Below are 72,089 nucleotides of genomic sequence, written 5' to 3'. Positions count from 1 at the left end.
GGTTTGGGGATAAAACTAAATTAAATGAGCATGGTTTGTGGATTAGCACTTGGTTTAGTTCTTGTGACATGCTTCATGGAAATGTTACTTTGGAGTCTTAACCAGATTTATGCTATTTGCTAAGAAACTGAGAGGGAGCATATTGTAGAGGTTTCACACCAATGGGAAGCTAAGCTCCATGATGCCGCTCCCTCACTACCTCTCCTCAAAAGAAGAGGGGGAGAAAGAAAGCTCAGGGATTGAGGTAAAGACAGGGAGATCACTTAACGATTACCATCACGGGCAAAACAAATTCAGTGTAGTGGGATTAATGTAATTTATTGCCTATAACTGACTAAAGCAGTGAGAAACTAAAAGCAAACTAAAAACACTTGCCCCTCATCCACCCTTTTCTATGTCCTCCCCCTGGAGAGCACAGGGGAATGGGGAAGAGGGGCTTCGGTCAGTCCCTGACGCTTCGTCTACGTTACTCCTTCTCGGTCACTCTCTGCCCCTGCTCCCCGTGGGGTCCCTCCCATGGGATGCTGTCCGTCCCAAACTGAGCCTGCGGGCAGCAGCTCTTCAAGAACTGCTCCCATATGGCTCCGTACCATGGGGTCCATCCCCCAGGAGCAAACTGCTTCACCAGGGCTCCTCCACGGGCTGCAGCGTGGAGATCTGCTCCATGTGGGACCCATGGGCTGCAGGGGGACAGCCTGCTCCACCAGGGGCCTCTCCACAGGCTGCAGGGGAACTGCTGCTGTGTGCCTGGAGCACCTCCTGCCCTCCTGCTGCACTGGCTTGGGGTCTGCAGGGCTGCTTCTCACTCCTCTCTCCCAGATGCTGTTGCCCGGCAGTTGTTTCCCCTTTTCTTCAATCTGCTCTCCCAGAGGCCCACCCAGCATCACTCGCTAACTCAGCTCTGGCCAGTGGCAGGTCCCTTTTGGAGATGGCTGGATCTGGCTCTCACCTACTCACCAAGGCCACCGCTGCAGCCCCACCCCAGCTGCTACAAAAATCCTTGTCATGTAAACCCAATACAGTCATGCAGTTTTATTGTTGCACAGCAAAGAAGAATCATAGCTCTAAAGTCAATGAAGTTACAAGGCTGGCATGTATGCCATAGTTTTCCATACACTTTAAGTCTTTCATATAGACTTCATTAAGCTTATACATGTGTAGAGTTACGCTGAAAATGCTGGTTTCCCAGGACATAGAAAAATATTTTATTTAACATGGGAATATTTGGAACAGAGTATTTATAGTAGAAGGCTCCAGAGTGCCATCCGCAATGGCTAAATTTGTTTTAACAAAGACTGGTGTTTTCTATCTTACATTTAGCCTGGTTAGTCTAAAGTTTTTATTAAATTGTTTTGTTGCAGTTCTTTAGAGTAATGGGCTAGTCTTTCCTGGCTGAATGATGAAGGAAAACAAAACAAAACAAAACAAAAACACTCAGCAGAAGTACTGGCATTGATATAGGGACCTAGGATGAGTAGGTCCAGGCGTGCTGTAGCTGAGTTTAATGACTTACCTCTGATGAGGCAGTCAAACAGCATATGCAGATGTGTTCTGCCTGGCTTGACTCTGAGCTCAATCATACTTTCTTTTGAAAACCTCATCCTCAAAGAGAATAGTGGTAGTCTGGGGAGGACCAGAAGAAACCTCTCACTCTTACAAATTGTGTGTGACCAAGAAAGGACCAAAACATCTACAGATACTTGGAACACTTCTAGATCAACTTTTTTTCAGCAAAACCAAAATATGTTTATCTCCTGAGTCAATACATCCCACTATTCACATACAGTTCAAATCAAAGAAATATTTGTTACTGGAACTGGGATCTTCCAAAAGGACTTACTTATTATTTTAAATGGAGCTTCAAAAGACAGGAACAGGCACCAAGTAACCAAGAAAGACCCGTAAAGCTGGATAACCATAATTCCTGGCATAAATGTCCCATTGTACTGTACTGTGAATTGAACTGTACTAATGCATTTTTATTTTTTTTTCTTTTTATCTAGGGATCAAGCTACTTGAAATAAAGGATCAGTGTTACTGAAAGGTAAGAATAATTAATTTGTTAGTTCTTGTTAGTGTGGTGGTTTTACTGAGCTGGGTAGCTGAGCTCTACCACAACCGCTCTCTCACACCCCCTCCTCAAAGGGAAAGGGGGAGAAAATACAATGGAAAGGTCTAAAGCGTTGAGATAAGGACAGGGAGATCACTCAACATTTTTTTTCACGGTCAAAATAGATTCAGCATAGGGAGATTAATGAAATTTATTACTAACAAGATAGAGTGGTGAGAAACTAGGAGCAAACTAAAAACACCTTCCCCTCTTCTGCCTCCTCCCCCCAAGTGGGGACTGGGGACTCTCATTCCTTGGGGATTCATCTCTGCTGCTTCCTCACAGTCCCTCTCTGCCCCTGCTCCCTGTGAGGTCCCTCCCACGGGATTCTGGCACCCCCAGCCCCCTGCTCCTGTGTGGGCTCCTCTCCATGGGCTGCAGCTCTGGCCCAGGACCTGGTCCTGCGGGGGCTCTCCATGGGCCACAGCCTCCTCCAGGCCACATCCACCTGCTCCACCGGGGGCTCCTCCACCCATGGGGGGGCTGCAGCGTGGAGATCTGCTCCATGTGGCACCCATGGGCTGCAGGGGGACAGCCTGCTCCACCACGGGCCTCTCCACAGGCTGCAGGGGAATTTGTGCTGCATGCCTGGAGCACCTCCTGCCCTCCTGCTGCACTGACCTTGGGGTCTGCAGGGCTGGGTCTCACTCCTTGCTATCCCAGCTGCTGTTGTGCAGCAGTTTTCTGTTTCCCTTTCTTCAATCTGCAGAGGCCACAGCTGAGACCCCCTGCTACCAAAAACCTTGCTATGTAAACCCAATACACTTAGTACCAAAGCTGGTATTCATTTCATTTCATCTTTGACATTTCAGTATGACAGCTTGTGTAGTTTAATTCTACAGTATTATGAGGGCACGTCTTAAACACTTTCCAACTCTGTGCATGGGGCATTGCAATGCACTTACCAAATCTTAAACTCCTTCTCCTTTAAAGAACTGCAGAATGTTTATTTCAAGTCAGAGGAAACTGATGCCATTGAAATTGTTCACTGAGGATGTGGTGATATTTGCTGCTAATACCTTAATAAATTCATATTCTCTACGTTGTGGACTGTGAGTGGATACCTCTGGGCAGCTGAGAAATGTGGCTGTAAATGCAGAAAGTAATTCTGCAAACTTTCAGTGGTTGTAAGTGAAAGACTACAACTTTGTTATTGGCTGCAGTCTTCCTGCTGTTTCCCATGTTCAAAAAGGGAGACCATTTGAATCAGTAGAAACTGTCAAAAAAAAAAAAAAAAAAATCAACAGTATTGCATCAGAAAAATGAGGTCCTCTGTTTTCACGTGACCTTTTCATAAGCCTCACTGAACCTATGTTCTTTTCTGAAAGAGGTTCCCTGCCCTAATTCCCAGTTCTGATTTAAAGATTTGTCCAGAACCTTTACTTTTAGGCTTGGGGACTTTTGATGCAGGTTCAGGTAGTGACATGCATTACTCTTGCCTTAGGAGATGACTGATAACTCCTTTTTGGGAACCTAGGATTTTTAAAGAGGAATTAAAAAATAATAATTTAAAAGCCCTTCTCTTTCAGACGTGAATTGACATATTCTTAATCTCTTATACAACTTTATTCCTCATTTTCTGCTCCAAGAGTAGTTTTAGTTAATATTTTCATAGCAGGGTTGTATCCTAAAGGTAGTATCTAAATAATACAGTTGGCCTCCCATGAGTCATCTTTTCAGTTTTATGAGGAGTAGAATTGTTATTAAAAATTAACTCAAATTCACCAAAGAAATTGCAATAAGTGGATAAAGGCAATTCCCCACAGGGGTAGAAATGACCATCTTTTGCAGCTCAGAATACTATTAAGCTTTGTAAACTTTGGGCTGCTGAAGGAGTTCAACATATTGGGTTCTTTGTTGTTTTTACTCAGTATCTACAGTACCACTGATATATTTACATATGAACTTTATAAGAATTATGGACGGATATACTTTTTAAATCCTTGTATTACTGTTGTTTTTAAAACTCATTTCAGCTTGCTACATTAATATATTGCTCAAAGACTTATTAATATGTCTGCAGATAATTAGAATGTTTTGTGAATTAAATTTACAAAAAGATAGAAATCCCTTCATGAGTGCTTTACATAATTAAAAGCTAAAACCTGTCACAAAAAGGGAGACTTTATTTTCCAGTGGACTTAATTCTAGGGTAGTATGACTTTGATTTTTATTTTTGCTGCAAAAGATAATTTTTAATTCTGTTTTCTCCCTCTTGTTACAGGGTACTGGAGAAATATTCACTTTTATCTGGTATTGGCCAAATGACCTTGTAAAAGCTCCAAGAAAGAGCTCTTTTATCATTGTGATTTTTCTTCCTATCCTGACTTCAACTTCACACCCACTTCATGAGCGATCTGCAGAGACTGGTTTCTAGCTGTCATTATTCACGCATATTTGAAGCAGCTGATTGTGAAACTCCGATTTAATTTTTAATAAGTGAATACATTTTTTTTTTTTCCCTTAAATTGTTTTCCTTTTGCTGAATGCAATTGTTCCAGTCTTTGGGATCTCAGAAGAAGACATTAGTGGTTGCAAAACCTGCAGGAATATCTATGTTTACTTTCTGCTGTATCCAGCAAAAAAAAACTTCTAGATATTTAAACTAGAAAAATAGGTAGTACTTTATTTTGAGGACAGGGGATAGGAGAGCTAGTTTGTTTTTTTTTGGAGGGGGGAGGAAGAGGGGACTGGAGGTACTTTTTGCATTGTATTAAGTAGAGACTCAAAGAGAAACAAGTGTGTGTACTGTTGTGTATTCTCCTAAAAACATTTTTAGGAAAATATGACACGTGAAAGAAATAAAACTGTAACACTGAAAATTTCAACACAGTATTTGATCTCTCACATCTTTTGTGATATATCAGCTTTTCACTTTACCTGTTTTACATTGATAACTTTCTGTTACTTGAATGGGAAAAAGTACTACAAGGTTAATTTTTACTTTTTCTCTCTAGTCTAAAGAAATTGAATTTATATATCCCTCTTTCTACAAACAACATTTTAATACTTTCCAAAAGGCAGTTGCATGACCTAGATATTTCTAAGGAAAAAAGAAGGGTCCACAGTATGTTAGATAAACCATGCAGACAAGAAGTATCCACTGAATTTGCAAGTACATCTTATGCAAAGTTAAAATTTTCTTGAACAAACACTTTTTTGGAGAGTACAGGCATGCTGTGATATTTTCCCACCACCCTTAAAATATGGTAATTTCATAATGCATCACCTGATGTTTTCTTCTGAACCAGGAATGTTGCTGTCTTTTCTTTCTCCTCTGGGATTCTCTGTGGTTGCTCTTGCTTATCTCTGCCTCAGAGAATTACTCTAGCCTCTCATACTACTAGGTAGCTGATGTTAATTCAGAGTGCCAGAGGTCTTGATAATGCTCTATGGTTTAACTTTTTTTCAAGCACCTGACATTGGAAAACTTCCTTAGGAAAACTTCTGCATTCCTACGGAATGACACTTGATTTCAAATGGTACTTCACTCTGCTATTGGACTGCTGCTTTGAAAATTAAATTCACATCTCCTTCCAAGAATGCCCTCTCCCAACCTCCTTTGGTAGATATCTTTGGTCTGGGGCTAGATGTCTTCAGAGTGGCATATATGTACATGCATGCATGTATATTTTAAAGGAAATATCTTGATCCTTGTGTTGTATTCTGATCAGACTAAGGCTTACAGGTAGTCTTTTCGAAGTTGTGAACCCGCAGCTTTCTATGCTTGGACTACCATGCCTCTATACCTCACTGAGAAAGACTGAGTGGAAGTTGCTGTGGTCACTGAGAAGTTAAAATTCAGTGTGGTTGTGTTGCTGTGTTTCTATTTCCAAAGAAAAAAAAAAAAAAAAAAGAACTTTTTATTAACCTGCTACTTTCACATTCGGGAACAGTGATGGCAAGTCACCTTGAGTAACCTCTTCCATTAAGCTTGTCTACTTCCTTTTGGCTGTCTTCAAAGATGAAACTGGATCACAATCTGCAAAGTGCTTCCCCTTATCCAGCATTTCAATCTCTTATTTGAAATGCTCTCTACAAAGTTTAACTATTATTTCAGACATTAACTATTCCAGCCCTTTTTATTGTCAAAGTATCTGAATTTTCCCTCTTCTATCTTTCTGAACAGAACAAACAAATCTATATGAACAGTGAAATGTCTTTGAGAACCATGGCCTGCAATGGAGATGATAAGAAGTTACATTTATCCACAAATTGATGTTAACAGGATGTCTGGAAACTGCTGTTCTTATCCTGTTGGAAGGCTTCCAATATCTCAGAATTACCACTTCCCCACACATACATCCTGGCAAAACTTAAGCTTGAAAGTAAAGGGATGGTATGACATCTTTTTAAAGGGGTTATAATGAAATGAAAGGCTGTGGACTGGGAAAATGGCTTCATGTCAGTCAAGAGTTAGGAAGTAATTGTTGGGTGTGTTTGCTATCAATCTGTTAGAGTAAACCTTTACTAGAGATTTTCAAGTAAAAACAGTAGGTTCCTCTAGTTACAAAATGCACCAAGTTAAATATCTATTATGCAGTGACATAAAAATAAATTTTATTATTATATAGGATAGTATACTATTGTATTACAGTATATAATGGAAGTTAGGTTTTTAAAATTATTGTTGTTAATTTATTTGTTTATTTTGAAATTGTTGTTGACTGAATATAGTCTGGAGTGATGATCTCAGTGTTATTTCAGAAGCCACCCTTCGAACAGGGAATTGTATGGGGTTGGAAGCTACAACAGGACATGCTGAGACAAATTCAACTGAACAGAATGACTAAACCATTACGATCAGCTGTTCTGAAATCCAATATAAGCTGACAGTAAGATTCCTATGTTTAGATTTTACAGTCTGTCTAAATCAGAAGCTACCTTCCTGTGAAGAAATGCAATGTTCATTTAAGGACTTACAAGACTGATTCTCCTAAAAGTTGTTCCAATGGTTTAACTGTCCTTACTGTTAAAAATAGCTACCTGATTCCTAATTGAAACTTGCCAAATTTCAAGTTTTCATTACTGAATTTTCTTACACAATTGCCTAGCACGTTAAAAAGTTTTGTTATTAGGACTCATTTCTTCAATGTGCACGCTTTAGGAAAACTTCATTCAAACTGGAGTCCTTGTTCAACTTTTATTCTAGGGTTTGCTGTATCTTCTTTTCTGCTCTGGAACTGAGGACAATAGTATTATCTATTAGAAAGAGAAATAATCTGAAGCTTACATCTGATGGTACTCATCCATTTTCAATTCACACCTTTGCTTGAAAACTCTCCCCTCTTGGGGAATATCTCAACCATCAGGCTCTTTAGGGTAGTTCTTAACACCTGTGCTGTGGTGGCTATTCTACTTTGCACAAAATAATAGAAACTCATGGAAAGTGAGAAGACACGTGGCCTAGCCCAAGAGTTGAATGCTTCTTGCCCTGTCCCATGCAATGACCCCGCTCTCCATTAAGGAGTCTTCCCTGAGGGCTCTTTCCCATAGCTCACTCAGTATTTTACACTTCCAAATATTTGTTTTCTCTAGTCCAGCTCCCAGAGAACAGGCTGTCTGGCAGAAATTTCTTTCACTCTCTCTTACTTATTCCTCCTCCTTCCCCTTCATTTGTGTCATCTTTCTTGTTAAGTCTCTCTACTTCACCAGCTGATTAAATCAGGTGCCTGTAATTCATAGATTCTTCTTTGGCACTCTTGACTCTGGTCTTCAACAAACTCTCTCTCCACTACATCTTGTTCAAGAACAAATGGACAAAATACAATTGCAATTTTCTGTTTTGATTTAACTCTGCTCTACTCAACACTTGGTGAGACCCAGCTGGAGTGCAGGGCTCCTCAATACAAGAGATATGGATCTTAAGAGCCTCACATTACCTGGAATGATTTTTCTTATCCTGGTCTTAAATGAGTCACCTCAGCAACCATGGAAAGGTGCTCAACAGATTCTGGCAATGGTGGTGCAGGTGAAATTTCTGTGTGGCTGGGGCTGTGCACTAGTGTAAGAACGAAGATGAGAGAAAATGCACCATTCCTCAGTTACTTTTTAAAGGCTTTCCAAATTTTGCATCATTCTAAAGATCTCATCTGAACTCTCTCCAGTCTGCTCTCATTAAAAAGGGACATTTTTTTTCTTGTAAATGTTAATACATTTTTTATTTCACTTACAACCCACATTCCCCAATCCTAGCCATGTGATTTTTGTACCTAGCTCTTTAATTAAAAGAAGGTAAGCCCAGATTTTCCTGCAGTCTGGACCTTTCTCTAGAAGCTATCTTTATCTCTCATTCCTTTAGTGCCAACCACAGCCTTTACCACAGATTTCTCTTGCCTTCACTCTCTATCCATGAGCTGCCTGAACTACATTTGGATAGAAAACAATACAAGAAACGTTGCTTTATCATTTTCATTTAGCATTTTCTTTTCAAATCTCTCTGGTAAATTTTTAATTTGCTTACCTAGACTTTGAAGTTGAAATAGTCCTTTTTTTTTTTTTTTTTTTTTTTTTTAATGAGAAAATGATATGTCCTCACATAACTCCGTTATTTTAATAATTTCACATTTCATCAGACTGGTAATCCCACCAAAAATGAATCTTATTTGTGTTTAATATTTGTGTTTTATCTTTCACTAAACCATGTTTTCTGGTATTAATTATGTCTCCCAGCCTTAACTCTCCACTGAGCACACCCTGTTTTGCCTTCCTGAGATTTTGTCTTGAATAAGCATTAAACTGACAGACCTATACTTACATTTTCAGCACATTATCCTTTTGAAATACTGAGAAAATTGTTTCTTGTCTTTTCTGTTCAATCTTTTGGACAGTTACAATATCTCAAAGGACTTACCCGGTATTCTGCTTTGAAAATAGCATTTTAACAGTCTCATCAGTCAATACTTCTACAGCTGATGGTCCAAAGTTTCTGCTTTGTTGATAATTAGTGACCCATATTATGTTACTAAAGGAAGAAATAATTTATTTCCTAACTCTAAATTGGAAATAGCCATCTTTCTGTTTCCCAGAAATATATAATAATATATTTTATTACCAGAAATGAGGATTTTGCACTTTTGCCTCCTCTTTGTTGCAGTGTTTATTATTGAAATAATTTGTGGGGGTTGCAAAATTAATATGCTGGTGCTGTTGTCTCTGCACAAAGTAGGGTGTTCCCCTGGAGGTAGGCACCTAGCAGCAGTGGCCCTCAAAATGACCATGACCTCCTAAACAGGAAAGTATATTGGGTGTACATGGCAAGGGTTTGGTAGCAGGAGGGCTGCTGGGGTGTTCTCAGTTTGGGGAGGACGGCATCCCATGGGAGAGACCCCACATGGAGCAGGGGCAGAGAGGGACCGTGAAGGAGCAGTGGAGCATAATGGAGAATGGGGGCTGTGGTCAGTCCCTAACACTTTATCTGCACCACTCCTTCATGCTGTACCAAGGAAAAGGTTCGTCTCTGGATTAGAAAGGTAAAACCAAAGTTATAACAAGGAAAACATCAAATTAGGTCTTGGTGTATTCCTAACACCAAAGCTGTCTTCTGGGTGTCACTACAGAGCTTTGAGTAACACTATGGCCAAGAGGCCAAGAGAAAAAGTCAGCTCTATTCTTCATTACCATCCTCTCCAGTACAGCCGAAAGTTTTCTGGTTTGTTCAATTACATTTATGCAATGGAAAAAAGCAGCTCCCACCTTGAGAACCTACAATTTCCTCCTTAATGTAGCGTAGCCTATGCTATTTCAGTTTTGCTCAGCTCCTGGGGACAAACTTTATTGCTATTGACTCACTTTTTCTCTCTCTTTTTAGAAAATGTTTAAAAGGATTGTTGAATGCTTGTACCTTGATTTATATTTGATTTGTTGATCTGCACGGCAAAGTAGACACTTCAGCCTTCAGTCCTAGGAATTGCACTGCCTCTCCTTATTCACATAATTGACCCAGCCCCATTTAAATAAATCAGAAAGACTTGATATGTTGAACTAATCTGGACCTCTTACTGGGGGTTAAGGTAAGAAGATTGCAACTGCAAAGCTGTAATACATGAGGAAATTTCTTAGGTAGATTTCACTTTTTCTTCCCATTTATTTATTTTTTTTTTACCTTGAATAAAACGGAGAAAGAAAAAAAAAGAAAAAAAAAAAAAAAAAAAAAAAAACACTCTTTTTTACCATTTCCTCCAGAGAGAAAGAAAGGTTGAAGTATAACAACTTGATAGGCTGAAAATCTGAGGGTTTAGCCTTTATTTTACATGACTTTTCAGAAGTCCTACAGTACCTTGTCACACTGAATCAATTCTGATGAATTCTCTGTTCTCTTGAACTTTTATGTTTTCTATATGTGAGATCAAAACTCAAAGTAGTGCCAATTACTTTACTCTTTAACTCAATGTCTCTCTTGGCTCTCCTTCAAAAAAAAAAAAAAGAGACTATGATTCATTTTGTACTCTGGCAAGTGTCTCCACACAGAAGGCAATGGGAAATACTGGAACTGAAGTAGGTTAAACTGATAGGAAAGAAACCCAACCATAAAGATAAAATAATCTAATAAATAGTAAATAAATAGATTGCAAGTAATTCCTGCTGTATAAATTTCAGTTCCTATTGACTCCACGTAGGGTAGCCAGCACTTGGGTCTTCTGAAGGTTAACTTTCTGGTGTCACAAAATGGACATGCAAAATGGACAGCTTAGGAGTGAATATGTGGGCACAAGAGCAATTACTAAAAACATGCTACTCTGTCAGCATTTTGCCTAATTGATGATTTTTAGGGGATATCTTGCTTGCTTGTTCTATTTTCAGTTTAACATAGGTAACAAGAATCTTTATAGCAATCTTTTAACGTTGTGAGGCAGAATAAACTGAGGAGGCAAGTGGAACAAAACCAAGGAATTGGTACAAGTTGACCCCATATAAGATTTGTTGTTTACATGTGGAAAGGAAAAGCAGACATAAATCAGTCCTGCAGAAGGAGCTTATTTTGTGTTCCGAGGAGTGTCTCTGTGGAGACAAGGATTTGTTTTCCTGAACTTTAGCTTCCTGAGGAGCAATCTGTGGAGCTTTCTGGTAGGGGACTTTTGATACCCAAGGTGAAGGAGCCTCTGAAAATGTCTGTCTTTCTTTGCTGTCTATGGAGAGAGCTCAAATGATTGCCATGGACTATGTTCCTAATTTGTAGTTGGTGCAAATCCCAGCTGTAAGAGACTAAGCACCAAGAAAAGTGATTTACTTGCAGCACATTCCCATAGTAGCAACTATATGGGCAGTCCTGGGGCCTTTTTTAAAAATTGCTTTCTCAAGGGTAACAGTACCTCCACTGCACACTTCACTCTACCAGCTATCACAAACCAGCCTTCAAGGCAAATACAAGGATCACAGTTAAAAGAGGAGCCCTCAGTGCTCACTGATATCACTTAGCACCACATCCCACAAACAGCTGAAATTAAATGTTGATATTTGTGGTTGTTGAAGGGTCAGCTGAGATTAGAAGCCCATTGTGGCAGCACACAATGCTGTGCATTACTGTTCATTAGGGAGTCCCTGACCCAAGAACGCTTTGTTTAAACAGACAAGGCAAAGGGTAAGGGGAAAAGGGATATAATATATGAACACAGTGATGGCTGGCAAACAAGAAATTAATTCTCAGACGTGTTTTTTTAATTATTTAATTTTTCTGGAGTTAATTAGAGAGGATTAGCTAACAGGAAATAAGGGAAGATGATGGAGATCCAGGAGTGGAAGAAATGGTGATTAATGTGGGGCAGAAGAGTGTAGGGGAAAGGCAGGAGCCTGTAACTAAAGTGAAGAGGTTGTGGAGACAGTATGTGAGCAGCCAGCCAGCTCAGAAGCTTTTCTGACCTGGTAAGGTGTCATCTCCCTAGAATTGCACTCTATGGAGTCCACATGGCTTCAGTAATAGAAAGAAATTACTCTGTGGACCAAATATATTAAGAGAAATGTTCAGGTCATCATGACTATGCTGAAAGTAGTGGGACACCGCCCAACAGCTGTGGAGTGGGATTGCCAGGGGAAGCTCTGACTATGCCAAAGTGGCATCTTTCCATTGGCATCCCTTCCAGTGGTCTGGAAATTATTCCCATCATTTCCAGTGGCATCCCTTCCTATGGCCTGCAAAGGTGCCTCTGCCATTGATTGGCTTTCATTCACCCCTCAGACAGTAGGCACCTAAGCAGGGTCGTGCCTTGAGAAGATGAGGTGCTCTGGCTTTATTGGTGCTAAAAAAAGCTTTTTATCCCTGAGCCACCTTTCTTTACTCTAGGCTGCTGTTTGTCAGGCATCCGTTTGAAGGAGATGGCGACAGCCATAAATACCCACTGCCAGTACTGAGGTTTATGTCACTTGATACTCTATTTCATCCTAAAGGCGATATAGACCACATGGAGCTCTAAGATTCCGTGAATCTGACAGCACTTTAAATAAATATATATGGTCAGATCATCACGAGGGGTAAATCAGCATAGCCTCAGTGAAATTGGGTCCTTTAAACTGCACATGAATTACGTATCTCAGTGTGAGCAACCCTGAACAGCTGAGTCTCATGCACGGTGAAGGAGCCATGCAGCTGGATCGGGGAAAGGTGTGGGATTTGCTTCCACTCCTGTGGCAGATTGGGCTGGCAACAGACTTGATCCTGGGAATCCTTTGAGTAAGGTGAAGCCTACTGCTACCACACCTCTTTGCTCTTCCTAAAGACACCAACTGTGCATCCCGTGTGGGTGCCAAAGCAGTGAGGTCATGCACATCAGTAAAGGAGATAACGGAGATGCCTGGCAGGGTCAGCCATATGCCAAGACATTGCCTGATCACAGTTGCAGCCCACAGATGAAGGAAGAACACTCTCACTGTGTTTAATTGCAGAAGGACATTAACTGCAGAGATATGAGGCCAAATATTTGGCTGTTATGTTCAACCCTTCCACATGCCAGGGAAAAGTGCCAGTACTACTGCATGCTAATGGCTCCCAGCAGTGACAAGTTAGTCTTGTCCTTGGATACTTCCTTGCTAACAGACCTTGCTAATAAGTGTTGTCCCACCATAATAAGGTACAGTTCTCCTGTCAAAGGTGGTACTTTGTTCCAAAGCCTGGTCAAAGATATTCTACAAATATTTTATTCAAGGATTTCCCCAAACATCCAGCAAATGATTAATCCATCATTCATCAAAGGTTGCATTCCTCAAAAGTGTTAAAGGGCCAGTAAAAGTCTGCCATAAACTTTTATAATGAGCTTATCCATCGGTCTCCCTTTCTCTGTTACCTGGCCTTGCATGTGTGCAGATCAGACCCGGCCTGCTGTGGGGTGCCCATGTCTGTCTCTCGGAATAGATCACGTTGGTATTTATTAATCCGCTTTGTTCAGCTCTGCCATTCAGGTCAGCGCTGCAGCATTAGTTGTGTTCGCTCAGTTCTTCCACTTCTTATTGAGTGATGATTACATCTGAGCAGCGGGGACTGGTGAGTCATCAAAGGGTATAAATTCCGGGCTCTGTTTAAATGTTAAAAAGGTGGTAAATGCATGATATATGAACTGCTAAAATCTTCTACAGTTGGGAAAGCAGTATGCTATAAACAGGATTTATTTTCAATATATTAAATTTTTTTTTGGAGTATTCCACAGATAAATATCACAAGGGGCTGCATTCCTATTGTGCTGTAATTAAAATGAATGTTTTAACAATGCCTACCCCCAGGCTGACAATAATGACACTGGAAACAGGTGAGGAAAATAAAAGTTAATGAAACTGGACCACAGTTAGGAGATGTCACAAAACACACTTTATCCCGTATGTGCACAAGTTCCTTTTAGAAATATATATTAGTAAGAAGATAACCACCATTATATTCATAAATTAATCTTAGCTGACGGTGAATGGTTCATTACTTGTTACTGAGAGTTTAACATCGAGCGCACAGCTTGCCAAAACCTTTCAGCTCAGGGGCAACAGTTGTTTTCAGAAGATGACAGTGACAAATATCCCACACATTTCATCCAAAAGGTCTTTGGATGCAGCTCTGTTATTTTCCGAGAGGCACCTCAAGACAGCTTTCCTGCGGAAGCGCAGACCTGGGTGCCCCACAGGGCTCCCGCAAAACACTGATGAGGCTGTGCAATCAAGTGTGCCTATGGCTTTGGCATTAAATCTGTTGCCAGCCCTCTCTGCCACCGGAGTGGCTGGAAGGCATCCGTATGTCTGGGAACTGAGAAAGGCAGGGAGCACCGTATGTTTCTGACTTTCTGACTCTGTTCCTTAAAAAAAGAAAAAAAAAAAAAAGCGTTGATTGACATCCTTGGAGCAGGGATTAGCTTTTAGCATCAATTCTTAGTTTGATCTGAAGCACAAGAAAAGGACGTGGTTGTCTTTGTTGTGGAGCTCTGCAAAAATGCAAGAAGAGCAGTAGCATGCAGAATTCTTACCCTTAGCTGGCACAAGGAGCAATTTTGTGTTAAAACTGTGAAAGAGAGGCACTGGACGCATGACCAAGGAAACCTGTCTCAAAACATCTTTATCTCAGAATAAAACAGCCAGCTGGGAACAATATCAGGAGTGACATAAGTAATAATAATAATAATAAATAAAAATCATTTAATTAATTATATGACTAAAAGTGTAAAACCACCTAGAATAATGAAATAATCAAATTCTTATGTTTTGTGATTTAAATTAAATACTTATAGGAAAAATACTTAAATACTTATAGGAAAAAAGTGATCTTCCAACCTAATAATAGCATGAGAAAGAGATCAGGAAGAAGAATATTGGATTTTTCAAGGAAGCCCAGAAAGGAAACAAAGAATTAAATGTCATAAGATGGTAAAGGAAAGAAAAAAAAGCCAATGGAAACAACCAGATAGAGATGGAAATCAAGAACCCATCAAGCCCTTAATAGCAATAGCTAAGAGTAGCATTGAGGTATGATGTACAGTTTGGAGCTTATGCAAGGCTCTTTGCTCATCCCTGGGAGATAAAACTTCATTCCAAGGCCCATCTTTGAAGAAGTCTTGTAAAATGTTTGCACTAAAAAGAAGTTGGTCAAAAAGCCCATATACTTTCACAAGGCATTTATTCATCTTGTTTTACTGACCCATAGCATCAACTAGGAGAAGTGCAGTTTTTTACTAAGTTCTGCGTTATGGTTTTAAAGTGCTATAGAAAGCTTTACAAACTCTTCAGACTTCTATACGACTTACAGGAGGACAAAAGTCAAAAGAGAAAGGAGGAGATATCTGGAAGAGATAGGAACAATGTTTATATCGGTGACATAGGATTGATATCCAAGTACGATATGAAAAACATACTATTAAGCTGGAACAATGCAACAGAAGGATTTTCCTCTATGGAGGAAACTTAAATGTCCTCATCTGCTTTTACCAGTTTGTCAGTCTATATACCAACCTTATCACAGAATAATAGAGAACAAGCTACAGACCTTACTATTTTTAATGAATTGTGTTGACATGCACAAATCCCAGTCCCATGACATGAATTATCCTCAGTTCTTCACTCCATTACAGAAATAAATGCATGCGAAGGAGGAGATGGAGCTGCTTTGATATTGCTAAGCAAAGCAGCAGTACAGGCAAAGGCGAGAACTAGAAGGCATGAAATAGATAATATACCACCAGGAAAACAAATGAAAAATGTCTTATCCTTACCATGAAACAGAGAATGGTAAAATAAAAGAACTCAGTGTTCTGACATGACTTTAGTAAGGTGAAAGTCAGTGTAAGAAAATTATATTAAGCAGCAGGCCTTGATATGCTTTTTCTATAATGAGCCCAGGGAACAGAGCTCCTAACTGATAATTGCTTATTACATACATATTATTCCGATTGTACACAATACTTGTATCTCAGCTAAATTCTTTCATGGAAACAACAAATTGCATGCCTGACCTGTTACGTGAAGAACTTTTCATCATTGCTGGCATTTTTATTTTGTTAGTACTGAGATTTATAGTAATTATTTAAAATTAAATTTAAATTTTCTGCTTTGTCAAAACCTTAATTTTTTATCTCTTTCTGCTTAGTGTACAGATAGAATTTGTCTGCTTCTAAAACCAAGACACATAGATCTGACGTAGTCACTTGTCTCTTTTCAGTGTATTAGAAAAAAAAAAAAAGTATATCTGTTGGGCGATGAGTCTTATCCTAAGACAGGTTTCTAATGTAGATCCGTTTAAATGCTTTCTGGAGGCCCATGTCTCTCCATTGGCTGTGGAAAGAGCCTCCTGGGATTAGCTCAGCTTTGGATGTCCACTGCTAAACAGTGAAAACATTCTGACTTGGATCTTTCGAAAATCCTGAGACCTTGATATTTCTCTTCAGGTTATGGGTCAATAGAGACTGATGAAGCTGCATCAGAAATGTTGGCAGCACCTAGCAGCCCAGCTTCTCCTAGACCTCTCAGGTCCTTTGCTTTGCCCTAAGTGAGACCAAGTGGTTGACTCTAAATTCATATCTGTAAAAGTCCATCTGTAGGGCACCTGTCTTTGTGGAAACCAAGAATCCTGCATGGGGTTGGTAAAGGAATCGCTGGGAAAATAAATAAATAAATAAATAAAAATAGTCATGCATTAGATAATAAAAAAGAAGAGACGCAAGGAAATTGCTTGAGAAGTGTGCATTCAAATATGTGCTTTTGTTAGGTTGCTTGGAATACAATGGCTATCTCACATCAGCAAGGAATTTTCCGTAGTAGGATCATATCTGTAGAGCAAAACAGTTGTTGCTGAGGAGCCTTGGTCCACACTATCCTTATTTCAGGTAGTCAGTCTACTGACTTTGTAGGCTGAAGGCCCATGGGTGATTGGAGCATGCTGGAGGCACTACAGGAGTGCTGCCTACATTTTAGGTTCATTGGGAAAGAATGAAATACTTCAAAAACATTCTGAAATGAGAGCCAAAATGTGGCAAATGGCATGCAGGGATATTTGGTTCAAAAGCATACTGCTGATCTGAATTAATATACCGATGCAGACCCACCCACAGTTTCAGTTCCGTTGAAAATCTCAAGACCTTGAAGCAAATGTTCATGTAGAGTCAGAATGAAGAGCGAAAGCACTTCTTTCCCTTTCCCCTGAATTGCAGTTTGACAGTATTTTATTTCAGAAACACTGGGAACAATTTGTTCATTTTATAATGATGAAATGAGCTCTCTGGATTTACAGGGGCAGAAGAGCAAGGCTTCTCTACTTACAGTGCACAGAGGACTCCTTGGAACTCATAAAGCAGCTTGCCTGGGAAAGCAGTCAGGATATCAGATAAGTCGCAGCAGTAAGTTTCACCACGCAGAGCCAGTCCCCAATAAGTCCTTCTGAACTTATTGAATCAACATCTTTTGCCGTGTTGAAAATTCTCAAAATAATTATTTAAATGCTGCTAAATATAAACTTATCTCTTCAGAAATACAGAACAAGACCCAAACGGACAGGACAGTTGCCTTAAAAAGCAGGTTTAAAAAGACCTTGAGGTTTCCTCCTAACTCTTGGGGGCTGGTTTCTTGTGGGGAGACTAATCAATGTCTTGCATGTAGGTGTGTGAAGATGTTACTGCCCCTGTGTCTAGCATGGGAAACCATGACCTGTATATCTTGTCTAATCCTAGAGTCACTGATTTTGAGCAAATGACATTTTAAAAAGTCAAAGCTCACAGAGGGAAAAAAAAAAAAATAGATGTCTGAAAAAGTTTATTTCAGCATAACAGGCTGGAGATGTACCATCTTCATTATTTGTTGAGAAGCTGAGCTGGTGATTAGTTCACATTCAACAAGACCTGTTGTAAGGAGAAAGTACATGAGAGTTGTCTAGTAAACTGTTGAAAAGAACCAAGGACTAAGCATTAAGAAAACTGGATAAAAACACACCGTCAGGCCCAAGAAAGGGCTATCCTTGGGGAAAAATTAAGGAGAAAGAGAGACAGCAAATATTGGAAGTCAGGAATTTTTACTCTAGTTCCAAAATAATATCTTTGAGGGAAGATATGTTCTCAAAAATGTGACCTCTCTGCATACTTTTCCTCCAAGGTACTGGCAGATTTTAGTTTTTTTTTTTTTTTTTTTTTTTGCCTGTAAATCTGTCTCAGAGTGATGCCTGTTGGAGTATTGCAGAAGCAAATGACGGGACAAATCAGTAAGACCTCCATCATTCCAAGTCATTAAGCAAAACTAGATGGCTCTCTAAAAAGACGCATTCCTCATTCCACTGAGGAAAGCAAGTTTGGTCTTAAAATTATAAAAGGGGTTATCAGGCTAATATTAACAAATTTATGCATTAGAAGTCTTATTCGTGGTAGTGCCAACTAGGAGGATTTGGGCTATGGATGATAACTTTCCAGTTCAAACTGCAACCATCTAGTAGAAATCATAACCCCACAGCTTAGGAAATGTAGCCCTAGTAACACTAAAAACGTTTGTTCTTGATGAGGGAGCACATTGTTCAATGTAATACTATGGTCTTTGCTGATATATAGGAATTCACACCATCTCATGCCCCTTAAATTTAGGAATTTCAGGCAATAGTTTGAAGAAGTGGGCTGTGTTTGCCACATTTCTGAAAGAGAGTTAATGTGGAAGAAATGGATGTATGATTTCAAAAAGAGCAGATAAACTAAATCATAGCTTCTCTTTGATAGGTTCTCCTTGCCTTCCAAATCCCTGCCTCCCTCTAACATGCCCATGGAAGAGAAATGCTGTGGTTCTACCCCCAGTTCAGGTATTTTAATGAATTCCCTAACATTGGTTTATGGAGCAAGGATACCTCTCCTTCTCCATGGAAGTTAACACATCCTTAAGCACCATGAACAATGCAAAAGAAATAATAAAAAACATTAATAAACTCTTCAGACAGTCATATATTCCACTGCTTTCAGCCTAGCTGAAATATACGGCACTCTTGCACTGGTTCTGTACAAGTAAGTAACATTAATGTGTGCAATCTCTATCTAAAAATTCATTAGGGATTGAGTTAGAACTATCATATTTTCACATCCTAAAGCAAGGCTTAAATACTTGGTTAAGAAAAAAATCCTTCCTTCCTTCCTTCCTTCCTTCCTTCCTTCCTTCCTTCCTTCCTTCCTTCCTTCCTTCCTTCCTTCCTTCCTTCCTTCCTTCCTTCCTTCCTTCCTTCCTTTTTTTCTTCTTTCTTTCTTTCTTTCTTTCTTTCTTTCTTTCTTTCTTTCTTTCTTTCTTTCTTTCTTTCTTTCTTTCTTTCTTTCTTTCTTTCTTTCTTTCTTTCTTTCTTTCTTTCTTTCTTTCTTTCTTTCTTTCTTTCTTTCTTTCTTCCTTCCTTCCTTCCTTCCTTCCTTCCTTCCTTCCTTCCTTCCTTCCTTCCTTCCTTCCTTCCTTCCTTCCTTCCTTCCTTCCTTCCTTTCTTTCTTTCTTTCTTTCTTTCTTTCTTTCTTTCTTTCTTTCTTTCTTTCTTTCTTTCTTTCTTTCTTTCTTTCTTTCTTTCTTTCTTTCTTTCTTTCTTTCTTTCTTTCTTTCTTTCTTTCTTTCTTTCTTTCTTTCTTTCTTTCTTTCTTTCTTTCTTTCTTTCTTTTCTCTTTTTCTTTCTTTCTTTCTTTCTTTCTTTCTTTCTTTCTTTCTTTCTTTCTTTCTTTCTTTCTTTCTTTCTCTCTCTCTCTCTCTCTCTCTCTCTCTCTCTCTCTTTTTATTCCTCTCTTCTTTACTTCATGACTGACATCCTTTCTCTTCCTCAGTTTGCGTGTGCATAGATGGATGCTCTCTCATGTGAGCAAGTCTGTGACACAACAAGACCACTTTTGAGATAACATTGCCTGCCCTGGGACTACTGGTGCAAAGCAAAACAAATCTGGCATAATTTCAATAATTTTATCACATTACAGTCACTTTCCTCCCTGCCTATTTTGCATCTCCGCAAACTTGCATCTCCCTCCCTCGATTATCCTTACTGGAGAGCTGACTGCCATCTAGTGATCCCTTTAACCACCTTATTCCCTATTGTCACTTTACAATATGCTTGTCTTACAGCTCCAATCTTTTAGTTTATAGCCTGCCCTCTTTCTCTTTTTCCCTTGTGTTATGAGCAATATCAATTATAAAGCTTTGAAACACAGCCTACCAATCCCAGCAAAGGACAAACTAAATGTGATATTAAGTCATAATTTTAGTCCACATAATTTTTTTTCTCCTTCTGTATTTTATAGAAGGGATATTGGATTTCTGTGTTTCATTATAACCTTGCTGTCAAATAAAATCCCTCAGCAAGGGAGAAGGTTGTTTAACCCACCAGCAATGAACCATTGACTACAGTTGAATGTATTTAGCACTTTAATATGCCCATCTACCCTGGTACATGCCGTCCATGCTTTTTGGCTGTTTCTCTAAGTGACTTGGTGCAGCTGCTTGTGTGTTGAGGGAGCAAACTGAGCTCAACCGTTTCCAGCACCATGCCAAGAAAACCTGCTTGGAGCAAACCTAATGACTCTGTGCTGCAAAAGGAAATATCCTCGCTGCACAACACCTTAAATGTCAGCCATCCCCCAGCTGGAACTTCCTCCATCAGTGACAAAATAAGTCACTGTATAAAGAAACATGGTCTTTTTCTCAGCTGTTTAGTCACCTAATCCAAATTAGATGCAAACTGTCCTTAATTCATTAACATCTGAGCAAGGCTCGGAGGAGGTAAAGCACTCTCTAACTGCCGAGAATCATGATAATTAATTTCTGAGTCCAATCCAATTAAAAAAGAACTTCAAAGGGACTTTAAGCAGGGAAATCTGAGATGAAAGTTATTTGAAATAAGAGGTATTAAACTCCCTCCCCAAACAGTCCTAGATATTCCCTCTTAAGCAAGCGAAGGTCTTCCTGTCCCTTTGTGTGTCTGTTTGGAAATGGATGGAGGAGGAGAAGGAGTGTGACAAATATTTTACAGTGGCAGGCAAACAGGGTCCTCTCCAGACTGGCAGGTAACCAGTCTGCATTAAAAAAAAAAAAAAACAACAGTGAGACTAATGTTGAGCTGGCAAATTTTTCTGTGCCTCAGAATAGCAATCATATTAAAGAGACAGGTGCTCAAAAACACTAGAGAAATCACGTTGATTTATTCAGTTCATTCAGGGAATCCCAGACATGTTGATCCTGGGAGAAGAGCTAAAAGCTTAATTTTTTCAGTGAGTGGAGAAAGAAGGGAGAAATTCTCTGAAGACCATGAGGGCTCTAGAAAATGCAAAGACTATCAAGGTGTTATGAATAAATTTGTTACAGGCACAACCGTCACTCACACCCTAGTATTAACCAGCCAAATCTGCAATGCAGTATACCTGGAGCAGCCACATTGAGCATCCAGGTCAGCTTGATAGGTTTGGGGGCTGATATATATATCAGGGGCTGATATAAACAACATAACCTGCTTTGAAAATGACTCAGGTGAGATCCATCCGTCATTTCTTTTCTTTTAGAACAAAAGAAGTATTGAAGAAACAAGCAAGGGCAGATATTGGGAAATAATGTACCTAGAGGGGATTTTGCAGTCCTTCAATTTCAGCCTCTGCCATTGCTCTCCTCACTGATCAAAGGTAGTCGTTGTAGTCTCCCTGCCTCAGTTTTCCCATCTGTGCAAGGGAATAATTGTGACAGCCTTTGTAAAGCATCTTGAGGCTTATCAAGGGAAAATGCTCTTTGAAAACCATTTCCTGCATCAGAGCAGACCCCAAATACATCTATCTTGAAGACAGGTGCCAGGGCTGCATGTTGTGGTCATGTCCATAGCTCAATTTCAAACTGCCTTCAAAACTTCTTAAAAGCCAGGCACTTGGGGTAAGCCATACACATCCTGTTTTGGTAGAAGTACCTCCTTTGACGACAGGATGTCTACAAAAGCTGAAGTTATGGGATTATGCTATGAATAAGGCACCCTCTCATGCTGGGCATTTGCATTGCTCACAGAAAGCTTTCACACCTAGCAATTTGCTGCTAAACATAGCAGTGAATAGTGGAGATGTTTCAATCCGGCTGTAGCGGCAGGTGGCTTAACAATAATTAGTCACATTCTTCTCTTTTCACAGAAATCAATTCATTTCCACATTATGTCTCTGTGTCAGTCTTATTGGTTAGTGAGCAGCATGACCCAGAGAAGCCATTTCTGGTCAAGTGAAACTCTCAGTTAACATGCAGGAAAATATGCCGTGAAAATAGACTTCCCAAGCAAAGTGCCCAAGCAAACCAGAAAGTGAAGCACCTGGGAGACAGCCTGATGTGTCCATGATCCTGCCCACTTGTAAAATGGGCTACAGCCAAACTGCAAAGCTCGCTCCTGCAAGGAAAGCATTCACAGGGAGGTATGCACTGAAGAAACCCAAGGGTTATGTACCCCAGAGCTGGGCTCTCACACTTGTCAAGATCAGGACTTACCCCATTTGGAGCAGAAGTGAGACCGTGTCACAAGGCAACATGAGGAAGAGAGCAGTACTAGTGATTTTTTTGTCAAAAAAAAAAAATAGGAGCTGTCCTTGAGTGATGAAACCTGTCTCAGCAGATGTGATTAGTAGCATTGACTTCAGTAGGAGCAGTACTTCACACAACAGCAGCCAGTGTCACAGAGGACCCTCCACATTGCAGATTGGACTAATTAACGCACGGCTACTCTATGCTGTCTCTGCCAGCTGGCCTGCCAATGTCCTTTATCGTATTACGGAAACTAATCATTTGCTGGATATCTTTAATAAGTACAATAACACTCAAGGCTCGCTGATTAAAAATAAATAAATCTTTGAAGCACTCAGAGGCTATTTTCCATTTTCCTGGGGTAGCGCAGTATTTGAGAAGCCCTGAAAATGCTAGTTTCCCTGTGCTCAAATGAAGGAATTCCCTCCTTCCAAGCAATACACAATACTCCACTGCACTGTTAAGAAAGCACCAGTAGCTGAATTGTAACATCAGTTGTTTCATGTCGCTTCCAGTGATGATGAAGTAGCTTTTTCCTATTATAAGTGCACATTTTGTAACTCACTTGTCTTGTTTGGGCTGTAAAAGGTTTGCTTTGAGATGTTTATTATTTACTCAATACTTAATTGCCACGCCAGAATGCATTCACAGGAAAGCACATACCACTTTTTATTATCAATTGGGTGGTTCTGTTTTTCTTTAGGAAGCAAACGACAAAAAAATATTTCCTGCTATGTTTCAGTTATCCATCGATCCTTAGGCAAAAATAGAGCAAAAGTTCAGAATAATATGGCTGTTATATAATACACATACAGTTTTATTGTACAATTGCTTTTGCCCATTTATGTTTCTGATTGGCTGGTTGGGCAGAAGGAAATTAAGCCATAAAGTATAAGTTTGCTGTACATGATATTTCATTTTCTGGAGGAATGGGAATGGAAATGCATAGGCTGGGGGCCCCATACATTCATCTCCCCTGCTATCCAGAAATGAAATGAAATGTCACATACAGCTGCCCTAGCCCTCCACAGCTTATTTCACTGTAACATTTCAGTAAAATACAGTATTAAAAGGAAACCCAAAACTTTAACCACTGTTGCTTTGAACAGCCTCAGTGTGACCCTGGTTTTTATTACACAGGTGACAGCTCTCTTTCCCTCTTGGGCCATTCCTTTCAAGTCTGCTTGACTATCACATCATCTAACCCAGCACCGAATGGTCAGCAGCGAGTACTCTCATGGTTTAGAAACTGGTCTGAAAGATTCTTCCTGAGCCAGGGGCACCTGAATAGTCCTGCTCTTTGCATATCTTTGATCAGGTGGCTAACTAACCACAGCATGACTGTGCTGTGAGAAATCCAATCTATTCTCTGGACAGCATTTCTATTTATTTTTTTTATTATTTATGTATTTATTTATTTATTTATTTTGGCACAGGAACAACCAGTTAGTGAGACAGACTAGAAAGAAAATAAGTCATTTAAAATATCCTGTAACTTTAGAAAGTACATATTTAAAATGCAGTTTGATAAGTAGCTCATTTATTCTTTTGGAGCCACCTTTTCTTTTTTTTTTTCTGAAGTGAAAGAGAACATTTTCTTTTCATGGCCATTGGGATGCCAGCAGGGGGTTGACTTCAATGAAAGTTACATTTAGCTGTAAATTTAGATGTGGTGCCAAACTGTCATGATTAAAGAATTATATTACTTTGGGTCTTAAGAGGTGAACAGAAATATTATTAAGAAAAAATGGCATTGCACTGCATAGTGAGGCAAAATGTCCTCATATGTATTGTTAGCAGACACTTCAGTCATTTTTTTCCAAGTATAAATTTTTCTCCCTTATTGGGTTCATTGCATTGGTGGTCCATTACTGGTCTCCTGCATAGACCAAAGGTTCCTGTAGTCCCCAGGACTCCATATCTTCTCACCAACATGTATTGGACAGGATAGGACACAAACTGTCCTGGTGGTTCCTGCGCAGGGGAATCAGCAGCTGTCCAGATGGTGGCTGAGGAGCAGAACTTGCTGATACAAGCAGGGGAAGACAGATTATTATTTTTTTTTTTCCCTGGAGTTCATAAAATAAATTGGAAAGCATTTTTAATCTGAAAAGCATCTTCTTTTTAGGAGAATATATGTATACATCTATATACATATATAGATATATAAACATTAAATCAAAGACTGTGTTGGTTTTCTTTCTTTTTCTTTTCTTGTTTTTTCTTTTTTAAGATACTAACAAAAATCTCCAGTCACATTTCAGAAATCTATTGAGCTTTTGTCAGTATAGATTAAAACTTCAAAATACTTTGAGTTTTATCGTAGAAAACTGTTGTCTGCCAGAGATTCTGACTGGATGGCTGAACAGCAGTGTGCTAATCCATAAAGAGTATGGCTTAAACTTTCGATTGGTTATTATACATGTACATTACATTGTGTCTGGTATATATGTAGAATACATGTGGAGTAGATTGTTCTTATATACACATTTCAAATAGTAATATGGAAATTTACATACACCAAAATATTATATATGTAATAAACTATTTTAATACACATTAAATATTTATAAAATTAACATATATAAAATAAAAAATATATACAAAATATATTCACAGAAAGATACTTATGTTTACTCATATGTGCATGAATGTATCTATATATTGCGATATTATATATCCAATATATGATATGATCTATTTTAAATATATATATATATATTTGAAATGGAGGAAATCAGATAGTGTTGGTGCTGTCACATGCCCTTTATGTTGTCTTGATTATCCTGAATCCACAGTCTGTTTTAATGTCCTCATTATCCTTATTATTATCATTGTTTTATCTTCTGACTCCATTGCCCACCCTGGAGTGAGTTGCAGTAGAACTGTTACTATGGGCAAAAGAGCCTCAGTTTGGGCAATCTGATCTTAGATAATTTATCTCCAGCCAAAACAAACATCCAGTAACTATTCTGGGTGTTGAGAAAAAGAAAAAAAATACATATATATATATATTTGTATGACTTTAAAAAATGTACATAACCATCTATTCAAAATAAATCTTCTCCCTTTTCCAGATTCATGGTCACCAACAGACGCAGTCCCCAAGATGTCCCTACTCCAGCATGGGTCAACCATGACTGCAGTCCCTCGAGAATGTCCCTGCCCTGGCCTAGCCACAGGGTGTCTGTTCATGGGTGTCTGTAGCCTTTCTGGCCTTTTTTGTCCTCTCACCTCTCAAGAATGTGTCTCCAACCCTAGCCACTGTTGGTTTCTTTCTTAAATGTGTTTGAGCAGCAGCACAGTGAGTTTCACTGACTGGACAAGGGTGAGGTTTGTCATGCAATAGTTCATTTCTCCGCCTCTTTTTCATGTGTGTCAGGGGAGACTGTGAGTGACTTCAGTAGACACACCATGGTCCATGACCTCCTCCAGCACAGGCCCCTTGATAGGACAGACCATAGCGTATTCCCCAGCATGCAAGGTATGGTGCTTGCAAACTCCACCCATTGCCCCTCCAAAACGGGTATTTAAGATTAGGTTATAAAGGTTACCTTGTAGCAGACTGAACATGCAGTTATAACTGCATATATTTCGGGTCCAGAGAAAGGCGACGAAGCTGGTGAGGGGCCTGTAGAACAAGTCCTATGAGGAGCGGCTGAGGGAGCTGGGCTTGTTCAGCCTGGAGAAAATGAGGCTCAAGGGTGACCTTATTGCTCTTTACAGATACCTTAAAAGAGGCTGTAGCAAGGTGGGGGTTGGTCTATTCTCCCACGTGCCTGGTGACAGGACGAGGGGGAATGGGCTTAAGTTGCGCCAGGGGAGTTTTAGGTTGGATGTTAGGAAGAACTTCTTTACTGAGAGGGTTGTTAGGCACTGGAACAGGCTGCCCAGGGAGGTGGTGGAGTCACCATCCCTGGAAGTCTTTAAAAGACGTTTAGATGTAGAGCTTAGGGATATGGTTTAGTGGGGACTGTTAGCGTTAGGTCAGAGGTTGAACTCGATGATCTTGAGGTCTCTTCCAACCTAGAAATTCTGTGATAACACCAGTCAAAGGCCTCCTCCAGCCCAGGCTGTGTGCCAAACACGTAGGCTGAGGAGATGTGTACTTGGCTATGAAGAGACCTGTGCATGGTCTTCTTCCTGGGATGCACAAGAAGTAGGGCAATGGCTCAGGTTCTCCTATGGGGTCAAAGTATTAAGCTAAATCTCCTACTAAGCAGAAAATTATGAAGCATTTTCTTTTTCCAGGTTTTCAGTAAAGTACTGAAGTGAACAGGGAGCAGGAATCTGTATCACCAGTGCTGGCCCAGCACCAGTGAGAAGTGGGAAGGGTGCTGGAGACATCAGTGAGAGAACCAATGTAAGAAACTTTGCACATGGGCCATGGCTTTGCTACCACACATGAAGACATGGTCTAGTAGGCCTCACCAGGGTCTACCGCAGGCCAGTGAAGCCCCAGGCCTGACTATAAAGATGAAGGAAATCAGGCAGAGTACTGGGGACTGGATGGAGAGGATGGTTTCATCCACACCACACATTACATGGGGATGTCTTTGTGTGAAAGGGGAATCATTGCTTTAAGCAGTATACGCTCTGTTCTAGCAGATTTTTGTTTCTGGAGGCTAAGCTCCTCCACTGCTCCCCTTGCCATAGTTCCCAAGGCTTCCTGTTAGAAATTCCAGTGAGTCAGTAAATCCGACACAAGAATATATTCTGGTTCTGAGATGAACTGAGTTTCTTGCCTGCAAATGTCAGACTCCTGAGCTGCTGTTTCAGGGTGAGGTAGATGTGTGCAACTCCTTAAGGAATAAAGTGAAAAGGAAAAAATAATGTGCTCAACATTTACGAGGTTTTCTGATATTTTTGTCAACACGGGGTAGGAATCTACATTGTACTCAAGCCAACTGCCCAACACGAGTATAAGGTAATAATGAACAGGGCTCTTCAGGGCTTTAGCCAATAGTTTCTTTTTAAAGTTTTCCTGTTGAAAACGCTCCTTTCTGATCAGAGTCCTATGTGAGTATATACCAGATAATCAAAAACTCAACAGAAAACAGTTGTGATGTCTGTTTCCTGCTTCTCATTTTGAGGATAGGTGTAGGTGATGTAATGAGGCTGCAATGTGCTGATGTTCCTCTCTGTACTACATATACTCCTTTCACAACTCCCTGCACACTGCCAACCAGGAATTCATGCCATATACTTCAGCCTTGCTGAAGTTCTATCAAATCATCTTCTACCTATCCCATGACAGCAAGAAGAACTAATTGGACACATTATAAAACATCCTTTCTTGCATATACACAACCTATCTTTTACATGATAACACCCTTTACCCTGCATCCTGCTTCATTTGACTGCCTGGGTCCTGCCCTCTGATGCATGCAAAGGAGACATTTGCAAGGAGCTTACACTTTGAGGTACTTTTTCCCATTTAAAGGAAAAGTCCTGGGAAGTCTTCAGCCTGTGGAGTCTTAATGACATGGGTATTAGGGGCATTTGGCAGTGGTTTCTTCATGATCTTTCCTAATGGCTGATGATCAGACTGCATTCATCTTATGCCTGGAAGTGTCATACTGGCATCATTCTGTTCCAAGCAGCAGAGGCATCTCTCTCTTTTTTTTTTTTTTTCCTCTCTCTCTCTCTCTCTCTCTCTCTCTCTCTGAGAAAATCCTTTGCTCATTCCCCCTGGGCTTCTTTTGGCAAATCTGCTGTTCAACGGCTTGCATCACCGATGTTCTCTGCTGGAGTCCCAGACTTCAGCTGTAGCTGCTCCACAGAGCTGCAGCACTGCAGAAGTGGTGTTGACTTGGAACTTCAATCTTACAGATGCGCTTCCCTCAGTCTTTCCCCACTCATTACGTGGCTGCTGTATTAATAGCTCTTGGCCTTCTGACATGATGTGCTCATTCATGGATGGCAAACCTTTTAGATATTGGCAGCAAATTTAGCTTAAAAAGCACCCCAACTCTCTCATTACTGATGGTGCCAAGACTAATCTCTGTCAGTGTCAAATTTGGCAACAGGGCCAAGGACTTATCACTGCTTCCCTAATTTGAATTTTAGATCTATTCTCTTCCTTTCAATCCAATCTTGTCTGTTTAGTCCTTTTCCCCTGGTACTTAACTGTATGCTGAGGAATCCCATTCTATTTATGGCTCTGAATCAAGACAGGGAGACCTATCCTCTCTTTAAATCCTGACCTCAGGGGGGGTTAAATGTCTTCTTTTCAAGCTGAACCTGATGATGTGGACTTTGCTCTTGGCTGAGGGGGAACAGACAGTTTGCATTAGTTTACCTGCTGTCAGGATGAGTAGCTTCAGTGACTGTACTGTGGGTCCACATGCGTGTGCAGGGAACTATAGACTTCCAGTAGGATGAGCCTATGGACACCACATGCCCAAGAATTCCCTTTATTGTAGATAACTGCCTTTCCTTTCTTCTTTTTCCCTCTCTGCTGCAGAGTTTTTCACTGTTATTTCCTGCCTACATTGCAATAATTGTGTGAAAATTAATCGGTAAATGTTTGCAAAATACTCCAGACATAAAACTGCTAGATAAGTACTAAATATTATTTTAATTAGAATTAATAACAATAATAGAACTGGATTGAGAGCTTTTCCATGACCATAATACTTGTTTTCAGATGGAGACCTTAAACTGACCTGCATATTTAGCAAGTTACAGCTACACAGTGTAGATAATTAAAAATAAATTACTATCAGGGTTCTAAAAGTAATTGAAAATCATGTTAATAAATTTAGAAGGCGAAGAAAAAAAGAGCCCAGTGCAAAAAAAAACCACAAACCAGCTCAACCAGCCACCCCAGGAATTTCTCAACAAATGTAAAGCATTGAAGCCTACAGGATATAAAAAAAAACATGTATATTTCCAAACACCTCCAGCAACTCTTATTGCTTGCCTAAAGACCTGACCTCTTAAAAAATGGAGCAGAATCAAATGTGGCCAGGTGTGTCTAGCAGGAAGCAAGATGTAACCACCCCTTGAGACAAAATCAAGAGCAAAATACGATGACAGCAGTCAGCAGGTAGATCGTGTCATGCTCTATTTGGGTTAAGTGCTGTTGGAAGCCAAAAAGGGCCTTAACTGTGTTCTGTACCATGGAATCAAAAGCACTGAGACAATTGATTGTAACAACTCCCACATGCTCTAGAAGAAGCCAATGGTTTAAATCCACCTCCTCTCTAGCTCAGGCTAGGACCCTTTATCCTGCAAGTCCAAAGTTTACCACCTGAACTTAAAATAGGTGTAGCTGATTAGTATGGATTAAGTAAGTGGGCAGTGAGATGGACTGAAAACAGAATGGCCAGAGCCAGAGGGTTGCAATCATGGCATGAAGACCTGATGAAGGTCAGTTTCTAGTGGTGTGCCCAAGGTGTTGACACTCAACTGCCTCTGAAGATTCAGGCCACAATTTCAAAGTAAGAGGACAACAATTTTTCAGGATTAGCATGACATAACATTTTGTAGTTCAAAATCCTGTTGGCACTATCAAATGCCCTTAGGCATTCCCCTTAGGGGAATCTCTCAACATCAGTAGGAGCCATATCAATCAGATGCAGGAAGAAGGAACAAGGAAGAACAAGAATTAAAATCTTACACATTGTCTTTGGATATTTGATAGCTTACTTGGGTCAGTCATCCCAGTTCATAGTAAAGGGAGTAGGAAAATTGAGCAGTAACTTCATTAGTAGCCTAGCCGCTGTTTACCTTGCAAAAACATGTCATCAGTATGTTGTCACTGGGTTAAGACCTTCGGAGAAGTATCCAGATTTTGGTAGAAGAGAAGCTTGAAGAAAGAGAACCCCGTACAGGAAGAAAAGGCTGCATATCATACTCAAGAGAGGGCTGTGGCCAAAAGGAAGGCATTAAATTAGAGGAAAAACTTTAAAAAAAAATAAAAATAAAATAAATAAATAAAACTGTCAAGAAAAAAAAGGCCAACATGGTAGGAAAGACTACCTGGTACTTTGGACTATGTGCTGAAGGAGAGAAAGAAAATCAAAGCACCACTCACCGGTGAGGCAGAGCTACCAGTACTTCTGTAGATACGCATCAGCTACTACGGGGATGGGAACAGGGTGAGAGAGTCTCAGGAGGAAAGAGAAAGGAGGTGTTTGGTGGCAGATAGAAGTGTTCAGGAAATTGGTCACTCAGTAACAAGAAATGTGTGCCAGCCCCACACTTGTGCAGCTGTGCTATCAGCATGGCTAAAAAAAATAATAAAATTCTTTTCTCATTTCTGATTTTAGTAGCTGTTCAGATGGCGTCAGCAGTGCATGAATTATTGTTAATAACAATGGTATGATTGCTCGTCATCTGCATAGACTCTGTTATCCAAGTCTCTTCTAATTCCTACTAGCTTGCTCACTCCCTAAGCTTAGCAGCCAAGAACTGCTGCATTAAATGTCAGTGAAATGAGAGTCTTGACTGTTCATGGTTTAATCAATAATAGATTTAGGAGATGGAATCGCCTGTGCTCTTCATTTTTGAATCTCAAGCCCCATCTGCTGCTCACTCACTGATTTGGTCTCTCTCCTGTGAATGCCTCTCTGATGATCTTCTGTTGTTTACTCCTAGTAAAATACTTGCCACTCAAGAGTTCAGTCAAGTACATACTTTTGCAGTCTTACCAATTATAGAAAGCATTGGCGTTGCCAAAATACACTCCCTTTTGCATCATAAATGCTGCATGATACTGCATGAATGTTTATGTTTGAGCATTTTTCACCTAGAAAAATCTTTAGGGAGGCTACAAAATCAGACAGAGGCGATCTGGATGAGGAAATCCTCCCTCTCCATCTAGTATTTAACTTTCTGCTGATGAATAAGGTATAAACTAATCTGCACTTCTAGAAAGTACATTTGCATGAGAGACCTACTTGCACAGTCCACTGCACATGAGGTCTGAAGAACTGGTTCAGAAATGAGGGTAAAGTCCCACATACGTTTCATTTGCTGTCTTTTTCTACTACCGTGTCACAGCTGCACGTAGAGAGTACACGCAAGTATGTGAGACAACTTGCATGGCTTTCCTTAGGAACAGTTGGCAGCATACTATTAATATAGGTACTCCAGTGCTGCCAATTAGGAATAGGCAAGGATGCACGCAGGTTGCTGACTGCACTAAGCACCCCATCAGCAAAACATCTGACTCTGTAGTGGGCTAAAACCACTCCAGCTGCACGAATTGCTCTCTGCTGAGTGCTGCATCAGGACTGCTGCAACTGTAAACAAGCCTCTAACCTTATTCGTGCGATGTATTTCCACTCATAAAGCCCAATAATGTAGTAACTGTGCAAGTAAAAGTCTGGGCACTCCGTTCTTAGGCATCACTTTCTGATGTCTGCTGAACTGTGGTGTCTGCTGAACCATGGTGTCTGCTCGAGTGATGCCACCCCTGATCAGTCGAGGCAGATCCTAGCAGTAACATTAGGCTGCTAAGGGAAAGGCAGAAAGATCTGAGGAGTTTGGTCCCAGGAGTTTTAACCACTAATGTTTCAATGTGTTGTTATTACCAGGACAAAGTGGAAAGAATCTGTAAAATATAACATCTTGCTGAATTAACAAACTCTATCCCCCCAAACAAAACCAATAAACAAAGAGTTCGCGTTGAAACACTGAAAGTATTGATGGAAAGCAGAGGTGGAGCACCTGTGGTCTATGGACTGAGCAGACACTGTTACTTCATTTCATGCCAGTTGTGGGTGCGTTATTTTTTTTAATGGCATTCATGTGAGATAACGGGTTTTTAGTGGGCACAATGGGTTTTGGCTCTCCAGCACTGATAGAAGAGCATGCTTTTTTCCAAGCATCTGAGGAAGACCCTTGTCCAGACACAGTTCCTGTGTAACTGTAGAGGATGTACCTAAAGAGTAAGTACAGAGTGCCATTTTTAAAGCAATGATACTGATTTAGCTTCTAATGCACAGGGCGGCAATCCGTTGCCTCCAAAGCAGCTCAGTGCAGCTGTGTTCATCCTGGAGAAGGTTCGTATTGCTTCTACAATATTGGTCCTGTTAAGGGAAAACAGCTTCTGTGCGTAGACTTGAAAATTGAACTCGGTGTCCTAAGTGAAATTGATGCACCCACTAGAAGGCCTTTTTGTTGCAGTTGTGAAGAAAAGATTTTTCCAGCTGCCTTTAGCTTTTCCTCTCTCACATACTGTGCTATTGCTACTTAGTCATTTCTAATTGTAGCATATTGGCATGAATATTGCATGATGATTTGGAGATGCTTAGCACCTCAGGAAAAATAATTGCAGTATGACCTCAGGTTTAAACCATCACCTTATTCTTATGCATGACAGCAACTTTACTCTGTATCTCTTAATAAGGCTAACACCTTATTTCCTCCAACTCATTTACTGGAGACTGCTGTGTGAATGAGATCCAGACATTTTTTTCCTGAGCCCAACAGATTGCTGGTCCATCTCTTCAATGTGCATGCCCTCATTTTGTAGCATTTAAAATTCTACCAAACTTGATTACGTGGGAAAAGTGAAAGGAAGCCCTGCTCCTGTTGACAGCTTTAGTTGCCCATGACAAGAACGAAAATGACTTCGCTCTCCTGTTCTATTACCTCCGAATATTTGGTGGCTGCTGGTGTTAACAGGAGAGCTGCAATTAAGCCCCTCAGTTTATGTCTCCCACTCACCTTTTTCCCCCTACAGACTCATAGATACAGCAGCTGCCGTGTATGTGCAGAATTGCACACCATCATGCTTCTGTGTTGTATTGTATCTGTTCTATTGTATCGCATCCTCACAACATGGCATATATTAAAACAACAACAAAAAATCAGCTGCAACAGAGCCCGGTGATGCTAAAACAACAGATAAATACAGAGAATGAAGAACAAGTAATTGCTATTTGCTGTATGTGCCCACACTGAACACAGGTGAAGCAAAGGTATTTGTAATATAAAATTATTCTACTGCACGTAATATAATAAACTTCGAATAACATTTCCTGTGAGAGATTTGCCTTATGCCCTTTATGTTTTCAGATACATTGCTAATTAAAAGCAAACACAATTTTTTTCCCCCTAACACATACCTGAATTGAAAGATGTGACTACAGTCGGATGCATTTTTACATATTCATCACTTATTCAGTAAAGAAAAACATGATTTTGACTGCCAACATAAAAATTCTTGCCAAAATCCATGATTTTTTTATGGAGGAAATCAAACTTTTTTTGTTTTCCTTTGGTGGGTGATGTAATTCGAATTATTTATTTTTTTTTTAATACTGTAACAATCAAAATGTTTCAAAATTTTGACATGTATACAGTGTAGTGTATGTATACAGCATATATAGTAGCATTCTTGTGATTGTTTTTCAAGACTAATTTCATCTAAATTTTATAGTATGAGAAAAATCCACAAAACAAAGATGAATGAAAAGGATTTCTGTCATCCTTGAAATGCATTTTCTTAATTATATTTTTGTTTTAGCCGGAAAGCTAGAGAGAGAGGGAGAGAGAGAGAGAGAAAGAGAGAGAGAAATTGAACATTATTAGCAAGGCTATAGACTGATGCATGTTCAATCCATAGTATCATTGGAAAGGGATGTGAGAGGGAGTACAAGGTGCTCTATAATATTCTTTATCAAAGACAAGTGAGACAGTGCAGGGAGGACAGCTGCTTTAGCACAGCTATGCTACAGGGAACAAGAACTTTGTATCGCTCTTGAAAGCTCCTCTTCACTACTGGGAAACAATATGTGCATGCTCTGTAATTCAGCCTTCTGGAGACAACTATAAGCCACTATAACCAGCTGAGTTGGAGAGAAGAGGAGTATACAGAGGAGTCTAATAACAATATCTGTGCTAGCAAGCAAGGGAAAGACAGATTCAGTTCGTAATGGGTCCCAGGACCACTGAGATGCCTACCAGTAATTTCACAGAAAGTAAGAAGGGTCCCCAGTCGCCTACACTCCAGCTCTGGGAGCTAGGAAATAAGATGGAGGCTGCAGAAGGTGACAGCAGCGACAAAATGGATATCTTGCAGACAGAGACTGTTGGCTAAAGGGAAGAGACCATTCAGCTTGCCCATCCTCTCATTGGATGGCCAGTGGCATCCAACTTGGCCTTGGCATCCCACTTGGCCAGCCTTGACACTGGCAGAAGCCCATAACAGAATATTGTCCTGCTTCAGCCTGTGAGTCCTTACTGCCACTTTCCCAGGAAAGTGCTAGAATATCCTAATGATTTTTTCTAAGGGTGGATATTATTTTGTGTCAAACTACAGGGGCCCAAGGGAATTCTTCTGAGCAAGTAGGGCAATTGCTGCTGCTGCTTTTATGAGGGAGAAAAAGTGGAGGAAACCTATCTAAGGCTTTATTGACAGATTTGGTCTGGGTACAAGCCAAAGTATTTACACTGCAGAAAGATGTAGGGTTTTTTCACGATGCATCCTGTGCTGGGCACTTTATTTGTACTCTGTCCTTTCAGCATTTTCCAGCTGACAGATGGCCTATGGAGATCACCTGAAGGCTGTACAGTACCACAGGAGGGTACCACCGGGTGGATGTGTGATTTCCAGAAAAATCAGTTTGCCTTTTTATATGGTTAGCTTCATTCTTGTTTACTGATGTTTTGGCCAGTCAAGGTAATACACAGACTTTACAGTTAACTGAAGATGAGTGATATATCATTTAAAGTATCCCTCTGCTAGATTAGAACTACACACAGTTTCTGTGCTGTCAGCCTCTAAATCTTCAAGACCCACAGAGATGGTCCCTTTGGATCTGGATGATAGCATACATATCTGTTTGAATGTTCTTCCCTAAATCATGAAGATCACACACTGTAGATTTGTAGTCACTGGAGAAATCGGTACTACTTATCTAACATTACAGTAGACAAGGCCCAGTGCTGTGAGCTAACGCCTATATTCCAGTTCTATAAAACTATGACATGTTTTTTTCTTCTCTCTTTTTTTTTTTTTTTTCTTTCTTTTTTACAGCTGTTGATTTCATCGGCCTTGAAAAGCTTTTCAAATGAAGCCGTAAATTTGCTAAAGAAAAACAGACAGGCATTCATGAGTACCACTCCTGGTTATCTTCTCCATTTGCAACTCATCATTTCTGGGAGAACCAATTCTCACCAGTGCCAGAATGTTAGTTATTACTTCTTTCTCCCTCTTTAACTTCATGCCTGACCTAACATGACATCAGTTTGTCCAAAAGGTGGCACTGCATCTTTGAGCATTTCATGGACTGAAAGTGCTCCTGTTGCAGAAGAGGCCATCTATATAAATAAATAGAGCTGTTTTGCAGATCTCCTAACATTTCTGCTCGGTTTTCAACCATGGAGCCTTTCTAAAGTAAAGATTTTAAAAATTTAAAGCTTTGATAGAAACAAAAGCTTGACCTTGAGTTTTCTGACATCCAATTTTAATGTTGTGGCTAAAAGCAGCCTCTCCAGCCAACCACATCCAGGTAAGAGATGGCTCTTGTTTGGAAAGCTCTTTAGGAAGATATACAATTCTGAGCTTCCAGAAAACCCAACAGCTTCCACAGTGACAGGAAAACTCCAGCTCCTTCTGATTGCTTTCTCATATTTACCAGCCATGCCATGCAGAAAAATAAATTTGGTGTTAACATAAAAGGTAAAAACTTAAGATGTCCTTTTCTTCTCAAGCTACCAGGCACAAACTGCAGCCAGTTTTTCAGGATCTGTGTATTCTTAGAAATCTACAGTTTGGTCTCAGAAACTGTCCTTTCCACAACACTCCTCACAAAACAATTGTACTTGACATCAGACCTCAATGGTGTGTCCAAACTGAGTTCCTTTGCTGGGCTACAGTCTCTTTCACACAGCTCCCTGATGCCACATGGATGGCAGAACCACCACTACTACATATCCCAGGCTTTTTCCACATTTCCTACAGAGACTTTTTTTCATCCTTCCTTCATCTCTTTGCTTTCCTGGGTCTCTCTAAGACCTGGTTCAAGGCACTTGTCCCCTGACCCCCCCAGACCACTGCAGAGATGCCAGACTCACACTCTTACTGCCTTCTGTTCACTCCATCTCTACTCTGTTTTTCTCATACTACTCCTTGGAAATCTAACTATCACTTTTCTATCTTCCAGAGAGTTCAGCTTCATTTCCCCCCCCCCCCCCCCCCTTTTTTTTTTAATCTGTTTTAACTTCTCCCTTCCCTAGGAGACCAGACTTCAGTTTTCACATGACAGTCAGCCTGGCTCTAGTATTTCACTCCTTGACTTTAAATTCCTGTATTGTTGTCAGCTTTCAGTTCTCCTGTTGATTGCCAGAGTTGTTCTCTCCAGTTTCAACTAAGGCTTTGCACAACCTTCAGTCACTTCTTGCTTTTCCTTGTATTTCATTCTTTCCTGTCTTACAAGTCCTTGAATGAATTCCTGTCTTCTACCAAGTTCTTTAGTCTGTCTTTTTCCCTACCAAGTAACATTCCACCCTGATGCCTCTTGCTTCCTTTTCTGTGAAGTTTTTCATTGCTTTACATCTGAATGTAGCTGGTGTGTATCCTCCATATATATTTTTTTTCCTCTTCTGGTTTTGTCGCTATCATCTTGTTCCCTGGTTTACGCTTAAGAGCCAGGAGAGCAAGAAACCCCATGCAGGGCAAGTTCAATTTCAGGAAGCTGTGCTCTACAATCAGGAAGGAACCTGAACCCCTTCAAAGTTTGAAGAACCTCCATTTTGGTGTCTGAGGTTGATCCATGCCAGAGGGCCCTAAATTAGAATTCACTGTTCAGCTCTTACCTAACTTTTAAAATAAATACCTTGTATAGTGCTTGTATGTAAGATGTGTTTCAACAACACTTATGAGCTACAGGGCAGAAGTTACAGCTATGCATGTCCTGATGAGTGTTTTATAATGATCTTGTGTTCCTGACAGGGTGATCAAATAAATAATTTAAAGTACCACTATGATGAGAGCTGCTTAGCTATTTGCACACACAGGGAAATGTGCACAGGCATAGTGTGCACTGCTAAACAAAGGCTTATCTTTGAGAATCTACTGTAGCTAGAAAGTCTAGTTTTCTTTTATTATTATTATTATTATTAATAATAATAATAATAACAATTTAATTGTCTTCATGTTCAATTTTTCTCTTGTGAGAGGTAATATTATTGCATAAAAAACATCTTTTCCCGTAAAATGATTCTTCAACAATTTGGCCATGATACAAAACCAGATTCCCACCAGAACAGATTTTTATCTCTGAGCATATTGCAGCCAATTTCCTTCCTAATTAATACCATACCCACCTGCAAATTCCATTTTAGTTCTCAAACGAAAATTGATGAAGCAGTCAACCACAAATAACCACAATATACCACCAATAGTTTAATCTGCAAAGTTCCCAGCATAATATATTACTAAAGTGCAGCCAGTGTCTATGTTTTTATGTCCTTTGGACACATCCTGTTTCTAGTTAGTTACTATGATAGCTCAGAATTATACACAAAGTTTTTTAACATGATGTTTGATCAAAGAGTCAAGCTGTTGTACGTGCCAAAATGAAACTGGATAAGTAACATCTTTTCTAAGGAGCAAAAGCAGGACCAAATGGTGGCATGCTTGACAGGAATACGGCAAAGGCTGGAGAAAAAGGAGGTGAATGGACCACATAAGTTCTTCCGCAATGCATCGGAGAGTTTACAGTATCACTCCCAAGGCATGATATGCAACTACAAGGCAACCTGACTGCAAACAGAGCTGCAAAAGAGGACTCAAAATTACTTTTCCTGGGCTGAACGGTAGCACTGTGTCCTTCATGAGCTGAGGTGTGGACTTGTTTCATACCAGTGTTACCAGCCAGTGTAATTAGCGTTGATTGCAGCGCTGGTGTTTGCAACGCATTCTATCTAACCTCGACTATGAAACAATGACTGGTCCTCACTGGCCTTCTTGTAAGACTCTTCTTGGGATCAGACATCAGGGAATGAAGTGATGATTAGCATGTTTATATTCTGGCTACCATCTTCCAAAGTATATACAAAACTTAAGTGTGTACAATGCAATCTTTCTTTTTCCTGGGCAGAGCCTGTGTGAAGTTATATACTGCCTTCCAGTAAAACAAATGCATTTACCAGAAGAACCCGGACCACCAAAGTCTTTGTGTTTTGGTCAAGAGGACACTCTGCATTATCAGTCTTCTATTCATCCAAATTAAAAAGCTTTTGTCTCAGAGTACCCCTACAATTGCTCACCTTGCCTACATTCAGAAAATCATGGAGGAAAAGTCCTGAAGGAAATGTTTTCCAGTTAAGAGGATATTTAGAAAAGAAATATGATTTTATTTGAAAGTTACAAAACATGGAGAAGAAAGTGTTGAAGCTAGATATTGGCAATAGTCCTTTAAAGTAACTGTAACAGCTATGGACATGTTTTCTTCCGCTGGGGCTTATCCACCAAGCACAGCTGTTGGTTGGTAAATAAAAAGAATCCTTTCATGTAGATGAAAATGCTCTGTCTCTAATGTTTCTAAATCTATTTTCCTAGGTCTAGCAAAGTTTATTTTAAAGGGCAGCTTCTTTAGGAATTTCTCAGTAAATAACGCCTTATGCATATCTTGCTGGAGGTATTCTCAAAGCTGTCTGCAAAAGCTTCTATAATGCTCCAGGAATAGGAGAAATTCCAGCCAGGGGAAGTACATGACAAAAAATTGCCTTAACATTAACTCTAGCTCTAACTAAAGAGGTTAATGAAATAACCAAGCAGATTAACAGGCATAGTAATAAGGGGAATCTGTGTGGTTGGTGTAGTAGGTCCCATGTTCCTTACAGACCTCCTTCTCCTTGCACAAAAGGATAACAATTTCCTTTAAAAAGGCCAGTCAGTTAATGCAAAAACATTTGTTACTGTGACTATTACTATTAGTACTACTATACTACTGTACAAATAAATGTGGTGCTTATGATGGGCATGACTTAAAGATCTCTGGACTTGTGCCTCATACCCAGAAGTATGACAGGTTTTCCCTCTACAGAGGCCTTAATTCTGAACCAAAGGAAAAAGAGGACCAATGCATTTTGGCTGTTTTGCATACCTTCAGGCTCTCCACAGAACAGAGTAATAATGCCAATGGTAATGGTTTTTTTTTCACCATTAATATTTCTGATGTCCTCTATCAGGCAGTACTGCCCAGGGACCACAGCTAAGCTAAGATACTAATGTGTTGTACTAGTACCAGATATATTATCACCCTGAAGGGAAGAAAACAAAACAAAACAAAACAAAACAAAAAAAGCAGAAATATGTATTGACTGGCTTTTGCACAAGTTTGGGAAGTGAGCCTGAATGCCTTGCTCCAAACTGAGCCTTAGTCATATTCTTCTCAGATTCTTCCATAAAATGTATATGAAAGTATAATCTAGTTAGCCATTTACAGCAGGTGGCCACTATATATGTCACAAAACCATCAACAACTTCAGCAGCAGTTGAATCCACACCATGGATGGTGAAAAAGCAAGTTCATTTCATTGCATTTCCTTTTCATTTTCATTCAAATGGTAAACAACTTTCTCAAACAAAGTTTGCAAGGCTACTCAAGCCATCTGCCATTCGTATAATGATGGCTGGTCCTTTTGAGTTTCCACTGATAGGCTACTCATTTTTAAGCTATCAATTTTGCAGTTAACAAGAATTTACTCTACAAACAAGAATTTACAAACATTTGTTAAGCTCCCCTAGTTAAAAATAATATGATCAATTTAGTAGGTATATCAAACTCTACCTACAAATGCATTGCTTCTAAGTATTACCGCTTGGTGAATTATATTGAAAAACCCTGTGACTGTTTTCCAGATACTTAAGGTACATGTTCTATTTACATAAAATTGAGGAATTGGAAGCTCCTCTCACATTGTAAGGAGTAAAAGTTCATGCCACAGCTACAGGGTCTCAATATATTTTCCCTGGAGAATAAATGAACTGTGAACACCACAGCAGTTTTTAGCATTACCCTCCTCTAGGGACACATCTGATCTCAACTTCATCAGGGGTTGATCTCAATCAGGTCTAAACGTGTGGATGACGTGGAGTTAAATTGCATAGTCCTGGAGGTCAGCAGACACATTCTCCCCACCTGTGTGGTTCATTGTATTCTAGCTCCACTGAATAATGCCTAAACCTTAACAATTTATTCCAGCGTATATTAAAAATCATCAGCACTGTCAAAATAAAACTTGGCTATATGCTCTCCTTGCCTATGGAGCATTTCAGCTGCTAAAAATAATATGTTGTAGCTTGGGAAAGCCAAATTCTTCATGTTACTGCAGCCAGACTGTCTAGACTTCCTAATAAGGTGGAGGTTGTTCTGGGATGGCCTCATATTCTTTTTAATATTGACTATTTGTTTCAGTGATTGCTTTGTTGGTAGATATTGCCAATGCTATTCTCATTTCAGGTTTGGGGATTTTTTTGAGGGATGAAAAAGAGTGTAGATTTCCCTTCTGGAATAATTGCTCTATAAATATTAGTCTTCTCAGTTCAGTTAAGCCCAGGTATGAAAAAGTTTGGAACTCTTTCTGCCTAAGGAAAAGAATATGACACCAGTTCTAAGCAGTAACATCAGGAATGACAAGAGATTGTTTAATATTCAGGGCTTTGACCTGTCTAGTCCTCCATATACAGAAGTCAATGTGAATTCCATGCATGGAGGCTTTAAAGGATCAGGTTTGCAGTTTGCAGAGCACTAAAAAGCCAGTGCTCATTTTTAAAATGTCAATGCACATGTGGTCATCAAAACAATAATTCAGCACCACTTAGGCCATTGGTTTTCTCTTGACTCAGTGTTAAATGGCATGTTGTTCCTGAAGAGCAGCTACCCTCTGATGTGTGAGATGTCTGGCCTTCATTCTGTGAGAGACCCTCTGAAAACCTGTTCAAGTCCACATTGCTTTGCAGCAGACCCTGTGCTCCTTCAGCAAAGGTGTCCTTTTAGTGCTATTTGTACCATGACATAAAGGAAGATGGAACTTTGCAGATCAACTTTCCCCCCCCTTCGCAATTTGTAAATAAATTAGACACAAAGGTTTGTACATATAGATTATGTGCTTAACAACAATTTATGTTAATCCAGATAATATCCTCTTCTATATAAGGATTGCAGTCAGTGGTCAGGTTCTTGATTAATTTGCCCTGTGGATATGCCACCACAACAGGTAATACCAGTTACCTCTCCTCTTTCTACTCTCCATTGTCCTCCTGTTATCCTGTTGATGGCACTTCTTGTGTTTACCACAGTCTTCTTATGTAATTTGAAGGAAATTGCTTAAATTTACATGTATAAAAGAGCTTAGATGCTTGACACGAAATTTGGGCAGAATATAGTGTCACTACTCAGTTCTCAATACCTCCATGGCTTCCCCAAAAGATAGGCAAGTCATCTTAAATGATATTTCTGCATGGGATCTGGTTTACACTGCCATGATTTCTCCCAGCATAACCACTTTTGTTCAAAGCCATGACCTGAAGAGGAGGAAGACATGGAGGCTACACTTCTTCTCTCCAATAGGTCATTGGTGACAGAAGTCAGACTTCCCTGGGAGTCATATATGTGAGATGGGTTCCTCTAACATTTTCTCCTTCAGGCTGTATCCTAGAACATCTTAAACATCAATCCATAAGCTGTTCTGTGACAAAAGTTTCCTGCTCTCCACTGCTTGAAGCAAAGGACTTTGCAAAACAATGCAATTCCACTGAGTCAGAAGGAGTGAGCAAGAGTCATAGAAGAGATGGATTTGGAGGGACATTCAGAAAATGTCTGATCTATCCATCTAGCCTACAGAAGGATCTTCCCACTTGTCTAATTGCTTTAAAGACCCTCCTGAACAAAGACTGCCATACTTCACTAGGCAATCTATGCTGGTGTTTCTCTGTTCATACATTTAGTAGGTTTTCCTGTTATTCTTGTTTGTACTATTCATTATGGGAAGAGGGAACAGATTATTCTCTTCTCTCTAAAAGTGTTTGTGGTCTGTTGTCATGTCCCTAATCAGTCTTCTTTTAAGTTAAACAATCACAAGTCTTTCGGCCTTTCCCAATAGATCATACTTTCAAAACCTATTTCTTCTAGACTAACTCCAGCTTGTATTTCTGACACCCAGAACTAAACAGCACTCCAGCTGAGCTCTTACACAAAGTGAAACAAAACAGTATGTCCTGCAAGCTGTTCTCCTGTATGCAAAACCCAATCCCATATCTGCTACTTTTACTATGGGAAAATGATATTTGGTTCAGCTTATGATGCTCTATGGTAATGCACATGCATTAGTATTTCAGTTGTTAGAGCAGCACTTCTGAAGTGACTGACCCTATCCCCACATGACATGCTTTATTTTTCAATACAGAGCAGTCTTGCAGTACAAAACATACTTTCCTTTGGGTTGAGACTAAACTGAAAGATGTTCCTCAAGAGTGCGCTTATTGAGTGCTTTCTGCTTATGAACAGCCTGTAAGTCTGGTCTTACAGAACAGTCTGTAAGACCAGAGTGAAGCTAAACTGAAGTAAACACTCTAAAAGTGAACCCAAGAGTCCTGCATCCTCAGCCCTAGCTCTTGACTCTAACTTGTTCCTGTTACACAATCCTGCTTGCTAATGCATAAGTACCCAGTAATTTTCAAAACCTGTGTTAAAGAGGAGTTTCTTATTGGCTACCACATACGTATGGTCAATTACTCCTGTCTTTGTTCCATATTTTGCATTTGTCCACTTTTAATTTTATTTGGCATTTGCATTTCTCAAGTTCTCTTCAAATTTTAGATCTGATCTGCAGTGTATTTCCTGTCCTTCTTGTCTTCAGGCCACCTTCAAATTTAATAAACATATTCTTTTCCATCATCCAGGTCATTAAGCATAATATCAAGTAGAGTGAGATTCAAGACAGATCCCTCTGGCACCCCACGCAGCACTTCTCTCCATCTAAACTGTGAACTTCTGGAAAAATTCTAAAAAAAATTGTCCCATGCAATAGAAGTTCTGCTAAAGCCACGCACATGTAGATTTTTGATGAAAGTATCATATGAGAGAAACAGTATTAAAATCAAAATCTGTGACATTAATTGCCTCCTCTCTATCAGTAGAAGTTAGGATGGTTTAATGCAATATGGTTGTGATAAATCCTGTGGGCTACTCTTTGTCTTTGTTATCTTACAGGTACTTACAGAGAGTTTAACTGATTATTTGTTCTAGATTTCTTCCAGGAAGTCATGTTGACTGATATTTTCCCTGTTTAGGAATAGCCACTACACTTGCTATTTATTCCTGTCTTCTAATACCTTATTTGACCTCTATGAATTCTCAAAGGCTACATTTTGTACTACCAAATAAAGCAAACCAAGGAATGAAAACATACCCTGAGGCCAAGTGGCAGAGCACAATTCATCTCCACATGACTAAACCTTCCTTTCACTCCTCAGAAAAGTGTGTTCACATTCAAAATGTCCCTGGCCCAGTTATTACTCATCTATGTCCAAAAACTCTGTTAAAATATTAGTTGGCAAAGGGCAAAAATATGCCAGAGCTTTTAGTAATAAACTCTTTGGGTGATCCTAGGACAATATGTTTGCCCACAACCTGTCTGTTCTAATTGCAGCTATAGGCATAGCCAAAAATGATCACTAATCCCTCTGAGATGGCTTCAACCAGTTTAATTGTGATGATAACACTAATAATGCTCAACTCAGTGCTTTGGGCACTGGAACAGGATGCAAAATCCATTTTATCCCTATAAGAACCCCAGTAGCTGTGTGTGGAGTAGAAGAAGATGCTTTTTTTCAAAGATACGGAGATAGAAAACGGCCAGCATGTGCCAATTTACTTTAATTCAGGCATCTAACTTATTAGATTCCTTGCTCTGCACGCACCCTATGATGAAATTTTCCTTTCTGTTCATTGTATCTACTTCTTCTTTCCTTGTGTTGCTTACTTATTTGCCCTCATTTTCAAATGCCCTTGCTATTGTGACTCTATAATATTCTCTGCTACCTATTTCAACTCAGGCCTTCATCTTAGTTATCATATTGTTACAGTATGCAAGAATCATTATTCGGTCCTGTCTTAAAGACAGAACCTCTAGCTGCTACATAATGCATGTACAGATTCAATGCATTTCTAATGCTGAAAATTTCTCTCCTTTCCCATTGTTCATAAAACCAGAAATATTCTGTGGAAAAACTAAAAATAAATCTTCACCCAGTAGAATATGGTTTGTAATGTCTCTTGATATGGGCATTATCTCAGATTTAGCTCAGCTCATTTTGTATGGGAGACAGAGAGAGATTCAGCTCTAATTTAATATCTCTGAGATTGATCTGAACTGTTTGCAGTTTCAGTCACACGTAATAAGGTGAAGGTACAGTGTCTGACTGTCTGGCTGAGCATTTATGCTGCGCTTATCACGGTAACGTATCTCAGCTGCTTTGAAATAAAGTATATTCTGAAAAGCCAGCAAAAATTAATAATGACCTTCCACTATTATTAACCTAACCTGATTCCTTTGTACTTGACACCATTAGTTTTCATTCCTTTAATGTTGTGCCTCCCCATTTTGCAATCCTGAAAATTGCTGGAGTAAGCTCTTTTCCAAGGTTGAACAGGAAGCTCTGTTATATGCCTGACAGAGATCTATGCTGGACCACAACCCTGATGGAGGTTAGAGTTTACAGGAAGAGCAGTACTCATGTGGTTGTGCCAAGAGTTTTGGGACTGGAAGGGAAAACACCAAAGAAAGCATCACTAATACAAGTAGAGATGAGAGATGGATGGATAAATACAGCTGCAGTTCTAAATTTCCCCTTTGTGAGTTCTTATCAAAGGTAATTTTGAATGATCTTATCAAAGATCACAAGTAACTTTCAATACATCTAGACTACACAATTCAGCCTAATGCTGTGACCCCCAGTTTAGCTCCAGAAGCAGTCAATTACATTGCCCTGTCATTTGGCCTAGGTTCTTCAAGTATATCTTCAAGGTTGCTTTGGTTGACCCCAAACACAGATGAACTGAGTGGAAGGATTCTGAAAACAATGGCCAGAGGATATGTGGTTTGCCCTTGATCTCCTCAATACAGTGGGCATCAAATCAAACCTGCTGGCCACTCACAGTCCTGAGGTAGACCCATCAGTTTCAGAGGAAAGTACAAAAGCCTAAGAGATTCCAACAACAACAAGAAGAATGAAAATTGCCTGCAGTATTGATGTTAGTATCCTTTTAGTATTTATTTAAATATTACTTTCCATGATGCAAAACAGTATGAGGTAAACTCTCGTAGTGCTGTAAGTAGAATGCAAGCTCCATTTTTAGGGTGTTTGTCTCCCAGAAGAACAAGCCTCTGTAGTAAGAAGAAAGAGATTTTTTTTTTTATCTTTTTTGGGGAGTTAATTGGAAGTTCAAGTTTGTTGGCTATGCTTCTTGCACTGAAGCATAACCAACACATGAAAAATTGTCTAGATTCCCAGATTCAAGTTATATAGCTTGTATTTCTAATGAAGAAAGCTAACAGGCCTATCAGAAAGTACAGGTTGTAATTATAACCTGATAAACCATCAGTGTTACCTCATTTTAGTGAGAAACTGTGGATCACTTTCAGTATCATCAGACACAGCATGCCTTACAAAGACTGATCCAGTGAACCCAGCAGAGATTTTTGGTGACTCCAAGCAGTCACTGAACCAGGCTGATAAATGACAGAACTGCCTCACTGAGTGATCGTGACGTTTTTTCAATCAAGGATACAGAAGTTGGACTCTGGCAGCTGTGAACTGAAGGCAGTCTGAGTTGCTTAACCTACTTTTGTTGTCATTCATCATACTATGCCTACCGTGGCCTTCATCAGTATTCAGCACTCAGAAGAGCTGGAAGAGACAAAAGAAATAAAAGACAAAGAAAGAAAGAAAGAAAGAAACAAGCAAAAAAAAAAAAAAAAAAATGGTTAGGACATGAAGTTATCAAGCTATTAAACTCTGTACTTTCCCAGCTACATCCTCACCTTCCAGGACAGGGAGACTGCCATGTAGAGCTCTTTTAGTGTCTTTTCCTTCATCTTGCACCAAGCCTGCTCACCCTGCCTGTAGTTTCCTGGGCCCCACAGAGACCATGCTTTTCTCAGGCCATGTACTCTTTGCTCTTTGTCAGCAGTATGTCATACACTGCATGAGACTGTGAATAACCATTAATTAAACTTTTCAGTATACCATGACTGTATCAACACCAGTCTTTTGGAGAGCTGCCTACTCAGCCGGTCTAGCCCGGATACCCTGCTGTTGCTTGTGTGGTACCAGTAATATCAATGGGTGGACTTGTGCCTGCTTTTCAGCAGCATGATTTAGATCCTTCTACTTTTACTTTACCAGGAGCTTCAAAGAAAACAAGAGGATCAAGGGTGATGAAAAACACCCTAGAATGAAAGCCTAAGGATCTAACCCATCCTGAAAAAGTACTCTATCCTATGCTTAGTATCACATCTCCTCCTTATGTTCCGTTCAGGCATGTCTGAAGTACAGAAAAATCTGAAGACAGCCTTACAATGTTTCCAGGACAAGGAGTATCTGGTCATCTCTGGCACAACAGGACTCTGACTCTAAGACTTTGGGGTGCCCAGGAGTGCAGAAGGCTGATAGCCTTTAAGGGTTGGACGCTCCGAAGCCAGGGGCATTTCTACGGTTCTTGTATTCTCCATCAAAATTGGTAAACTGTGCTGAACTCAGTGGAAACTCCTCTTGGGGGATCTTGACTCATCTGTGTGAATACAGCGCTCTTCATCAAGCCCTGACACATTTATGGTTAGACGGGCTTCACTGCAGTAGTGGTCTGCTGCTGTGTTTTTCATTCCATAAAATAAACTGTGCAGTTTACTGTTTTCTTTTCTCCTTTCCAATTTTTGTAATCTAGAAGAACAATAAGCACATATATTGCTTTTATGAGGGAAAGTTCTGAGAACCTGGCAGCTTGCCTGGTCCCCTCATTTGTTTGTGTTCAGGAACAGGCAGGGTATTTTGCTGCAGCAAAAGAGCGAGCAGAATCCCGTCTCTCTGAAATCAATTGCTGAGCAGTGCAGGACAGAGCCAGAGTGTGCTGAGGTCTTCAGAAGGGACAAGGGATAATAAATCACCTCATTATTTCTCATTTCTCATTACAGTCAGTATCAGGAGGAGTGCGCCTAATCTTACTTTGGGTAGTGCTTCTGCATTGGTGTGGGAAGGTTAAACAAGGCTTGGTCCCTATTCTGTCAGCTTTACTCTTGCTGTGTTGCATTCCCCCTCTGAGCAGATCCTGACACCTTCACAACACCTGGGGCGAGACTGTGCATCCAGGATGGATTTCAATGAGGCAAAGAACAGAAATTGAACATCAAGAGGAGAGGCAGATACATAGCAAGGAGATGGGAGATGGCAAATATGAAAGGGAACTTTGTACCTCCTGATTTTGGGGCTCATGGCTGTACGTGTGACAAAAGACCCTGGGGCCACCTAACTAGTCATAGGATTGTTTCACATTTCTGCTAGGACCCTGCCTGTTGTGGTCTTCTAATACTGCCTCATCTCTTCTTTCCCTTCAATACCACTCCAGGATTTGTGATTGGATTTCAGAGAAATGGATGATTTTTTGGACTACCAGAGATCTCTCCTTCAGCTCTCCCAGCCAAGTCCTACTACCTATCTCCAGTTTCTACTGCCCCTTTATTTTGACTTGGTTCCTTCAGTTGGTGTAAAGAGACAAGAGCAGGTTAAGGAATTTCCCCTTTGTGCTTGGCTTGTATCACTGACATCAGTACAGTGAGGTGTATTGTACATCACTACACCGTGGACATCGGCTTATGTGATAAGGAGTATCCCAGGAGTAGCCCCCCTAAAACTCCATTGATTCCAGTGTGCTGATGTGTAGACTGGCATGCTGACTGCTCCAAGGAGACCTGGGAGAATCCAAATGCTCACACTAGCTACTGCTGTCCCTTACTGGGAGAGGACTCTGGTTTACTTGTTACTCCAGATATACCTACAGTTGCCTAGTAAAGGCTTACTAGCACTGATCTCCAATATAAGGACCTGAACAAGCTTTAAATAAATCAGAGTGCTAGCAGCAGCTTAGCTGTGACATTTTAGAGTTCCTTAGAGCCAACTCTCTACCTTACCCTGCTTTTTTAATAACTCTGAAAACTATAAAAAAAAAAAAAAAAGGAAGAAAGCATTTTCAGATTCACTTACTCAAGGAACAGCTGTTGCCATCAATAGGCTTAAAAAAATTGCAGAAACCAAAACCTGTGAGTCATCTGGTTCATCCCCTTTAACTCAGAATTAGTTTCAAGAATGCATTCATTAGCTCTTTCACAGCACAGCAAGCTTATCCTTGTGTAAAAGGGAGCAGCTGGGATAAAAAGGGTATCATTGTCTAAATGCTAAAGTAGAAGACGTCTACAGGGCAGGGACCAGGTTTTCTTTAATGCTTGAGAGCTGTTTTGCACAATATAAGTCTTACTGGAAATATCTTGATAGTATGAGGATCTCTATCTCAATATTTATAGGGGAGGTAACAGAGAATACAAACTAAGACCATGTTTTAGAATGCAGACTTTGACTTTCTCAAGTAGATCTGGATTTTCTTCCTCTCTTTTATACTGGGAGTTTTATGTCATCCAGTGGGCTGGCTTGCATAATTGACTAGATTTGATTGGTCTATACTACCAGGGAATGTGGTCAAACAGTGTATCTTTGATCAACTAAATGTCTCGTTTGCTGGCTTGCCTTACCCAGCTCTCTCCAAGACAAGGCTTGCTGCAGAGGACCTTGTGCAAGGCAGTTTGGACGTTGTCCACCCTTCCTAGCATGAGGGTCATAGGCGGTCCCTGGACATTTTTCATTTCAACAGCATAAACATGGACCATATTCAGACTATGTACCATGGCACCTAAGCTAGACTGAAATGATGCCTGTTAAGACATCCTTTTTTTTTTTGTCAGAAGAGCAATGAATGTCTCTGAGCGGTAGTAGACAGGGCTGGCAGACCCTTTGCCACCAGCAGAGGTAAATACTCAACAAATGTGAGTAAGGATGTCATGATCTAGCCATAATGCCCAAAGATAGTATCCATCACAGGCAGTCTGAATGTAGACCCTACTCCATAGACTACACAGGTAATCCATGTCCAACAACTGATCACTAAGTCGGACTCAGTCCATGCTTTAAGAACTGGATGGCATTTGGCTCCCATATCCTTCATGGTTTTCATTACAACATCATCAAAAACAGTTGCTGACCCTGAAAGGTGTGGCTGTGCAGTCTCGTGGCTGTGGCCAAGATGATATGCAGACATGATCCATTAGACATAGTAGGAGGCCCACTGCTGTTAACACCTGATGTACAGTACATGCTGTGCACATGACACAAGGTCTGCATCAAGCCTTTGCTGTACTACCTAAAGTTGAAATTACAGATATCCTGGAACCTACAGTACCATTTCAGCTTTTAAAGTGATGTTTAGATCAAACTTACATAGCCAAATATCTGAAGTATCTGCTGAATCTAAAGATTTCAGAACTACCTCCTCTCATTTTTGCTAAATCCACAAAACTGCTTGTAAAGTTTGTGCTATATTAATGTATTACACTGCAGCAAGTTGAACAATAATTGCTTTAATATGTGTAGCTTTTGTCCTTACTTTTTATTCTACTGCATTTTCTTATTTCTTAAATTGTCCCTTTTATCATCAGATCCTCTGCTAGCTTTGATAACTTCAAGGAGGCCAAGTTTATAGGTTCTGCATCTTAAATCATCCATTTTCTCATTTTCTGAGTGCTGACTAAAGACTTCCCTTTGCATTTACTCAAATTGTTATGAGTTTCTAAAATGTTCTTTAAAAAAAGAGTTTTCTAAAATAAAATGAAACTATTTCCTGCTGCTTCTGCTGGATTGAAACCGTTGTTTCATTGAAACATATTATCCTGTTTAATTGCTTAGTTCCAATGCACATTACTGGTTTTCATGTGAGTAAGATGGATCTGGTTTATTGCTGTAATTCTGGTGTCAGAGAGGTGACAGAGAACAGGGTAAGGTCTCATGGATCTAATCAATAGACTTACCTTTGCCATCACATCTTGGGGGCAGGGAGGTTTAAACCATGATATACTTATTGAATTATTTTAGAAACTAACAGCATGGATTTGTGTGGGGTGTTTGTGCAGTGCTCATCTGTACAATGGAGAGGTGAGGGCTTGTTTCTTTTTTTGTGCTGTGGCCCTGGCACCATTGCTGAGTTTCTTCATGCAGCAGCATCCTACTTGATGATGTTTGCACCTCATCCTCATGGCTTAGGAGCTATGCTGACAGTTTCTGCTAGAAACCAAGTGACTAGAAAGATGATTTTTTGATTGGATGGTCCTGAGTGCCTTGGGAACTCCTTTTTCACACAGCTGGGAAGCTCTGTACCATCAAACCTCACCAGACCCACAACGTTCCCTATTTTGTTGTTGGTATATCAGAAGGGACAGAGCCATGTTCGCACCCTGCAGCACCAAGTCCTATGTGGCTTTGCTGACAGAAGCTTTCTGGGGCCACACTACCACAGATAAGCACACACACTAGCACACCGTGACCACTTTACTGAAATCTATAGCATGATGCCACTCAATTACTACATTAATTAGTTCATATACCAAATAGCTATAGCTATGGTTAACTGGGCTGTACCAAACAAGATGCTGTAATGAAATAGTCAAATTTTATTACAGAAATGTTATGCCAAGCTTGACAAAATTTCAACTTGAGATTCTATTAATGCTTCTTGCTTATATTCACTTTTATACATGCCCATTATAGTCAGCAAGAGAAAATGTTTTTCAAAATTAATCTATTCCATGCAACACATTAGAATTTAGGCTGCAGAATATAATCTATGGCAAAGAAAATGAAGTGTTTGTTTTTTAATATTCTCTCCTTGCAAGTCTCTATCTAACAGCTAAGACTGCACTTCCTAAAGAGCTGGCCTTGGAGGATATCTGGATGGGGTTGGGTTCTACCTTGTGCAGAACACAGTTTTGTTCCACATGATATTATTCCCACAACTTCTCTGTCCCTAGACAAAACATTTCTTCTTCTCCTTAATCATCCCCTTGGGGACCAAGAATTATATATAAAGCATATCAGGCATTAGTATTTCATGAAGTCATACGGTGGTAGAAAAATACTTTAATGTCTTCAAAGGGGCCTTGGAGACTGTGTATGCAGACTGGTAGAGTGCTGCTCATTGAAGTGAACTTCACCGAGGAGCAATTTCATTAAGAAGATTTCAAAGACTATTTTGACACCTAAATCAATTTGTGAGGCAGTAAAGGGATTAAACTACAAAATATAATCTGGTCATATCCAGATGTCTCCTCCCACATGCAGCTGGTTCCTCCTGTAGCTCTAACCAAATACAATACTACCTTTTTGCTTCCCTGGGTGAAACTTGGTGTAAACTCATTGCGTGTTGTATTATGTAAACTTCTCTGCTGCATCACTGAAGACAGCATTTGCGTACCGTTATTCAGTTGCCATGGCTGCCGAGAGATGGCTAGATTGCAATGGGAGAGGGATTTTATTTACTTCCACCCACGCAGTATGCCGTTTGGTATCCTGGCCTCATATATATTTGCAGAGGATTAATTTATTTAGCAGCAATTTTGTGGGTGTCTTTAGCAGTGGGGGAGAGGGACAAGGATCTTATTCACTTCTGCCTGAGAATTTGGCCCCAAATTAGGAGTGACCTGGACAAAAAATCCCACCAACACGCCACCCAACCCAGCTGAGTGATATCTCTGCCCCAAGTAGGGTCAGCGTGGGTCTGGCCCAAGTCATGACAAATACTTGACAAATACAAATACTTCTTGTGTGTGTCCTCCTTCCAGGCTTTGTCTAAAGGGACAATTGTGGCTTGTAGGAGTGTGATTGCTGTAAACCGGGGACTTGAGCTTTTGAGGAATGTGTAAGGTGTGCTGCCAGGAGACCTGGAGGTGATAGGAGGGAGCTTTTCTGCTGCTTTGGTTTACTTAGATGTGTGGGCTAATGTGGGCACTGCATGTTTCTAGGTGGTCACTGTAAGTTTTAATTAATAGTTAGGCCATCTAAATCTTTGCAGATGGGTGGTTTTTAGATTTGAGTAACTGAATAAATGTAGCATTGAGGCTGGAACCCGACTTGGCATTTCCTAGCGCAATTCAGAGCTGGCAGGATAGCTTCCATTTCTGATTAGCGATAAATCTAATTGCGAAGGAATGGCTGACTTTCAGAGCTGGGATTGTATTACAAGCCATCTGAGGGTAGGAATCAGGCTAAATGAGCCTGATATAATGATTTATTTACAGCAACTCTGATACTTTTAGTAATCCATTATAATTGTACAGACAGAGACTTCATTATCCCTTCACGTATCTGTGATCCTTCCAAAGGCTGGGGAGATGCAGAGCAAGCCCACAGAGAGGGGAGCCTTCGGAAGGTCTCATCCTCCAAGGTGCTGAGCAGCCTGCACCCCTCACCAGGCAGAACAGGGTATTCAGGTCTTTGCACGATTTTCCCCCGTGAGTTATTCGAATCAGGAGAATTAAATTAAATTTATTTTATTTAGAGTCTAATAAGGAAAGGTAGTTAATTTCTGTCAGATAATTAGAATAAATCACTAATTGAATCAAAGTCAATGCAAGTAAATATTTTTATTAGGTTGTTAGCACAGTGTCTGAAAGTACTCCCGCACGTGTTCTCGGCTGTCTTAATTTGGGCGGTGTATGTGTGTGTTTTTAGCAAGTACACAATCAATTAATTTTTTTTCAGAATTTATTTTTCTCTTTTGGCAAGTATTAATTTTTTAATTTAAAAAGCTGGGGCTCATTTTCAAAGCATGCTTATACATTTCTTGAGGGAAAATTACATCTACAAGCTTTGTCATGTCAAGTCCCAAGTGGATGATTTTGTCTGTATTATAACAGCATATCATGCACTGCTCTCCCATATAAGATTAGTGATTGGATTACACCTCCCAAGTCAATGGATTTCCTTGGAAAACTGAGTGTTGTTTTGTTTTGTTTTGTTTTGTTGTGTTTTGTTTTGTTTAGTTGAAACCCCATTTTTTCTCTGAAAACAACCCAGATGGAGGTTTTGACTAACAGTAGTTGGGACTGTTCACTTTGCAGAAAAGGTGCCGCCACCAACCCTTAGGTATGTCCCTCTCACAGTTCACAAACAAAAAAGCCATCAGAAGTGCTGGTTTTTATGATATGTAACCCCAACATGCTTTATTGGTCCGTAGAGGGTACATACTAAAATGAGAGAAGGTTTGAAATTTCCCCAAAGTGTAGGGTTCCTTTGCTTTGTCCCTGTCCCTGTCCCTTTTCAAGAGTGTTAGGTTGTTCAAGGGGAGCAAGCATATGGTAAGATCACCAGTACCTTGTCTAAGGCTTCAGAAGTGAGATGAAGAGGCTTAATTTTTCTATGATTTTTGTCAGATAGAAACTTCCCTTTGTTTGTTTGTTAAAAAGACAAAAGGCCCCCAGGGAATGAAGTGGCAGAACAGATGGATAACAAGTCTATGTCTCTGCCAAGACCAAGTAGCCATGCTGACACATGTTGAAGACTCTGAAATGGAAAAAAAATAACCGAAGTACTGCTACAGCTACAGATGTTTGGGAGAGCAGAGAGAAAGCAAAAACAGTGGTCCCGTTCAGGTCATTTTCATTCAAAACAAGAAGAAAGCTGGTCAGCAAAACACCCAGAAAGTCAGCAGAGTGGAGCATTTTAGATGTGGTCCATGCAGTGATGCTCTTCAGCCCACATTAAAGTTTTGAAATTTGGCAAAGCATTTTGGCTTTGGACATCTCACTGCATCAGGTGTCTTTGAAACTCCCAGCTTAAATCATCACCATGGCCAGATGGGAACAGTTTTATGCTGTCTTTTGTAAACCATTCACGGACTGTTCCTGTCACAAATCTGTCTTTTGTTCATATTTACACGCAGTTCAGAAGCAACAACAACCTGGATTCAATGTTTACTTTTTTTTTAAGCTGAGGTATGTTTTTATAATTTAGCATGGATGTAAAGAACAAAAATTCACCATGTCCACCTGATGGGATTTAACCTACATGAATTTCTGGATGATGGTAGGACAGAGGGAGATAATACAGGTTAATAGTACATTAATATTACATTCACTAGAGACAGAGCAAGACCCCAGCAGAAAGTGATGGTCGGAGAGAAGCTCAGACATCTATTTGCCTAGGATCTTTATGTCTGTACAATCCATCTGATTCAGAGCCAGCTGAACCCTTTCAATTGAGATCATCTTTCCAGCTGAGACTATCCTGGAGGATCTCTCACCAGCTTGGTCCAGGAAGGAAATGTAAAACCTAACTTCTTGTTTAATGTGCCTTGGATAACAGGAAGATGGAAATAAATTTGTCATCAGATAAATACAGATGTACAGTGATTGCTGCTGCCCCAGTGGGTGACAACACTAAAACTGTTGCAGAAGTAGGAGCCTGTGCTGGAGAAGCCTCCCGCAGCACATAAAAGCTAGCTGAACCACACACAGCAGCACTGGTCACAGCAGCAGGCGGCTGTAAAACTGGTTGGCCTTTGCCAAGTGTGAATGACGGAGTCTGAAGGTACCATGCACAATGAAAAGCTGGAGCTGCTGAGCTGCCTGCTAGCAGCCAGCATCTCCCAGTGACGTGGCACTGCTTCTGCCAGGATTGGTGAGAGCAGCAGCCTGCCTCAAATATCAGGGCTAAGGGCTCAGCCAGGAGAAGGAAACTCTCCTTGGCATGATGAATGGCAACGTTCATCATCTCTCCCTTTCTTTCAGTGCACTAAAGACCAACATCCCCTCCTAGAAAGCTAGATGGTGCAGCGGATGTTGGTTTTGTCCTAAAATAATCTTTAACAGTGTGGGATGTAACCATCCCTGGGTGATACCAAAGTCTTTGGTATTAGCTGAACTTGTGCTACACTTAGGAATGCTATTGCACATCTTCAGGAGGTTCTGCGGTAAGTGCTTTTTCAGGAAAAGGCTGCAACCCTACTTTAACAGTCCCCAAAAGCCCAGGATTCACTACTTTCACTGAGCTACAGGGTATGGAGACAAAAGACATAAAGTCTGAATAGGCACCACGGCTACCAAGCAAGTAGATGGACAGGACCAATAGCCCATCTGTGCACTTACTCTCCAGCTGTCTGCATTTAATTTTTCTATGGCTAGTGCCTACAGAAAGGGACAGGCATTTTCTCATTGAAGAAACCCACATAAAAAGCAGGAAGCACAGGTTGTCTGTACCTATTGATATGGTCATAAATTCCACCTGAGAAGAGTGCAGTGCAATAGTCATAAGCTTCCTGAGGTCTTGCAAGCCTGTGTGTGTTTGGATGTGTGTGTGGTGACTGCACAGCCCATAAACCTTCTCTCATAACCCCCTCCAATGCCAGCTTTATCCTCCAGGCTCCAATTGCTTTAGGTTAGTCATATGCATAGCAGAGCCAGCAGGCACTTACCCGCCGAGCTCTGCCGCTGGAGGTTGAGCACATGATGGTGGTACAGTGTTTCCCTTGCAGGTTTGCCATCATAAAGTTTTGCGGTGCTGGAGAGAGAGCACTTCTGCCCTTGCTTCAGGTCCTGTCAGAAAAAGGCAGCACACTGCAATCAGTGAACAATAGGATTGAATTTGCATCTGATTCAAAAGTAATTTCACATGGCTTTGAAAGGGCTTTTCTTTTTATTTTATTTTTTTTTTCTGATTTCACTGTCCTCTTGTAGGGGGGTTTTATTAAATGAAGCAAAGAATAAAAACAAGAAAGAAAAGTACAGAACAAAGGATATATTGGAATATTTTTAACCAACTAAAATCACAGAGAGCATATTCATATAATGCTTGCCAGAGATCCCCTTTTTTATCTTCAAAAGGATGGGCCCTTTAGGGTGGCAGAAGGCAACAGCCTGAAAAATGGCAGCCCCCGTCTCAGTGTATAGTCATGTCAACACAACTCTTCACCTGCTGGGGACTATGAGCCCAAGGATGAGGCCAGGAAGGAGAAGGCCGTAAAGAATTTTGGCCAATTTTTATTAATGTCAGTAAAACTGAGTGTTCCTTAAATTCAGTTGTTGACTTCTCCAGATAAGCGCAGTAATGACTGGTGCTTTGCTGGCTTACAAGAGTTGGGAATGCAAGCTTGGGAAGTGTACAGAGATTTATACTAACTCTGTTAGCCTTGAATACTGAGCATACATGGCAAAGATGCAAAAGGAGGAGAGGAAGATTGAATTACACCAATAAAACCCTCCAGCTGGAAAAGCCCAAGAAATGTGTAAAGATTGCTTGGAGTCAGAAATTAGTTAATTAAAAGATACATCTGAAGTAATGGGATAAGATAATGAAGGGATGGGTTCATCTTCCCTTTTTGTATTTAAAAAAAAAAAAAAAAAAAAAAAAAAAAAGGAGAACATTTAGAAGTGCAGGAGTCAGTCTGCATCTTCAGTATCACAGTACCACCAGGAGATGCCCACTGGAGCTCTCAGTGACCATACCCACCGCATGGGCAATGACCAAGAAAGACATGATCCTCCTGTCTCCCCTGTCCCCCAAACCTTTCTTCCATGAACTGCCCTTTCTCTCAGTCTCACACTCAGATTTTCATCTGAGACTGATGGTACTGCAGCTGAGATTATTGCAGGCTGAGATGTTATGAGCCATCCAGATCTGCTCAGACTGGGAAAGATTTAAAAAAAAAAAAAAAAAGAGAGAGAGAGAGAGAGAGAGCTGACCAGGCCACACAGCTAACTGGGGAAAGAGCCAGCGACCAGAGCGATAGCTGTTGCATCTGACCTGCCAGCCCAAAGCGTCCATCTGTGACTGACCATCTGCTTCGGATACCACAAGCATCACCAGAGCACCATATTTTCCCCAGCCCTATTGTCCTTTCTCTCACCCTTCTTTTATATCTGTCTGTGACTGGCCATAAGCTGGGAGAACATCTCAGAAGTACCAGCGGCCTGGTGGAGATATCACCGGTACCAGGTGAAGATATCTGCCCACCAGCATGCAGAACTGCTCAGGGTTACTTCAGTGGGTTTGGCTAACTGAAGTGGCCAGCCGACAGCCCAGGGCGAGCTAACCTTGCTGTGAGATGCTGATGGCATAGGAGAGGGATTCACAAGAGTTGATAGGCACAGGACAGATGGGGGCAAGATTGAGGACAAGACAATGGCACCGAAATAGCTCAGTTGTAAACAGATCAGCAAGAACTGCCTAGCATTACCCTGGTTTATCTCATCTTGAACACGTATTCAATTTTTAGTTACAAAAATAGGCCCTGTCTGATTTTTCCTTTTTTATTTGGTGTGACCCAGTCATCACATGCCTGAGCTTTAGTGAGGCTTCCTTGCTGTGGTCGCCTGATGGTAGTCAACCACGACACAGTCCTTAGGGCTGACATCCCAAGCCTGTCATGTTTGCCTGACGTTGTGCAACAGCAGAGTCCTGACAGCAGCCCCACATTTTTCGACTCATTTATTTTCTTACAACTAGCACCAGGGGCAGATAAATGGCCAAAAAAAAAGGGGGATGACTGGTTTTACTTTATGTCATGGGGTAAGAACTCGCAGGGACAAAAAGGAGAGGGGAAAGCAGTGTTTGAGAGAAAAAAGTGGCAAAATTACCTTAAATAGACCCAGGCTGTGATCCCTACAGTGAGGCAGAAAGGAGAACAGGACTGTGGTCACTGTGCACACCAGGAACAGGGTCAGAGCATCTGGGAGGGGAGGAACACAAACTAGCTAAAACTAGCTTTATCTTGTGAGTTACAAACTGGCACCCCTTAAAAACCACCGTAGGACACACACAGTTCTTAATTCCTTCTGATTCTCTTCTTCTGTGGTACAGAGTTGAAATGAATTATAGTTTACGTCCTTATTTTCCACGGGGGAAGTTTACAGCGGTTTTCAGAGAAAATACTAATCTCTACCCAGCTGACAGTCTCAAAGACAGATCCTGACATCCTTATTTACTTATACCTCCTTCCCCACAGGGAACTGAAGTGTGGGGAAGCAGCAGCTCCTTATAACTGCATCTGGCAGGACGTATTATCAGGATATGGCAGGACATAGGACAAATACAGCATGAAATGACAGAAAGGTCACTGAAGGGGAAGGTGGCTTTCTTAACTGAACAAACAGACAAAGCTGCTTGATTTGAGCTTTGAATCATCACATCCCAACATTTTAAACCGTATTACACTGTTTTGTTTGAAATAAGAAGGGTGCCAAGGACACAGAAGTCACTGCTGAAGAGAGGAGAAGCTCCATTTTGAGGAGGAACATAAAGAAATGGGAACCACAGAAGACAGGAAAGGCAAAGGGGAAAGCAGAGTCCATTTAATTGGGGTGATCCTACCTGATTTCAGCCCAGTGTGCATTCAAAGCTCCTCGTAGCTCTTATATCAAATACTGCCCACAGAGAAAGGCTCTGATGAGCATTTCTCCCCTGTTTCTTTGTTAGTGAAACTGCTCCTAATGGCATGTTGCTGCTTAATGCATGAAGCCTGCTGTGTTTGCCTACACAGACACCAGCACTGGTAGCATTAAATTCACAGTGCTGTGCTTTGACTTATCTTGTGGAATGAAAGTCTTCATATATAAAACAAACTCAATTCAGCTCTGACTCACCCTTCACTTTTCCACGGGAGATAGTATTAATATTAAACTGCATTTCTCCCCAGGAACAGTATTATTTCCATCCTGTGGACAAATATCTTAGCAACACAGAGGTAGAGGAAGAGGAGACAGAAAGTGTTACAGAGAGCTCTGGAAACTGATCTAAATGTTTTGCACAACCCCAGCCATTGCACTGTTTCTTTCGGATGACCACATCTTTGCTGTTTTGCAATGCATCCGACTGCTTTGATTCTCCCAGTGAAACCCCTGCCCAGCCTTCAAAAACCATCTCAGCGTGGATGCAGAGGGCTGCTGAGAGCTGGAGTGCAAATAAGTAGCATCATACATCCTAACATCAGGCAGGGGTTTTGGGAAGCAGAACATGCCCGTGCTATGAGAACCAGAGAACAGACAGACATCTTCATGAAGGCAAAAATAACAGATCCAGATAAATCCTATGAACATATTTTGTGATTCAAACAAGTCAGCTTCAGCTGTGCTGATGAGGCAGAGGGGAGAAAATTTAGATATACCCTAATAGAATGGAATTGTAGTGTCCTACTGATTTTCACTGGGGGGGAGGGGGGTTGTGGGCTGCAAAGTCTGCTGAAGATCTTGAAAATCTGAAAGTCATATTCTTAGATGTGACCCCTGAACCCCTGTAACCTTCTGTACAAATTTACCACAAATGTCATAGCAAATGAGCAAATAAGATGATAACTTTCCAATAAGCATTGCAAGATATTCATAGAAATCAAATTTTGAAATCACATTCTGAAACCTTACTGCTGAGAATTAATTTCATTGAGTCGAGAAAGGTGCATAGAACATGGCTTATGCATCTGCATGAATATTTGGGATATGGCTGTTGACAAAGAGCTGACAAGCCAAGGATTATTTGTCAAAAGCATGCAATGAATAGTGCCAGGTAATGAATGCTTTTGGGATGATCACAGTTAATTCACAGATTATTCAAGGACAACACAAAAGAGGTGATGAAATGTGTCAGCACCTGTAGGAATTATACATCTAGCTTTAGTAGAGAAACTGCTGTTTTGTAAATGGCAAATACTCAGAAATTACTTTTTTTTAACAAATATTTTGTGATAAGACTGAAGAGTGGGTAGAAAACTCTGGTCTCTTATTTCCCCTTGTTCTGCAGGATTAGCACAATAGACGTCACCCACAGCTGCCCATTACAAAAGACACAGAACATCTCTTGCATTGCATTGCTAGCAAGGTGCAGCAGCTTTCTGAGGTCACGTGCAGTTTTGAAGTCGGTACGTAAACAAGCTCACCTAGAAAGTGTTTCCTGGTGTGTTTTTAGATCTCATTCTCCTGTACTGCCTGAAACAGGCATCTACCATGCTTGGTCATGTGCCCCAGAGAGGACTTCCAAACGAGTGTTCCAAGAAGATGCTGGACACTTGGATTTTGGTGTTTGCAGAACAAACTCCTGAAAACCAAACAAGTCTTAAGGAAGATGTGTATTCCAGTCTGTGGTTTCTGCGAAAAGTGCTTCCCCACCAAAATATATCCCACACCTAATGAAGAGTCAAGAGCAGTTCTAAGGAACAGATTTCTCTGGGCCTGGTGGTGATAAGCCTGTATTTGTATAGGGGAAGAATGGAGGTCATTTCAGCCTCTTTACTAAATATTTGGATTTTAAATAGGTGCATGAGTGCAAATGTGTACCATGCGTCAGTGTCTTTTTCAGGCACCAGAGAAGCTGTTTGTTGTACAGGAGGATATTTGAGAAGGATTTAAGAAATGGGTAGGAGCCTATGTAAATTTAGTAGAGCTTGAAAAGCTTCTGAGCTCTGTCCCATAACACTGGTTTACCAGCAAATCTCAATATTGGCCTTAGGTAAAAATCCTCTCCTGTAGGGATAGTTTATACAACATCCCTGTTAGGTGTTGCCTTGCAGCCGGCACATGGATGAGCAGGCATCTCTCCACAACACAACACACACAGACACAATTGCTTAAAGTGAAATCTCTGTGCACACGTTTAGCCTCAGAAAACAACTCCACAGTGCTGGCTGATGGTGGGGTTGTGTCCCATGCTGGCATTTCAATGGAGGCCTCTAATCCCCTCATTTCAGTCTCCCATAGAGAGACAGCAATTTGCCCTCCGGACCCATGTGATTTCTCGCTTATTTGTTCAGATTCAGGGTGTGTTTCAGATTAAGGGCCTGATACAAAAAGACACTTCACCCTATGTACACAAAGGTATGGTGAAGAGCAGATCCCACCCACCTCTGTTTGAGGGAAAGCATTACCACAACAAAATCTGTCAGGGATAATACTGGAGGAGGTTTCATGTACCAGAGCAAAGAACCACACTAGCAAAAGCTGGCATAATATAAATACCTCAAGGACAAAGATTTCTTCCACTAAAGAGACAAGGAGTAAGGAATTAAAGGTAAGAAGAGCATACATCCATAAATGTGGTGTCTATCGCTTTTTTTTTAACATATATTTTTTTAGATCCCTCTCAGTTTGTTAACAAGGTGGTGGGTTTTAATATTCATTGCACATTTTTAATACCTCTTCACAACTGTTACATACTTGTGTATTTCTGTAGATATGTGCATGTATGTATCAACACATTTATACATATTTATATGCAGATGAGTATGTATGATATATAGAAAAATATTTATATGTATCTGCTGCTTTCTGTCCTACAGAGGTATCACTTAAATACGTTATCTATACCTTATGCCTCTCTGTCTCTCTACCACTACAAATGGAAATGTTCCACACAACAGGTGGCGTGATTTCAATCTCTTTTATTCAGGTGTCAATGTAGAGCCACTGCGCTAACTGAAATGTAATCACTCAGGGTTTTTTGTTTTTTGTTTTTTGGTGGCCGTGAAGGTCAAATTATGGGCAAACTGGGACTGTAATTGATTTGTTATAAGTTAGAGTTAACCAAGTATTTTCTATTAGTCTCTCCATTTGTCATACGAACAGTGTGCTTCCTTTCAGGTCTATTCTTCTTTTTGAAAATAGTATTGAATGAATGAAGTTCACCCTTCTGCTGCTGCTTTCAGCCCTGCATATCTTTTGTCCTTACTTACTGCATCCTTACTTGTATAAACACATGAACGTTTTCTGTTCATTCTCTTACATTCTGTTCATACTCTTCTGAGCTGTTTTACAAAAAGTAGAAATTAAATTTGGCTAAAAAAAAAAAAAAAATAGTGAGTGAGATAAGGATAACTAATAATGAGTGAGATAAGGATAACTAATTCATTGTGTGCATACTAAAGGAAGGAGCCTGATTAAGAAAGGAATACTGACTGGGTTTCTCTGTCATGAGAAATAGGACAAATTGGAAAAGGTGCTGAAAATGTGGAAATGCTAAAAAATGTGGAAGAATCTAACAAAAATTGAAATCTTGATTGGTGGGCTGAGCCACATCCTAAAGTGATGCTTTGCCACAAATGATGTAAGCCAAGGAATAGAAAATGCATGTCCAGTCAGGTTTTGAATATTTCCAAGGATGGAGAATCCACAGTCTCTCTGGGCAACCTGTGCCAATGTCTGAACACTATCAAAGTAGAAAAGTTTTTTCTGTGCTTAAATGCAGATTCCTGTATTTTAACTTGTGTCCATTGCCTCCTGTCCTGTCTCTCTAAACTACTGAAGCTGACTCTACTTTCTTTGCTTCCCCTTTTCCAATATTTGTATAAATTTATAAGATCCCTCTGAGCCTTTTGTTCTCCAGGCTGAATAGCCCTCCCATCTCTCTCAGCCTCATACAAAAGATGCTCCAGACACTTAGTCATTACTGTGGCCTGTATACTAGCCCATAGTCATGGGCCATGGCCCATACCATTGCCTATAGTAATTACCAGGCATGGCTGGACTCACTCCATGCCTGCCTTGTCCTGGGGAGCCCACCACTGGTTCAAGCACTCCAGATGTGTCTCACCGGTGTTAAACAGAGGGAACCCTCTGTTTACCTCCCTCAACTTGCTGGCTACCCCCTTTCTGATGCAACCCAGGAGGCTGTTGTCCTTGGCAATTAGGGCACGTTGTTGTCCTGTGGTCAGCTTGCTGTCCACCAGGCCCTTCTTTGCAGAGCTGCTTTCCAGTCAGTTGGCTCCCAGCCTATACCGGCGCCTGGGGTTGTTCTTCACCAGAAGCAGGACTTGGCATTTGCTTTGTTGAACTCCATGACGTTCCCATTGGCCCATTCTTTCAGCCTGTTGAGGTCCCTCTGAAAGGCAGCACGACTGCATGGCGTGCCAGCAACACCTCCCAGTTTTGTGTCATATGTGAACTTGCGGATGGTACACTGTGTCCCATCACAAAGGTCATTGACAAAGATCTTAAACAGTATTGGCAGCAGTATTGACCCCTGGGACATACTGCTGGTCACTTGCCTCCAGCTGGACATTTTGCCACAGACCACAATGCTTCGAGCTCCACAGTTCAGCCAGCCCTCTGTCCACCTCATTCACGCTCTTCCCAATGAAGTAAAACACATTGCTACAAGCCTCTTTCATAGGGTAGCAGATCTTTCCACTTACCAGCTTCCATCAATATTTAGGTACCAAACTGAACACCTTCTGCTTTTTACACAGGTCATAGCCAGTAGGGCTACCAGGCCACCTGACAATGTCCTACCAATTTTTTTTCCTGCTTTTCGGAGCCTTGATTCTCTCCATCTCAGAAGGTGAGTGTAACATGCCTCAGTTGTTTTTGTGATGCTGCAAAAAAAAAATAATCTGCCCCCTAGCTTCAACTTGTTGCCTCTGTTGCCAGCACAGGCCTAGTTTACAGTCATTAAGGCAGAAAATCTGAGGTATTTTTCTAAATGTAAAATGAATATAATGTCATCTTGACCTTTTCAGGAAAGCACTGAGGAGAAATAAGAGGTTAGAGACACTCTGTGTGACCTTGCCCCAGTGCAAGCTTCCCTCCTGCAAAGCTCTGCAAATTGTCAGTAGCTCCTAAGATTTATGTGTCCAAACTCAACCCTGTGGTTTATCTGACCCTCTTGCTCAGACTCAGGAGCCAAGCTCTTTCCATGACAGGGACTCCCTGCATGAGGATAGGTTACTTTGGGTGTCACGGGAAATGCCAAGAGAAGGTGGAGACTTCCCCTGTGTGTTGTTGAAGGAGCAATGTATGACTGCCAGCCAAGGCAGAACCAATTGTGCAATCAGCTTGGCTTGGCTAGGCTTTGGAGGCACACACTGTGTTGGGGTAGAGAAGACATGACCACTCTTTTGTGCCCTGTTCTGCCTTAGAGAAGAAAGACTGTGCAACATGTTGGCCATTTTGGTTGCAGAGGCATTAGCAACTCCAGAGCCAACTCCACAACTTGGGATGGACTGAGATCCAAAAGCACTTGGAGAGAGCTGAAATTGTAATGCTGTGAATCTTCTTTCAGGAAGCAGAAAAGAGGGAACAGGAGAAAAGAGAGTATTTATTGTACCTTTTTTTTTTTTTTTTTTTTTCTATCTGGACTAGTGCCAAGCACATCTGTCCAAAGAGAGGGGAAATGTGGTTTCCACAAGATGAAACTTTGAATGGATACAAGCAGTTTCTAAGGAGACCTGCTCTATAATTGTAGAGGAAATTACAAGCTGAATCATCTGTGGTTTGGGGAGAGAAATCAATGATATTTTGTAAGTTGAACCCAACTGTGCTGACTACTTACCAAGAAAGAAACTGGAAAGAAATCAATTCCAAGAACTTTCAACAAAATCCATCTTAATTCAGGTCTGACAGATGTGTTTTGTTCTCCTCTAAAGCAATGCGATGCACCAGCCTGAAATCCCTATTACTATTGCAGAGACAGGCTCTCCCCAGCAAAGGCGGACTAATACACTACACTCCAGGCCAGCCAAACCACATGCTGATGACTCTTGGGAATCCACAAAGGCCCACACACCTTTCAGAGCTGGCCCAACAAACCTGCTGCTGTGTCTCCAGGGGGCAGGTCCAGAGCAGAATCCACAAATGTGATGCATTGCAGCATGCATTGGAACGGATTGTTGAAGCACAGCTGCACCCACTGGACCCTGTAATGATGGCAGCAAAATAATTCTGCTTATAACCTAAATGGCATCTGGCTCCTAAATTAGTGCTCCTCATATGCTGATGTTTTAAACATTATAATTTTATCTATCTATCTATGTATTTATTTATTTTGAAAGACAAAAGAAAAAAAAAAAAAAAGAAAAAAAAAAAAAAGCAGGCCCTAAATATCTAGTATTTGCCCTTTGTTTTGCTGTTTCACTTTACTGAATGTCACTGTGAAATGCTGAACTGCTGAATTCAGTTTAGTTGAATCAAGATATTATAGGGAGATAATCTGGAAAGATTTGTGAGACTTTTCTTTTGGGTTCATTCTATGTTTCTTAGTTGACAACACTATAGCTGAGCATCACAACAACTTGCCCAAAATTTCTGACAGACATAATCCTGCACATAACGTAATTCCTAATCCATCTCTTCCAGGCTCATCTGCAAAAGTCATCTGCAAAAATCCATGTCAGAAAGGCTGGGTTAGCTACAAAGGCCGCTGCTACAAGCTTATTCAAGAGAGAATGACCTGGACCAAAGCTGAGGTACCAGGTTCTTCCAAACAGGAGTGTTCATCATTTCTTCTCTACTTTCTACAGTTATCTTTCTTATACCAGACTCTTTTTTTCCTCCCTTGCTGCTGCTTCTGTCATGTATCAGTGTAGACCAAAAGAATGTGATATTCAGCTCAGTGCTGCTGATGAGGTTAGCTGTACTCTGCCTCACCACAGGACACGCTGCTGCAACAAACTGCCTCCAGCTTGGAACCTCAACCTTCTGGAGCTGCTATTTCTCATGTTTCTCTTCTTATACTGAGGTTTTTGAGCATGAGGCCTAGTTTCCTCTTCTGTAAAGTGAGTTATTTCTAATACACTGGTGAACAGAAGTTTAGGTGGTTCTGGGGGATCCTTGAATGTAAGAGGACACCAAACTGAAGGGTTATAGTTGAAGGGTTTCTCCCTCTGCTTCCTACATGTCTCACATCACCATTTCTTCTGGGTTTGACCTTTGTCACTGATTCGTCAAATATCTTGTAAATGGTGAACCTTTTTTCCACTTCATTAAGTGATGCTTCCTAAAAGGCATTCTGACTTCACTTTGCTACCTGTTCAGTTGATATCAGGTGAGTCCTGTAATTTGAAGTTCTGCACCTGATATCTTTCAGGAGCCACACAAAAATTTTCCATATATGTTTGCCTCGGCATGCCATATTTCTCTTGAGTTATGTCTACAAGAGTGTATGAAATTTAAATGCCTCAGGACAAAAAGAAGAGTTTTCCTCTGAGCCTAAACACCAGTACTAAGCACCAGCTAGAGTGCCCTTGCTTCACAGTGCAAATAAAAATATCCTTCCCTACCAAATGCAAAAGAAAACTCTTGAGGACCCAATCAGTTTGGAGAGACTCAGGGTGGAGAACTGTTCCTGTCTACTCCATTCCCCAGCTGGCTAGGGACACAGGGAAGGAACATTGTAAATAGCATCTTTTTGGACAAGCTGTTCTGAAATCTCCATTTCTGTTCATCTGTCTTTTTGTATTTCTCTTCATTGCAAGGTTCATTTTGCCTGACGTTAGCTGTCAAAAAAGTGGAGATACTTAGGTTGTGCTGTGCAGTAGGGTCTTACCAGTGACAGCCACTTCATCTTAGCTCCCCTCAATGCCTTTCTTTCACTGGGCGTATGACAGTCTGAAGATACCTCTTGTTCTCTACTGGCTGTATAGAGACCCCGTGTAATTGGCTACACTACAGGCACCACTCACTTGGACCCCACAGTTCAGGTTTTTACTATTTTTTATTTTTTTTTGAGCATCCCTTCTCTTTGTTCTTTTCCTTTTTTCCACCTTTGATTCCTCTTCCTTTGAAACTGAAAACTTCTGGTGGATTTCCCTGTCACTTCACATTTCTACTCCTATTAGATATCCCTTTCTTGGACTTTCTCTTATTGCCCTGTCCTTTTCCATCCACTAATATTTTATTCCACAAAGTTCAACTCTTATTCAGAAAGCTCTAGCCATTTTTTATCTCCCATGTTTAACTCTCTATACTGTGCAGGAAACCTGTTTGATTGAAAGAGCTGGAAGTCACCTAACCAGCATCACTAGTGAAGATGAGAATGAATTCCTTCGTAGACTTTCTCAAGGACAAAAGGAAACGCAGCTCTGGACAGGTGGAACTTACCAAAAGGTAAGTGTGCCAGGACCGGTAATGAAAACAAGCATCGGTCAAAAGATCTTTATAACTCAATTGAAGAAAAATGTCTACTAGAAAAAAATGTTTTTGTTTCCAAGGGAATAGTTTCCCTTTGTAACCATGGAAGATCTTTTCAGTCTCAGCAAAACTAAAGATGAATCAAAAAGTCATGCTTTTTATCTTTCAGTGATTTGGGGGGCTAGGGATAGAGGAAAATGGGAGTTGGAGGAAAAAAGTTGAAGTGCTAAACTCTGATCAATATCATATTCCAATTATATTCCACCTGAAGAAGGAGAGCTGAGGTACAAATCTCAAAGGAGAAGTGGATAAATCCACCACTGGATGGTGGATAATAATTTCTGTCTTTAATTTCTTTTTAGCAGAATGTCAGGCTAGTAGATTGGACATGGTGTTATAAAAAGGTTGGATTCAATCAGATTTTTTAATGAATTAATTCAAAGTGTTTTCTCACAAATATTCTAGACAAGGAGCCTACCAGAGCTTTTGCTGATATGGTGAATATAACATTAGTAAAATTGGTAAAAACAAGTGAATTTCAGATTTATAAGTGCATGTTGGAAATAGAAATTTTATTCTTTAATTTTGACACATGTAACAGGGCATATCAATGACCTGTGTGTCCATCCAGAATGTCTCAAATTCTGAGTGTCACTTACCTGCAGTGAATTAGTCATGAGTAATATAGTCTATTCTGAATTACAAATATATTCAAGAAAATTATGATTTATTTGAGGACAATTCATATAAAGAAGATGAGGTGAAATTAATCTAACATGGAATTAAAAATTAATTATTCATGCAGCTCTACAGAACAATGATATCCCCACAAGCAATAACTGTTTCTAAGTCCATGGGGAAGAGGGCCCCCGTTCAGTCCTTCTTCTATCCCAGCAAATATAAAAGTGTGCTAAACTGCTTTCAGAATTTAACTGCAACCTGCAGTTCCCATTAAACTTCTGGCATTTTTGTTTTGTATTGTTTTGTTTTGTTTTTTGTCTGCAGGGGTCATTCTTGAAATGGAGTGATGGATCTCTGACAACCTTCATCCAGAGGCCTCTGTCATCCATTTTCAGTTCGGTTCGAAGACTAATTAACAATCTGTTTAACATAAAATTTTGCTTGAGCCTCAGTATTGGAGGTAAGGAAAACCTGAGATGATTTATGACTCACACAGTTTACTTTGCTCTTGAACTTCTGCTATTCCAGTGGATAGACTATTTCCAGGATTACCTAGAGAAAACATCTTATTAAAATGTTGCCCAAACCTGCAATATACATGCTATGGAAACACAAATGAAAAGAAAATTAAATTTCCAGGTGCTGAACTGAGATTAAATGATTCCATGTAAGGAGTGAAATAGTTCTCTTATCATATCTTCTGCCTTTCCTTTGTTATCACTCTTGGTCTTTGTTTCCAGGACAGGGTGAATGGGACGGCGCTAACTGTGGCAAAAAGCTACCATTCATCTGCGTTTACAAACCTGAAGCAGCCTTAACCTATCACTGAAGGACTGATGAAACCTGACTGGCTGCTGTGGCACTTGGAATAGAGTTCAGCTGCGATCCATTAGTGCATTGAAATCTTTTGCGTGGAAAAATCAAGATCCAATACTAAAAAAGTGGAGGTATTAGAGCAAGTCACTTTTATGCTCTGTTTGCATTATTGTGGTGATGTTCCTGTAGAGTATCTCTAAAATGATCCCATAAAAATAAATTCTGATTTGATTTGAATGCTTGATGAAATCAGCATACTATTTAGCTTTTCCACAGGGTGTTCAAGAATATTCATAAGAGCTCTTTAATTATTAAATAATTACCAATCACTCATTAAAACATTATTCATTTCACCATTTAATCATGCCAAGTCATACATTTTAAATCCTAGAATTTCTCTTTTCTAAGTGTCAGATAGATCCAAGGAGAATAAGTTGAATGTTTTTAATATTTAAGTAGATAAATGGCTAGTTCATTAAATTGATATAGCCATAAGATGAGGCCCAAAACTCAGGGAGAAGTCATGAGTGTACCATTGGGCACAGGAGGTGGTGCACCACTTTGCGAACTGCGTAGGTTGACACTTTGTTAAATTAAACAAACTTTGCTATCATGTTTAGGATTTTCTAAGTTCTCAGTATGATACATGACTGCATTCCCCAAAGGCAAACATTTTCACTTTGTTTTTCCTTATTGCTTTGGACTTCATCACTTAGCTGCAAGCTTCTCTTCCAAGGTACTTTCCCTCACTAGCTAAAAAGGTAAATGGAAAAGCTTGGGCCAGGAATGTTGGCTTGGCTCATCGAGGTGATGACAAATAATCTCATCAGTTAGGAAGATGAGAAGAGCAGCAAAGATTTAGTTAACATTTCAGTCATCTCATTATCCTTGAAGAATGATTACACAGATGAAAACAGCAGCTGCCTTCTTTACCTGAGCACTCCCTATAAATCTGGTGTCAGATTTTCTCCCACATAAGTAAACTGAGGATGTGAACAAGCTAGGAGTAAGAGTGTGCCAAGAGCTTCCTGGGGATCAGACTAAACTGCTGTTAGGAAAGCAAATGTCTAGCTTGGGCAGCACATAGCTTTTCATGTCCCTAGGGCACCTGTGGTGTGGTCTTGCCCAGGAGGGATGCCAAGGAGCAGACATAAGACCACTCCAGAGACTCATCTTTCCAAACACTGGGATAACTTGGTTCCTTCAGAATCAATGGTTTTCCCTGTAATTATTTCAAGGAATGTCAACCATACCAAGACAAAATCATTATTTTATACAAAACCCTTTTTTTCATGGCTGTTATTCCAGTATTTTAATAATGTCCATAGTGGTTTGTTCAGGGTAACAAGGGAAGATGGTAGCAAAACTGGGGGCAGAATCAAGGAGGATCTGATTCTCATTCTTCAGACCTTCTGTCCTTTGAGGAATGCAGCTTCCCAAATTAAAGTGAACATGGTGAGTTCAAAGGAAAGGCAAAAAAAAAAGACAAGTTAATCTAAGCATAATTTCTACAAATGACACTACATCATATTGTCAGAGATGTGGCCAACTCCTTGACCTTATTTTATTGCAGAATTACTTTCACTGGAAAGAGTAAAGAAACCTGTGTCCTTGAGGTAGAAAAGGGAGTTATGAAGAGCCTTACTAGTCACTGAATACAGTTCCTTTTCTTTCCCAGCAGGGGATCGCAGATTCAGTATCTGCAGAAATAGACACTGAAAGGCTGACAAAATATACATCTGTCTTACAAGGTCAACACACAGTGTGGCCACCAGTGTTCAGACAATAACAGAGAAAAGGCCACAAGCCTGCTGTGCCATGAGAAGGCAGGTCAGAAAGGTGAACAATATTGCAAATATGCATCTGTGGCAAAACAGAGGTCTGTGTCACCTAGAAATGATAAATGTATTAATCAAGATATGATTAATATTAATTTGCCTTCCACCCAAATATGTACAGAGGTGGTATAACTAACTGGAGAATTTAGGTATTTTGTAGTGCTCATGGCACAGCAAGATGCAATGTATAAGCATTTTGCTTAAGTACATGAGCAACATGACTACGAAAGGTGGGTGTAGTTGCAGGTACCCCATGTACAGTTAACAAAAACTTGCCAGGCAGAGGATAAGATAAGCACAAGGGACTGCAAGTAGACAAAACAGAAATACACAAAAATGATGACTATCTGGGGAAAAAAAAAAAAAAAAAGTGGTATCTAGAGGAGACAAGTCCCCCCTTTTTGAGAGGGGAAAATAACATGAATCATCAGACATAAACAAGAAAAATAAGAGAAAAAAGAAGACAAACTGTGATGGTTTTACCCTGCTGGGCAGCTGAACTCCACCACAACTGCTCTGTCACTCCCTCTCCTGAAAAGAATGGAGAGAGAAAATATGCTGGAAAGGACTCAAGGGTTGAGATAAGGACAGGGAGATCACTCAACAGTAATTGTCACAGGCAAAATGAGCAAAACAGACTCAGCATTGGGAGATTAATATAATTTATTACCTGTTACTAACAAGCTAGAGCAGTGACAAACTGAAAACACCTTCCAGCCCCCATCTACCCTCTTCTACAACCACTCCTCAAGAGGTGCAGAGGAAGAGGGAATTGGGGCTGCGGTCAGTCCCTGATGCTTCATCTCTGCTGCTCCTTCATGGTCACTCCCTGGTGACCATGGTAGGGTCCAGGGTAGGGTCCCTCCCACAGGATTCTGGCACCCCCAGCCCCCTGCTCCTGCGTGGGCTCCTCTCCACGGGCTGCAGCTCTGGCCCAGGACCTTCTCCTGCGGGGGCTCTCCATGGGCCGCATCCTCCTCCAGGCCACATCCACCTGCTCCACCGGGGGCTCCTCCACCCATGGGGGGGCTGCAGTGTGGAGATCTGCTCCATGTGGGACCCATGGGCTGCAGGGGGACAGCCTGCTCCACCAGGGGCCTCTCCACAGCCTGCAGGGGAACTGCTGCTGCCTGCCTGGAGCACCTCCTGCCCTCCTGCTGCACTGGCCTGGGGGCTGCAGGGCTGCTTCTCACTCCTCTCTCCCAGCTGCTGTAGGGCAGCTGTTTTTGTTTTGTTTTGTTTTGTTTTGTTTTTTCCCCCTTTCTTAAATCTGCTGTCCC

General features: G+C 40.6%; 2 protein-coding genes across 2 annotated transcripts in view; both read left to right on the top strand.

Annotated features, from left to right (window-relative positions):
* Window positions 1-4,938, top strand: part of EPSTI1 (epithelial stromal interaction 1) — a 56,665-nt gene extending 51,727 nt beyond the window's left edge. The window contains exons 10-11 of the mRNA XM_013104162.5: window positions 2,004-2,044; window positions 4,335-4,938. Of these exons, the coding sequence (XP_012959616.5) occupies window positions 2,004-2,024 (21 nt within the window). The 3' untranslated portion in view covers window positions 2,025-2,044; window positions 4,335-4,938. The remainder of the gene's footprint in view (window positions 1-2,003; window positions 2,045-4,334) is intronic.
* Window positions 4,939-61,348: 56,410 nt separating this feature from the next.
* On the top strand, window positions 61,349-69,208 carry LOC101801682 (snaclec agkisacutacin subunit B). Its single transcript, XM_038173230.2, has 6 exons — window positions 61,349-61,643; window positions 63,817-63,908; window positions 65,702-65,811; window positions 67,319-67,450; window positions 68,480-68,615; window positions 68,896-69,208. The coding sequence occupies exons 2-6, from the start codon at window positions 63,851-63,853 to the stop codon at window positions 68,982-68,984; spliced, it is 525 nt and encodes a 174-aa protein (XP_038029158.1). The 5' UTR covers window positions 61,349-61,643; window positions 63,817-63,850; the 3' UTR covers window positions 68,985-69,208.
* The last annotated feature ends 2,881 nt before the right edge of the window (window positions 69,209-72,089 follow it).

Source organism: Anas platyrhynchos, chromosome 1 (assembly GCF_047663525.1).
Source record: "Anas platyrhynchos isolate ZD024472 breed Pekin duck chromosome 1, IASCAAS_PekinDuck_T2T, whole genome shotgun sequence".
In the NCBI taxonomy this organism is placed as follows: domain Eukaryota; kingdom Metazoa; phylum Chordata; class Aves; order Anseriformes; family Anatidae; genus Anas; species Anas platyrhynchos.
The sequence above is the reverse complement of the archived record's forward strand: the minus strand, read 5'-3'. Positions and strand labels throughout refer to the sequence as shown.

Bases quoted from the DNA above. Each gene is read 5' to 3' on its own strand.
- LOC101801682 (XM_038173230.2), top strand. From the start codon at position 63,851: ATGTCCTACCAATTTTTTTTCCTGCTTTTCGGAGCCTTGATTCTCTCC. The intron at 63,909-65,701 runs GTGAGTGTAACA...CATCTCTTCCAG, and splicing joins GATTCTCTCCATCTCAGAAG to GCTCATCTGCAAAAGTCATC. The intron at 68,616-68,895 runs GTAAGGAAAACC...CTTTGTTTCCAG, and splicing joins CTTGAGCCTCAGTATTGGAG to GACAGGGTGAATGGGACGGC.